This window comes from Patella vulgata, chromosome 4 (genome assembly GCF_932274485.2).
Source record: "Patella vulgata chromosome 4, xgPatVulg1.2, whole genome shotgun sequence".
Taxonomy (NCBI): Eukaryota; Metazoa; Mollusca; class Gastropoda; family Patellidae; genus Patella; species Patella vulgata.
In genome coordinates, this window is record NC_065882.2 from 9,304,911 (window position 1) to 9,365,858 (window position 60,948).

The 60,948-nt window shown below is 38.1% G+C and overlaps 2 protein-coding genes and 1 long non-coding RNA gene across 3 annotated transcripts; 1 reads left to right on the plus strand and 2 right to left on the minus strand.

Annotated features, from left to right (window-relative positions):
* Window positions 1–23,520: 23,520 nt before the first annotated feature.
* On the minus strand, window positions 23,521–29,364 carry LOC126819139 (uncharacterized). Its single transcript, XR_007679504.1, has 3 exons — window positions 29,240–29,364; window positions 25,621–26,011; window positions 23,521–24,440 (listed from the first exon to the last, which is right to left on the minus strand). It is a non-coding gene; the product is annotated as an uncharacterized LOC126819139 (long non-coding RNA).
* Window positions 29,365–30,839: 1,475 nt separating this feature from the next.
* On the plus strand, window positions 30,840–40,333 carry LOC126819121 (deoxyribonuclease TATDN1). The gene is made up of 12 exons (XM_050547000.1): window positions 30,840–30,998; window positions 31,293–31,313; window positions 32,163–32,207; window positions 32,518–32,567; window positions 33,643–33,706; window positions 34,202–34,348; window positions 35,264–35,306; window positions 36,257–36,383; window positions 37,071–37,147; window positions 38,693–38,763; window positions 39,230–39,362; window positions 40,196–40,333. Exons 1-12 carry the CDS (start codon window positions 30,935–30,937, stop codon window positions 40,305–40,307), a joined length of 954 nt encoding a protein of 317 aa, XP_050402957.1. The 5' UTR covers window positions 30,840–30,934; the 3' UTR covers window positions 40,308–40,333.
* Window positions 40,334–41,349: 1,016 nt separating this feature from the next.
* Window positions 41,350–57,643, minus strand: LOC126819083 (transmembrane protein 214-B). The gene is made up of 16 exons (XM_050546922.1): window positions 57,485–57,643; window positions 55,531–55,688; window positions 54,760–54,913; window positions 54,443–54,574; window positions 53,679–53,758; window positions 52,830–52,935; window positions 51,768–51,849; window positions 51,324–51,465; window positions 50,257–50,358; window positions 49,293–49,384; window positions 48,775–48,943; window positions 48,043–48,160; window positions 47,570–47,666; window positions 47,168–47,324; window positions 46,575–46,726; window positions 41,350–44,377 (listed from the first exon to the last, which is right to left on the minus strand). The coding sequence occupies exons 1-16, from the start codon at window positions 57,609–57,611 to the stop codon at window positions 44,254–44,256; spliced, it is 1,992 nt and encodes a 663-aa protein (XP_050402879.1). The 5' UTR covers window positions 57,612–57,643; the 3' UTR covers window positions 41,350–44,253.
* Between the last annotated feature and the right edge of the window lie 3,305 nt (window positions 57,644–60,948).

The following is a 60,948-nucleotide window of genomic DNA, read 5'->3' on the forward strand; positions in this document are numbered from 1 at the left end:
AATTCTTCCCTCGTTAGTACATACACAGGCAATTAAACGTTCGTGGTTCGTTTGGTTCTACCAGTAAAAAGTTGCTCAGAATAAACCGCGCTGATAACAAGATCACCTTAAAGGTTATCGGAGACGGAACCGTGGCCTGAGCGCTTCGTTAAATCTTGATTAACTTTTTCTCTGATGTAGACACGGATTGTCAAGTAGTACAAAGCTTATTGTTTTGTTTTGTATTATATTTCTGAAAGACTAGACGAAAGAGAAGGGATGTATACCGTCTTGTCCGAAACGAATTGCTGCCACTCCTTCTGTTCAAAGGGAGCTGCGGGGGCTCGGTGAGTAAGACGTTGGGCCCAGGAAATTCATTGGGATTTTTCGGCTTGGTTTTACCAGTTGTCAGTGGTGTAGTAGAGAGGGCCTGGCCAGGGACAACGTATAGTCTTTTGGATGGGACGAAAAACCGAGGTCCCGTGTCTACATTGGCATGCACGTAAAATAACCCTTGACAGTTGGAATTCTATAAAAGAATATGCCGTAGTGCCGCTGTCCGGGCAAAATGTTCCTCAAAGCACAATGTATGGTGTATGCCCGTCTTCATTAGCCCAGTCGGAGCAGAAAAGTAGGACGTTAAATCCAATTTCATTTCATTTCATTTTTTTTCTGTTTAAAACAACAACACTGAAAATGGCTCAAACAATATTGTTCCGCGTGTTTAAAATTTCTTAAAATTGTCAACTGATTCGCATAATTTAATATATATTTATTTTATGTATAGTATATAATTAATCAGAATATGTACATGTGCTACTCGCGTGGTTCAAATATGTAACGTCAGGAACGGATTAAGGGGGTGGGAGTGGGCGGGGGTTAGTTGACTATAGACTGCACCCAGGAGTCCCAATGTCAAAGGAGCCCCCAATTAGTTATGAATGTTTTCTTCTACCTTGATTACAGTAGACTCTAGAATATTCCCTATGTTCACTATTGATGCCAGCCCCACCCCACCCCTCCCTCTCTCTCTCTCTCACCATATGTTAGTGCCGAAATGGCCTAGTTTGAGTCGAGTGGGCGTTGACCCCTCTCTCTCTCTCTCCCTCTCTCTCTCTCGCTCTCTCTCTCTCTCTCTCTTGTAATACAGAACAACAAGATGATTATTCTGTAATTGTAAGCCATCGTGACACATTTAAACAAGTAATTCAGCCATATTTCCTGCTATTTTACCAAAGTAACAAAATGAGTTCATTGTGTGCTAATTATTGCTCGCTGTGATATATGTCGAATATTAAAGGGCATGTGGTTCTTTTCTTTAGAGCCTAGACAAAACTTGGCCAATATGAATTAAAGTGATTTATATTAAAAAAAATTTTAAAAAATGTTGAATCCTGATTCGTGTAGTTAATATCCGATATTATGGAAAATATTTATTGTGAGAGAGAGAGAGAGAGAGAGAGAGAGAGATGGGGTTTAACGCTCACTCGACACAAACTAGGTCATTTCGGCACTAACATGGTTCAATTTATTGCAATAACTCGCTTGCGCGTATATAGGGGTCTTTAGCTGTGGGAGGAATCCGGGGAACCGGAGAAAACCCACGAGGTTGGACGGACGACCCTACTCCTTGTCACGTACAACCGGGGAATCGAAACCACACCAGATGACTCAATGACATGACAGACCTTATGATACAACGCGCACGCGCTAACCATTCGCCCCATTAGCCATTTACTTTTTATGGTATTATTTTTTGATATCATATAATTATGTTACCCGAGCGTTTAAATAACAAGAAAATAAAATGGCAGTTAGTCTCGGTCACACAGAACCTCCTAGTTTTCAACGTACGGGGGGCCTGCAGGGACCGTTGTCAATAAATGACGACAAGTTCCATTGCCCATGGAATTCGATATAAGAGTAGGCCGTAGTGCCGCTGTCCGTGCTAAATTTCCCTCATAGCACACTGTATGGAAATGAAATGAAATGAAATGGGGTTTAACGTCCTACTGTTCTGCTCCTAAACTGGGCTAATGAAGACGGGCATGCGCCATACAGTGTGCTATGAGGGAAATTTTCCCCGGGCAGCGGCACTACGGCCTACTCTTATATTGAATTCCAACTGCCAAGGGATCTTTTACGTGCACGCCAATGTGTACACGGGACCTCGGTTTTTCCGAACGACTAGACAGCTGTCCTTGTCAGGTCCTCCGTCCTGCATCACTGACAAGGGGAAATCACGCTGGAAAAACTGGATGAACTTTCTCGGCCAATGCAGGGATCGAACACCCGACCTCCAAGCTAGCGAGCCAGCGTCTTACCCACTTAGCCACGTGATCCCCCACACTGTATGGCGTATCCCCATCTTCATTATCCCAGTACGTATTTGACCCTGATTTTTCAGTTTTATGATTGTGCACCTATTGTTGTGATTCACGCTATGATTAATTACACTTCTGGTAAATTTATAAACAATAAAGACGACACGAGGTGGAACACCGGCTTTGAAATTCCACAGACCTGCTCCTGGAATGTCGTGAGAACCAAATCAAAAACGAAAACAAACGGTCTCACGTGAACCTCACGTGTACTAAATGACTATGATGTTCTATTCCAACCACTTCGCTGTTTTGATGGACGACGTCGTATTAAAATAAGCGATGTCGCTTTTTTGTGTTTTATCTTTACAGCCCGGGTTAGTTCTATATGATAAGGCCACCTCAAGTTGGAATTCGAAAGGTTGTAGCACCGCTATGAGAGGGAGCCACAATGGCTGAGTTGGTAAGACGCTGGCTCAATCCTTGCATTGGCCGAGAAAGTTCATCCAGATTTTCCGACGTAGTTTCCTCTTGTCAGTGGTGCTGGACGGAGGACCTGACAAGGACAGTTGTCTAATCGTTCGGATGGGATGAAAAACCGAGGTCCCGTGTATATATTCGATATAAGAGCAGGCCATAGTGCCGTTACCCGGGCAAAATTCCCCCATCGCACACTGTATGGCGTATTCCCGTCTTCATTAGCCAAGTCGGAGCAGAACAGTAGGGCGCTAAACCCCATTTCATTTCATGCTATCAGACAAAATCTACCACATATAGCGCACTCTATTAGTCTAGTTGGTGGAGAAAGTCGGGACGTTAAACCCCATTTGATTTTATTTTTCATCACCTTATTATCCACTGATTGGGTTTATTGTTTAAAACTGTCAACTGCTGAACAAAACATCAGTTATACCTCAACTTGTTTTGACAAATGCCTTCAACAGTTCAACCGGTCATAAAAACATATTAATTTAGATATACTCTAATCACTGTCAGTCAATCTGCTAATGAAAGTTGTAAATATTTGAAATGATATTTTCAGACAGTCTCGATTGTAAGAAATAAATATATACAAATTATCAGTTAGCACATAAGTCTATACAAATTCTCAATTAACAGAAATAAGACCATACAAATTATTAATTAACAGAGATAAGCCTATAGAAATTCTCAATTAACAGAAATCTATAGAAATTCTCAAATAACAAAAATAAATCTTTATAAATTCTCAATTAACAAAAATAAATCTTTAGAAATTCTCAAATTAACATAAATAAATATTTATAAATTCTCAATTAACATAAATAAATATTCAGAAATTTTCAAAAATCTATAGAAATTTTCAAGAAATTCTCAAATTAACATAAATAAATATTTAGAAATTCTCAATTAACATAAATAAATATTCAGAAATTCTCAAAAATCTATAGAAATTTTCAGTTAATAGAAATAAATCTATAAAAAAAATATTCTCAATTAACAGAAATCTATAGAAATTCTCAAATAACAGAAATAAATCTTTAGAAATTCTCAATTGACATAAGTCTATAGAAATTCTCAAATAACAAAAATAAATCTGTAGAAATTCTCAATTAACATAACTAAATCTGTAGAAATTTTCAAGGATCTATAGAAATTCTCAATTAATAGAAATAAATGTACAGAAATTTTCAGTTAACAGAAATAAACCCATAGAAATTCTCCATTAACAGACATAAATATATAGAAATATATTTACAGATATTGCCTTTCATTCATGGCTGGCTCTTCGGCAAGTTTCTATGGAAACATTTGACTGTGATACAACACTACTCGTTGATAAAGGACGTTAACCCCTATTAAAGACGTAATATTAGGGGGTGGGTGTTATTTTACAAATCTTGGTGTTCAAATTCGGGGCCCCCTTCAAAAGTTGTAGTTACCCTACCCATGTATGAACATTTTTTTTGCTGAGGGTGTTAATTTAGATTTCATTAAAAATATTCATTATTCTTCCCTGTGTACACCTCATCTTTACTCTATTTTAGGGTAATATAGTAATATACATGTATAACGTATTGATAAATTATGCGGTTCTAATCCGTTTAATAAATACAAGGGGGGCGAATGGTTAGCGCTTGTCCGTTGTATCATAAGGTCTGTCATTGATTCAACTGGCGTGGTTTCGATTCCCTGGTTGTAACTGGTACGTGACAACCAGGGTCGCCTGTCCCACCTCGTGGCTTTAATCCGGGTTCTCCGTTTTCCTCCCACTGCTAAAGACCCCTACGCGCAAGCGAATTATTGACATAAAATTGAACCATATGTTAGTCCCGAAATGACTAAACACTGAATAAACTTTTTCAAATGCATTACATATGAAAATGGATACGAAAAAAATACTTCTTGAAATTCCAGAAGTATACTTATATATCATGTTAGTGTTTTCGACTCAAATCAACAAAATGGGAATCAAAATATCGGCCAATTAGCTTCGTGGCTACTCCGCTAATCGTAGACAAACAGCGTAAGTTTCGTATGGACGTAAGTTAGACGGGTGTATGTATATAATTATATGTTTATGATATACTCGCGTTAATTGATGAGTTAGGGTTAAACCACGCCAACGACCGGTGATACAAGACAAACTAGAACAATAGATTTAAACAAAACACCATAAAATCTGTCAACTGGTTGATTAACAGGTTGTAGTCACGGTTTATACAATATACAACACTTCAAAAACATTCTAGGTGCAGCTGCAAACAGTGTTTAAGTGCAGAATATCTGTTAGAGAGATAAAACTTTCACCTGGAACACCAAAAAAATGATAAAAGATTGTCTTCAACTTTCACTTGAAAGACCCAAAAAATGACTGAAAGAATGTTTTCAACGAGACTTATAGAAGAAGAGAGAGAGAAATGGGGTTTAACGTCCACTCGACACAAACTAGGTCATTTCGGGATTAACATATGGTTTAATTTTATTTCAATAATTCGCTGTGCGCGTAAGGGTCTTTTAGCAGTGGGAGGAAACCGGAGGACCCGGGGAAAACCCACGAGGTTGAACAGGCGACCCTACTCCGTGTCACGTACAACCGGGGAATCGAAACCACGCCAGTTGACTCAATGACAGACTTCACGATACACCGCGCACGTGCTAACTATTTAGCCATCCAACCCCCCTACAGAAGAAGAAACTTTGTTGTATAAAATCCTTACATATATTTTTTTCAAATGAAAATGAAATGAAATGGTGTTTAACGTCTTAGCGTTGTGCACCGACTGAGGCTAATGAAGATGCGCTTTGGCAATACAGTGGGTTATGAGGGAGTTTTAGCCATGACAGCGATACTATGGCCTACTCTCATATCGAATTCAAACTGCTGAGGGATCTTTTATTATTAGCACGTCAATCTGTACACAGGGCCTCGTTTTTTCGTCCCATCCAAAAGACTATACGTTGTCCCTGGTCAGGACCTCTCCACTACACAACTACGACTTCCAAACGACTAGGCAGCTGTCCTTATCAGGCCCTCCGTCCTGCACCACTGACATGGGGAAACAACGTCGTAAAAAACAAAGAAAGAACGAAACATTAGTGTGATATGATCGATGTTTTGCCCGGACAGCGGTGCTACGTTCTACTCGTAGTTTGATAACAAGGCTTCTTTTACGTACACGCCAATGTGTACAAGGCACCTCGATTTTTTTGTTCCATCCGAAAGACTAGGCCCTCAGTCCTGCACCACCGACAAGGGGAAACTGAAATGACATGGAGTTAAGCGTCTTGCTTTTCAGCACCAACCGGGATAATGAACACGGAGATACGCCATGTAACGTGCATGGGAGGAATTTTGTTCGGACAGTGGCGTTTCCGCATACAGTTCATTTAATTTCAACTGTCAAGGGTTCTTTTACGTGCACGAAACGTTTACACGGGACCGTGGTTTTTCACATCCCCCCCTCTCTCTCTTTCTCTCTCTCACCATCCTCACCCTCTCTTTCTCTCTCTCTCTCTCTTAAGCGTCTTGCTTTTCAGCACCAACCGGGATAATGAACACGGAGATACGCCATGTAACGTGCATGGGAGGAATTTTGTTCGGACAGTGGCGTTTCCGCATACAGTTCATCTAATTTCAACTGTCAGGGGTTCTTTTACGTGCACGAAACGTTTACACGGGACCGTTGTTTTTCACATCTCCCCCTCTCTCTCTTTCTCTCTCTCACCATCCTCGCCCTCTCTTTCTCTCTTTCTCTCTCTCTCTCTCTCTCTCTTGACGTAAAGCAACATGAGATAAGTACTATATATTGCCTTGGTGGCCTCGAGGTTGAGATTATTGTAATCACCGACAATAAATAAATAAACATAGATTTATCTACCCCTGATAAAGTCTAATCAAACAGCACTAACTGAAGGTCAAAGGTTATCTCGATTCTAGTAGCTGGCATTTTACATCGTTCTTACACTCAAGTCGGTGGCAGTAGCGCAATGTCAGGGAGGGGGTTAGCGAGGGCTTGACAAAACATCGTTTTAATAGTCAAGTTGGTAACATCAACGATATCAGGGAGGGGGGTTAGAGGGCTTGAGAAAACATCGGTCTTACACTCAAGTCGGTGGCAGTAGCGATGTCAGGGAGGGGGATGCGAGGACTTGGGACCGCATCGTGCTAATAACCTTGTAAGGTTGTTTTATGCAATAAAGTTTCTTCTTCTATAGAAGTAAACTTTAAATGATTATAGTCAAGTTGGTAACATCAACGATACCAGGGAGGGGGGTAGGAGGGCTTGAGAACACACCGTTTTAACAGTCAAGTTGGCAAGGGGGCTAGGAGGGCTTGAGAACACGTCGTTTTAACAGTCAAGTCGGTGGCAATAGCGATGTCAGGGAGGGGGTAGGAGGAACTTGACAACACATCGTTTTAATAGTTAAAACGGCTAACCTCTGACGCGACCTATCGCTACAACCGGACAGATCTTCATGTAGTTGAGGCCATTAAATTGAAAGTATAAAAAAACGAAACGAAATATAGATCTGTATTTTAATCAGATTTTGGCAGTAGCGATGTCAGGAGAGGTGTAGGGGGGGACTTGACAACACATCGTTTTTATACGAATGTCAATGTGTCACGGACAGTGGCGTAAGGGCCTGGGTTGATACGTAGGTACGGGCGACAGACCGTTTGGGCTAGACGATTACCAAAAACCGTGGTACCGTGCATCCATTAGCGTGCACTTAAAAGATCCCTTGGCAGTTGGAATTCGATATAAGAGTAGGCCATAATGCCACTTCCCGGGCACAATTTCCCTCATAACACACTGTTATTAGCCCAGTAGAGCAGAACAGTAGGACGTTAAACCCCATTTAATGCATTGAACTAACAAAACACCAACAAAGTATATTAAACCAGTTTCTGGTTGAACAGCCCTACACTCACAGATAATTCCCATCTCCGCCCTGCAAGTCTTAAAACCAACAAGAGAAACCAGAGAGCCAACGGTTATCAACCACTCAAGAAATCAGAATCTTTAACTGGTCAACTTTAACCACAGATAGACAATATATTGATAATTAATGACCTTTACTGGGCCAAACTATTACCTTATAACCTTTTGTCAATATGAGTATAACGATGGGAAAATAATTACGTCAATCGAAATTTCAGTACAAACATATTTTTACTATTTCTCAAACAAATTATTGTTGTATTTTTAATTGTTGATTCCATGAAAGTAGAGAGAGTAAAAAACGGGGTTTAACGTCCACTCGACAAAAACTAGGTAATTTCTGGACTAACATGTGGTTCAATTTTATTTCCATAATTCGCTTGCGCTTAGCGGTCTTTAGCAGTGGGAGGAAATCGGAGGACCCTACTCCTTGTCACGTACAACCGGGGAATCGAAACCACGCCAGTTGACTCAATGACAGACGTTATGATACAGCGTGCACGTGCTAACCATTCGGTCATCCAACCACCCTCCATGAAAGTATGGTAGGACTATATGAAATGTTTGAATTAAAGGGGCATTATGGGAGACTAGATAAAGAGCTGACAGTTCTCGCTATAATAGTTAAACATAGATAAAGTAAATAGAACATGCTAAAATTTCAGCCAAATTGCTCCACTCTGAACCGAGATATTACCTTTTTGAATTTTAGGCCTAGCCTCGATTATCGTTACTAAAGTCGGTAGGATCAAAAAAAAAACAACCAAAGTCTCGATTATCCAATTTGACGTTAAATCATCCATCACAAAATGTATTTAAATCCAAAAATATCGCAAGCTAACGGTGGCATCGAGAGTTAATTATGTTCTGGATAAGTTAATTAATGTCTTATTAACAATTTAGATGATAGACTAAAGAAAGACCTGGAATAGGCAAATTTAGCGCTTGCATAATGTATGTTTATGTAAGGTATGATAATATGAATGATGATATGAAATGATTATATGAATGATGATATGAAATGATTATATGGAATGATGATATGAAATGATTATATGGAATGATTATATGAAATGATTATATGGAATGATTATATGAAATATACATTTTATTGCATTGCATAGCAACGAATAACGATTGCATAAATCAAATTTACTACCACAAACAAACATGTAAATAAATAAATAAAGTTGATTTTAAAACGGCCGATAAATCATAATCGGATATATGACATAACTGTACTGTAGTCAACATGTACATAGCACGCTCTGCATAAATACCCATAAAACTAATTGTGGACGGCCAAGTCTCTGATATCCAGACATAATTCCCGCATAAAATAATCGAGAGAGAGAGAGAGAGAGAGAGAGAGAGTAACGTCCACTCCACACAAACTAGGTAATTTTGGGACTAACATATGGTTTAATTTTATTTCAATAATTCGCTTGCCGGTAGGGTTTTTAGCAGTGGGAGGTAACCGGGGAACCGGAGAAAACCAGCGAGGTTGGGCAGGCGACACTACTTCTGGTCACGTACACACCGGTGAATCGAAACCACGCCAGTAGACTCAATGACAGACCTTATGAATCAGCGCGCACGCATTAACCATTCGACCATCCACCCCACTCCCACCCCGCCTATAATACTCGAAAGGAACTGATTTATATCTAGAACTGTTTAAAAATAACTTATTTCAAAAGTGTTGTTTAATTCAAATAATGGGATGCAAACAGGACTTAGTTGTCGCGAACCCTACTGAACTAGGTTCTACCTGACTAGACCTACTGAACCAGGTTCTACCTGACTAGACCTACTCCTTCACTGAGGCCAAATGACCTGGCCCAGAGGTCACAAAGCATTGTCAGGCTTAATAATTTACTTAACCTTCAATCACTGTTTATGAGAAATACCTTAGATCCAGAGACACAAAACTAGGCATTATTGACGTATTTGATACGTTAAACGTTTTTTTACTGGTTATATTTTAGTTAAAATAAGGCGAACAATTTTGAGCAAATTCTTAACTTAAATCTGAGAATGCTTTGTGAACTCGGGGCCTGGTATTTTTGGGGGGAGTAAGTTCGGCCTAGTGACATGCTTAGATTTTAGCAAGAACGGTTGACAAGAAGGGTCGTAAACAAGGTGGGTTTGCATGGGGCCCAGTATTTGCTTAGATTTCAGCAAGAAGGGCTGTTGACAATATAGCAGACGCTAAAAGCAAGCTAAGCCTGTGCTTAGCAATAGATGCTTATTTTTTGGCAAAGGGGTGTAAAACAATGGCTGACATTATGAGTCTGTGTGGGGCCCCAAAAAGTTGCCTAGATCCCAAAAAGTTGCCTAGATGTCAGCAAGAACAGGTGTTAACAATGGCTGACACTAGGAGTCTGAATGAGGCTTAGATTTCGACAAGACTGGGTGTAATTCCGGCAAGAACGTGTGTTAACAATGGATGACGCTCGCAGGCAGCCCCGTGTGAGGCCTCCAATAGATGCCAAGAATTCGGCAAGAACAAGATGGTTGTAAATAATGGTTTTAAACAGAACGAAAAACGAATAAGAGAGTAGATAGAAAACAAATCGGCTGAGCACCCAGACCCAGACAAGGATCCGATACCTGGCCGTGTTCCCTACTGCGGCCCCTACAGGTAGTAGACAATAATTGCACCTAGACAATCTAAGTGAAAAGAAATGAAATGAAACGAAACGAGGTTTAACGTTGAATTCCAACTGTCAAGGGTCCTCTTACGTGCACACCAACGTGTACACGGGACCTTGGTTTTCGTCCCATTCAAACGACTATACGTTTTCCCTTACCGGGCCATCTGTCCTGCATCACTAACAACCACGCCGAAAAATCTCATGAACTTTCTGGACTAACAAAGATGTCGAAGACAGGACCTCCGTATTAGCGAGCCAACATCATATCCACCAGAGGCCCACATCTTTTATTACAAGAATGCTCATGCCTGTACCCTTTAAATCATTGCCAAATCCTCCATCCTGTACCACTGACAAGGTGGGGTTGGGGGGAGAGGGGCAGACGGAAATCAAACTGAACGATCCATGCCACCTGGTTGTAAGAGTCTACAAGTAATATGAAATACAACAGAACAAATAAGTAAATTGTCACGTCTAACTACCAGTAGCACTGTTTGACTTCACCCGACACCTATAATTAATATTTATATCTAACATGCATATCAAATCTTTTATTATGCTTATACATGTTTATCACGGAGATCAAAGGATGGGCGTTCCTCGTTATATTTTGAATCACACCTATTTTTAGTGTTATAAATTTTTTAATTTTTTGGTGTGGCGTGGGGTCTACGAATGAGTGTCAGGTCTTCGTAGGTGGTCTGCTATTCCAATACAGGTAACTGTATTGCCCGTCACCCATAGTGACCATCTCTGCGTCAGGGTCTAGTTCTTAAACTAACTGGTAAAGGGGCGCTGTCGCCGTATTTATCTGGCAAAAATGATACAGCCCCCTCTCGCTTGTTGTTGTTGTTCTTTGTTTTAACGCCCGCTTCCACCGAAGGTGATATCGCAGACAGGTCTTATTTTTCATTTTCTATTATTTTATCGAACGCGCGGGATTCTTTCCTGTGGGGGGAAACCGGAGTACCCGGAGTAAACCCACGAGGTTGAAAAGGCGCCCTTATCTCCAAGTCACATAGGCTCACACCAGGGATCGAAACCACAACCGCAAGTCAGAGGTGACCGGCCAGCTAGAGGTCGAATCGCGGCACTCTAGAACACTAGGCCATCCCAACCCCCCGACCCCCGACCCCCATTACATCTACTATATACGTCTTCAGTAGCCTGCCTCGTTGTTGATGTTTCTATTCATGTCTATTTTAAAACCTGCTATACTCAATAGACATTTCAAAGTAGATCTTAAATCAAACCAAATTGGTCGAATTCAAAATTTAATTGACTTATATTCATGGTGTCGCTGGATTCCAGACCGATTTCTTTATTCGTAAGAATTATTCATAAGAATGTTATTATATATTTCATACAAGCCAGTCTAGACAGTCCATTCTTGCTTTGTAATAAAAATGAAAGGAAATGGGGTTTAACGTCCACTCGACACAAACTATAGTTCAATTGTATTTCAATAATTCGTTGTTCGTAGGTTTTTTTTTATATTAGCGAAGCGGGGGGGAACTCGCGTGGTTGGACAAGCGACACCATTCATTGTCACGTTCTAGCGGGGAATAGGGTGGCTGATTGGTATCATGTCGTGATTTTAACCCGACACCACGACAACCTGACTTCCCGCTGACTACCCGACATTTTCACCCGACAATACGACATTTTCACCCCACACCACGACATTAAAAACGTCGTAATGTCGCTTAAAAATGTTGTATTGTCGGGTTAAAATGTCGTGATGTCTGGTTACCGGACATATTCCTCTCAATACTATGAATATGTGCACTAATCCCGGTGTTAGTCAAGAAAGTTCCCCGGGATTTTGCAGCGTGGTTTCTCCCTGTAGGTAGTGCAGGACAAAGGGTCTGGCAAAGTACAATGTCTAATATTGTAGATTGGACAAAAAAACACACAAGCTCTTGTGTATACACTGTAATACACTGTAAGCGAACCCATGAAAGGGAGATAGGTGTATGGTACAAGGGAGGTCACTCCCTCAGTACTGGTTTGTCCAAAGTATAAAATAAATTCACCCCGCCGTTGCCTTTAATGTTATTTCAGGTAATATCCGTTACGTTTCAGTCACAGATGAAGCCACATGTAGTTACCTCTTACGCACAAACATGTATGGGGTTTAACGTCCTACTGCTGTGCTCCGACTGGGCTAATGAAGACGGGCATACGCCATACAGTGTGCTATGAGGGAAATTTTGACCGGGCAGCGGCACTATGGTCTACTCTTATATCGAAGCTCTCTCTCTCTCTCTCTCTCTCTCTCTCATTTCAATATCCCCTACTTTTTTTGAAGAGTATATATATGATTAAGCTTTTAGAATGACATTTAACTTTATTCTTTTTATTTCTTTATTTCTTTATTTATCCTTTTACTGTTTATCTTTTATTATCTATCCATTGCCCAAATCCCCCGACCCTCCCTCCCCCCCGGAAGCCCTTTTAGACTAAAAAGAGAGAGAGAGAGAGAAATGGGGTTTAACGTCCACTCGACACAATCTAGGTCATTTCGGGACTAACATATGGTTTGATTTTATTTACATAATTCGCTTGCGCGTAGGGGTCTTTAGCAGTGGGAGGAAACTGGAGGACCCGGAGAAAACCCACGAGGTTGGACAGGCGACCCTACTCCTTGCCACGTACAACCGGGGATTCGAAACCACGCCAGTCGACTCAATGACAGACTTTATGATACAGCGCGCGCACGCTAACCATTCAGCCATCCAACCCCCCAGACTAAAAAGATTATTGTAAGACCATATACTCTCTTTTTTTTCTCTTTTCTCTTTTCAGGTGCTGGATTCTTCCTTCAGAGAACCAACAACAAAGAAACGATCAATAGAAACGAAGATGAAATCAACAACCATACCGGGCAAGAAGATCAAATGGACGGAAGTGACGAAATGCTGTTTTCTGGGGGTTGTAGCTTATTCCAACACTAACGACGATAACTCTGAAAAATAATTAAAATTGCACTTTTAATAAACAAGTGTCCAAAACTGGCTAACGGTCACAATAGCGAGATAGGTATCGCTAGAGTGAGCCGGTCACTAAAGTTACAGAAGAATACAATAATAATATTGGACCAGAAATGTTAAATTGCACATAAGAAACAGATGTTTAAATACAGAAGATGATATGGACAAAGCAGGAACATAATCGTATACATTAAGGATAAACCCCAAACAGTTAAATTCGGACATTGGTCAACTAAAATTAAATAGTAATAATATATATACAATCTCGGAGCCACGGTGGCTAAGTGGCTAAGACGCTGGCTCGCTAGCCCGGAGGTCGCGTGTTCTATCCCTGTACGTTAAAGATCCATTGGAAGTTGGAATTCGATATCAAAGTAGGACATAGTGCCGCTGCCCAGGCAAAATCTCCCTCACAGCACACTGTATGGCGTATGCCCGTCGTCAATAGATCATTCTGAGCAGAACAGTAGGACGCTAAACCCCATTTCATTTGTCATTCAATCTGAAAAGGATGTGATGTCAGAATAATTAGGATATGGAAGTAATATGCATACATAATAATGATTAGTAACTGGTAATTAATACTCGTAATTATAGACGCTAATTAAATACATGACGTATGAAGACCAGTAGGTAAATAAATAACTTAATTATCAACGTATCATATATATATCGATATAGTATCAGCGGTGCGTGTGTGAATTTTGGTGAAACGGAGGACAATTTAAGGACCCAACAATCCAATGCCACACCAACGTATAATATCTTGGGCTACGGAGGAGAGTTTAAGGACCCAACAACCCAATACAACACCAACTTATCATATATTCGGGAACAACCCAATGCCACACCAACTTCGGAGAACAGTTTAAGGACCCAACAATCCAATGCCAAAATAACTGATGATATTTTGGGGAACGGGGGAGAGTTTAAGGACCCAACAACCCAATGCCGTACCAACTTATTATCATATAAATTATCGACTCGACAATACAATACAATGTGAACTTATGATATATTTTATTTTGTATAACTAGTATCATAACACTACGCGTGCGTCAAGTTTTACAATTCGTCCGTAATATTGTTGAATTATTACTTCTGACTTAGGTCGATTTTGTTGGACTTTGTAATGGAGATGCGTGCTGAGTTTAAAATGAGACATATATGAAATTGTGGCAGTTACCTTTGTGGATCCGTGTAATATCGATTTTTGAATGGAAGTTAAAACAAAGAAACGAGCTTAAAATAAAATTCAAAAGAACAAATCGTAGCGCATCAAATTAACCAGTTTTAAAAAATACGAATAGAAAATCGTTAACGTGGAATTAGTAGATTTTTAATAATTTGAAATCAAATTACAAATGTGTGAGCTTTAGATGTGGATTTTTAACAATTTGACATCAAAATACAAATGTGTGAGCTTTAGAAGAATTGCGATTGTGAGAAGAAAACATCATGACAATGGTAGATGTAATTATTGTGTGATAGAAATTGACACACTGGTCAGCAGTGAATATTCGCTAGGCCGCGAAATGATTTCCTATTTAGTCTAAATGGGTATTAAAATGACTAATAGGCAGCATTCTGTACGAAGCAGTAACGTCTTACATAAACAATGCACGCGCCATTCAGCCAATGATTGACGCCGCGTGCTGTGACGGCACGTGTTGAAGGCAGTCATCTTTTACAGAGATATTAGATGACTTTCGTAATTCTCTGTGAAACAGATTGAGAAAGTGATAGAAGATATTTTCCACTAGAAATAATATCCTTTGTCTATCGGATATATCCGTATTCTACAGGAAGTCAGTTAATTGGTCCAGTGATATGGTAAGAACGTATTCTTTATTTCATTTAATTGGAGCTATGACATATGAATAGGGTTTAATATGGGTGATTGTCTGTCTGGTGACCGTTATAAATGATCTGTATTAGAGAGTTTAACGTCTACTCGACACAAACCCGGTCATTTCGGGACTAACATATGGTTATCTAAATTTTTAATTAGACATTAATTAACCTATCCAGACTATAATCAATTCTAGATGGCATCGCTAGCCTGCGATCTTTAGTGGATTATGAGCCGATTTACTGCATAACTTTCCTTCACGATTTAACGATTAAATGGATAATCGAGACTATGATGTTTATCGTACTGACTTAGTAATGATGATCGAGGCTAGGCGGAAATTTCAATCGCTTAGTTCTCGGTTCATAGTGGATCAATTTGAATGAAATTATAGTGCGAACGGCCAACTCGTTATCGAATCTCCCATAATGTATCTTTAATAACGGAAACATATTAGCGGACATTTGATATAAACTCTGGAGGTATTAATGACATTTATTGCGTTATTGATATTTCAAATTAACACGTAACAATGTCGTAATTAGCACTAAAAGTAACGAGGCGCCATTTGCATTTTTTACTAAAACATCAAATTTCTACGATCTTAATCCACGCTAGTATGTGAAAGAGAGAGGGAAAGAGACAGAGAGAGAGAGAGATGGGGTTTAACGTCCACTCGACACAACTAGGTCATTTCGGGACTAAAGTAAGGTTTAATTTTATTTCAATAATTCGCTTGCGCGTAGGGGTCTTTAGCAGTGGGAGGAAACCGGAGGACCCGGAGAAAACCCACGAGGTTGGACAGGCGACTCTACTCCTTGTCACGTACAACCGGAGAATCGAAACCACGCCAGTTGACTCAATGATACAGCGCGCACACGCTAACCATTCAGCCACCACCACCCTCCCCCGCTAGTATGTGAAATAAAATGAAATGGGGTTTAACGTCCTACGGTTCTGCTCCAACTGGGGTAAATAAGTCGGGCATACGCCATACACTGTGCCAAAGGATCCATTGCACGCCAATGTATCCACGGGTCCTCGAGTTTTCGTCCCATCCGGAACGACTATACGTTGTCCCTTGCCAGGCCACCCGTCCTACATGAATGACAAGAAGAACCTACGCCGGAAATCCCGATAATCTCCAGGTTAGTGGGCCAACGTCATACCCACAAAATGGAATGAAATGGGGTTTAACGTCCTACAATTTTGCTCTGCCTGTGCTAATACACCATACAGTGTGCTGTGAGGGAAATTTTGCCCGGACCGGAGCAATATTGCCTATTCTTATATCGAATTCTAACTGCCAGGCCCTCCGTCCTACACAACTGACAAAAGGGACCCACGCCGGAAAATCCCGAACAGCTGACCTCCAGTTTAGTTAGCCATGTAAATTAGCTTAGGTTACTCGAGTTACCACGGAGTTACTCCGAGTTACCACGGAGTTACTCTGAGTTACAACTGGTGAAACATCTCCATTGGTTTCACATCAATAATCATTAATTGCGTTAATTTAATCATCAAATACTGCACCAATTACAAAATAAATAAAATCTTTAAAGCGATTGTATGAATGGTTATTTCAAACTTTAAAGATTCTACAGTGTCGAATGTATCCATAGGGTAGGGCCTCAAGATCTTGGAGGGACCCCCGACCAAGGTGTATAATATAGACAGTGTCGAATGTATCCATAGGGTAGGGCCCCAAGATCTAGGAGGGACCTCCGACCAAGGTGTATAATATAGATAGCGTCGAATGTATCCATAGGGTAGGGCCTCAAGATCTATTAGGAGCTTCCGGCCAAGTTGCATTACTGACACCGTCATAAGCCTTTCATACACGCACTTAAACGCATTGCTCAATTGCGTCTCACGAATTGCACGTAAAAGATCCCTTGGCAGTTGGAATTCGATATAAGAGTAGACCATAGTGCCGCTACCCGGGCAAAATTTCCCTCATAGCACACTATGCCCCCGTCTTCATTAGTCCAGTCGGTGCAGAACAGTAGGACGTTAAACCCCATTTCATTTCATTTCATTTCAATTGTGTCTGAACACACAGTCGGAAAAGAACAGTCAGACGTTAAACCCAATTTCATCCTCCTCTAGTCGGCCGCGTGGTGGTGGTGGGGGCCTCATATAAGTGAAATAGTCGATAGCTGGTCATTTCGTCATCTCAGTTCTGCCCTGATTAGAGACGCAAGCCAATTAGCAAACATTTGTAATGACCTCTCTTAGGATTTGCTGATCGCTTGTGGATTATTGCCCTTTGAAATGAACACGTAATAAATATTGTTACATTGTAGAAAATTAAACCCATGCAATTAAAATAACACTCGGTCGACCTTAATTAGGTTGGGAGCCGCGGTGACTCAATAACCTGTGAACCTAGATTCGAAACCGATGTTACCCGAATTAGTTCCTTGGGATTTTCAGGCGCGTCTGTCGTGCAGGACGGATGGCCTCACAAGGAAAAAATGAAATGAAATGGGGTCCAACTTCCTACTGTTCTGCTGCGACTGGACTAATGAAGACTAATGAATTTTATTAAATTACAAAACGGGTGCGGTACGGGTTTAGCATTATTTCAGTGAGAATTAGTTTATTATTTGTTTAATCTGAAGTTAAGGGGCTAAAAGGCCAGTAACAAGTTTGTAATAAACAGTTCTTATAACCATCGAATTATGTGAATGGGGGCAGGTGCAGCCGGTGCGCCGTTCCAGGGCACATAAGTGTCTGTGGGGCCCATGACTATCAAAGTTAAAAATTGAAATGGGCAATTGTGCATGATTTTTTTAATTGATACTTTGAAGCTTAAAAAAGTATGTATAAACGATTTCGCTTTATCGCAATCTGCTAGTGAACCATCTGGATATGACTAGCTTTCTAGAACACTTATAATTTATTCTGTCTAAGTTCGGTGTGGTTTCTCCTCGTTAGTGGTGTTAAATGTGGATCTGACAAGGAACAGTGTTTAGTCGTTCGGATGGGACGAAAAAATCGTGTTACCGTGTACACGTTGGCTATCCGGGAAGAATTCCCCTCGTGGCACACTGTATGGCGATGTCCGTCTTCATTATCCCAGTCGGTGCAGAAAACTAGGACGTTAAACCACATTTCATTTCATTTTATTGCTATTAAAGTTCAAAATGTTGTAAGTTTGTTTAATAGTGAAGATAAAAATATCACGTTCGTGTCTTTTCAGGTCGTTTGGCTGCAAAAAGACAAAATAAATAAGAAGTGGTACTGTATGTTCTAGTAGGCATATCCTGCCTTGTGCACCAGTACAGCTACGATTCATATCTATGGAAGTATTTGCTGTAGTGAAATGAAAATGAATACATCATTAGGAGTTTCGAATTCATCTTTGGGCAACTCTGATATATCATTAGGAGTTTCGAATTCGTCTTTGGGCAACTCTGAAACATCATTAGGAGTTTCGAATTCATCTATGGATATCTCTAACACATCTCTAGAAGTTTCGAATTCCTCTTTGGGCATTTCTAATACATCATGTATCATTTGTAATCATCAAGTTAGCCAGGTCGTTGCAGTTTTGCAAATTATTTTTGGGTTTGGCGTGTTGGCTGGAAACTTGCTGACGTTAATACTGCTAGTTAAATGTTCCGGAATAAAAAGAACTATTCGATTATCTCTCATTAACCTGGCCGTGACGGACATCTTGTTAGGTGGGGTATTCATGTATCATTATTCTGTAGTATATCACATTTTACATAACGCAGTCGAATGTCGAATACGGTACATCTTCGTCAGCCTTCTCAGTGGAGCTACGCTTACAACTGTAACCCTTTTATCACTAGATAGACTTCTCGCCTTAAAGATTCCGTTTCTATATCAACAGATAGTCAACAGCAAGACGATGGGGGTTGCCATGGTAATCGCTTGGGTGAGTCCCCTTGTTGTTGTGTGCGGTGCATTCCCCTATAAACAACCCATACAGGAGTGTAATTATTTACTAGTTGCGGACCGCAACACGGATATTGTGTTTGCTTTTTTTAACCTATCTTTGATTCTGATAACCGTAGTGTGTCACGTGACTATTTATATCGCTGCCAGAGAGCAAATTCAAAAGATTATTCCGACATTTATTGGCACGGAGAGACGGTTGATGGAAATAAGAATGAACCTAAAAGCCGCCTTATCAACAACAATCATAATATTGCCGTATATTGTTTTCACTACGCCATTTTATTTGTTTTTCTTGGCGGTAGCCATTAAACCGGAACTAAAGAACAGTCTCGTGACACTTTATATTGTGAATTCCTTGTACAACCTGACGGCCTTCACCAGTTTAATTAACCCGTTGATCTACGCCTGGAAAGTAGCCGAACTCCGACAAACATTGAGGAAAATGTTGAATCTTAAAGTTATAAACGATGGGAGCGGGAGACAAAATCTCCCCACCACCGGAAGAAGCGGTAATGCGCCAGACGTTCCTCCTAGACCGATTCTGCGAAATGTGAAAAACCCCCGAACTCGTCAGATAGTGCCGTTAGATTCTTCTACCCAACGAATTTCTTCATAATACCCCAGGAAGAGGCCTCCTTCCCAACAATATTCTACTTGACGAGAAAAACACCCGAACTCGCCAGATGGAGACAATGTGCGGTGCGTTCCCCTATAAACAACCTATACAGGAGTGTAATTATTTACTAGTTGTGGACCGCAACACAGATATTGTGTTTGGTTTTTTTAACCTATCTTTCATTCTGATAATCGTAGTGTGTCACGTGACTATTTATATCGCTGCCAGAGAGCAAATTCAAAAGATTATTCCGACATTTATTGGCACGGAGAGGCGACGGATTGAAATAAGAATGAACCTAAAAGCCGCCTTATCAACAACAATCATAATAATGCCGTATATTGTTTTCACGACGCCATTTTATTTGTTTTTTCTGGCGGTAGCCATTAAACCGGAACTAAAGAATATGTGTGTGAGTTAGTTTTATTTAACGTCCGCTTCCACCGCTTCGTGACTCTTTATATAGTGAATTCCTTGTACAACATGACGGCCTTCACCAGTTTAATCAACCCGTTGATCTACGCCTGGAAAGTAGCCGAACTCAGACAGACATTGAGGAAAATGTTGAACCTTAAAGTTATAAACGATGGGAGCGGCAGACAAAATCTCCCCACCACCTGAAGCAGCCGCAATGCACCAGACGTTCCTCCTAGACAGATTCTGCGAATGTGAAAAACGCCCGAACTCGTCAGATAGTGCCGTTAGATTCTTCTACCCAACGAATTTCTTCATAACATCCCAGGAAGAGGCCTTCTTCCCAACTATATTCTGCGTGATGAGAAAAACACCCGAACTTGCGCCAGATGGAGACAATACAGATAGACTCTTCTACCTAACGAATTTCTTCATCATAATATAATACGGGAAAATATCTGAAAAATTGTTTCGATTGACAAAAGCACCCGAACTATGTCAAACATTTAGAAAAAATGTTCGCGATGGCTTGCTGATTTCGTCAAGGTCTCGAGATGTAAACAGTGTTAGTCCCTAACCCACAATCTAGAGTTCTCCTCGATAAACATGGAAATGACAAGAGTCGATTTTGTTTGTTTTATAATTGATGAATTACTTTTTCAAGAACAATAAAGGTAGCAATAAAGGTAGCAATAAACACCCGTACTTTGCCAAACGTTCTGACGTCGGATCTATGATAAGTGATTTTATAATATCAAATAACAACAAATTAAATGTCCTGATATGGCAATGATGTATTCCAGGAACCTGTTTCACGAAATTTTAACTAAGCTAAAATCCAAATTTTAGTAATTTGATTGGATAATATTAGATTGATTACTCCTTGTCACGTACAACCGGGGAATCGAAACCCCGCCAGTTGATTCAACGACAGACCGTATGATACAGCGCGCGCGTGCTAACCATTCGGCCATCCAACCCCCCGAAACGTTTTAGTGAAATAAACCATAGTAATTGTTATGCCGTAGAAAAGTGTGTTATTTGAAATAAAATTGAGTTTAACGTCCTAGTTTTATGCACTGGTCAGGCGCTATGGTCTGCACTTATTTCCAATTCCAGTTGCCATGAACGCCAATATGTTCACGGAACCTCAGTGTTTCGCCCCATACGAACGACAAAACACCGTTCCTTGCCAGGCCCACTGTCCTGCATCACTGACATAGATAAACGTTCCCAGCAACGGCAACAGAAACAGCATCTAGGCGTTTGTAGATGTTGTTTAGTATGCACGTAAACGATTTGACAGGTTGTAAAACGACGAAGGGTCAAAATTCCCAATATCGCCCATGCCTTTGTCGCAGCTATATGCGGCGCCTAAATAAAAGTTTAGACTCGCTGCTTTAAGTGTTCAGGATAGGGTGAGGAGAAATGATAACGCAAGATGGTTTTAAAAGTTTATATAAATATCACCAATATCACATAGTTACAACAAAATATTATAATGATCATTCCGCGAACGCGGTTACAGTTTAAAGATGAAGCACCAGGGCATCACATGAAGAACGTCAAAAAACCCTCATGAATAATAATAACAACATGCCCTGAAAGAACAAAAATACATTCCATACTAAACTAATGATACAAGTCAATGTTATACAATCTAAATCATATCACAGTAAAACCCAATGGTTGACGTCCATCTTTGGATAAAGTCTATAAATTATTTCATAAAATCATAATATAGAATCATTCATTCTACGCACTTTATTTCACCTTCATTAGGCAAATCGGTGCTGACAGGTAGGACATTCTGTAACTCTGCTAACAACAGTCTGCTACATATAATCGCCAATTATTTGTCAATTTCTCGGACATAGTTTTATTTACAAGCATGGCGGCATGTGAAGGGTCGGGTGCGGGCGGCGGATGTGCTACATGACGCTTCAGGGTACCCATATTCCTGAAGCAATGGCCCGAGAAATCCCTCTCTGGCCATTGCTGGATTAGCTTCTGATACTTGCGCTTTTGAGGGAGTGTGTCTATTCTTCCCGTTCAATCAAATCTATCCCAAGTACAGCAACATGACAGCCCTTCGTTTAACCTGGGATCTTCCCTAAAATTTTGGACAGTGATTTAAGGTATTAAAAACGGTGAAAGTATTCTTCATCTCCTTACAGTATTGTTTACACTGTATTGGTGTTGATAGCCTCGTTTGTCACGCAATTAGTTTTTCTGCAATATTCTGCTATGCACTGGTTAATTGGTCATAATAAAATCGTGAGTCATGACGTAACGTTATGTAAACATATTTGGTCCAATTTGGAGCTCTGTTTGGTATTGTTACGCAGTTAGCTATTGGTTGTTAATCGAACTATTGACCAGTCATAATTTAGAACTAGAATTTGCTTTCTTTACAGCAGTGAGTAGTTGTATTAGCTCTAATCAAACGAAACACTGCGAGGAGTATGCAGGGTACCCCACATGGCATATTTTCACTCGAGTTCCGGTCATCGCAAGGTTCACTCCAGTGCTGAATGATCCTTGTATGTCGTGGGTAGTGTAAAAATGGAGGTCGGGAAGGGGGGGGGGCTAATTGTTTAACGCATGCGCGTTAGATCATAAAGTCTGACACTGAGTTAGAGAGAGAGAGAGAGAGAGAGAGAGAGAGAGATTAACGTCCACTCGACACAAGCTAAGTCATTTTGGGACAAACACATGGTTTAATTTTATTTCAATAATTCGCTTGCGCGTAGGAGGTCTTTAGCAGTGGGTGGAAATCGGAGGACCCGGAGAAAAAACACAAGGTTGGACAGGCGACCCTACCCTTTTTCACGGACAACCGGGGAATCGAAACCACGCCAGTTGACCTAAGGACAATACTTATGATACAACACACACGCGCTATCCATTCGGCCATCCAACTTCCAACCCCAACCCACTCCCTTTACCCACTTAGCCACAGTGACTCCCCTTGATCATTCATTGTACGTGGCAAGGAGTAGGATCGCCCCAACCTGGTGTGCTTTCTCCGAGTCCTCCGGCTTCTTACCGGAGCTAAATAGATATCCAAGAGGAAGCGAATAAAATAGAACGATATGTTAGTCCCGAAATGACCTGGGTTGTGTCGAGTGGGCGTTAAACCCCACCATTTTCAATTTATAACATCTTTGCAAATAATGTACACACATGGAGATTGGGATTTTTTTTCCAATATTTTAAATACTGAACGGAGCTGAACCATGTATAAACTGATACCCCTTTTATAAATTCAACTTTCACGATATCGTAGTTTTCAGGGGGTGCACAATCCCCCATGAGACTTTAAATCATAAAAAACAAACAATTTTTATTATGATATCCACTTTCAGTTTCTCTAGAATAAATTTACATACATTATCACAGACACGGGGGTGTTTTTTATCGATCACTGATTTGCATTAAATCAAATTTTCATCTTTAACGTCCATCTAATTTAAATCGATTACCCTAATCAACGAATTTATCGACACCGATTTCCGAACCGATTACGCCAAATTACCGTAATTAGCCTGTGTCACCATAAACGATATTAACGTCACTATTTACACAATTTCAACGTTATTTGATCATTTCAACGATATTAACGTCACTATTTACACAATTTCAATATCATTAGATCATTTCAACGATTTTAACGTCAGAATTTAAACATTTTCAACGTCATTAGATCATTTCAACGATTTTAACGTCACTATTTACACAATTTCAATGTCATTAGATCATTTCAACGATATACTCGGTGTCACCATAAACCATATTAGAGTCTGAGTATCTCCTGGAACAGACAGTAGATCATTTCAACGATGTCACCATTTCTAAGAACTAAAAATATATTAGCGTGGTGCCTTGTCATTATATGTACATCTTTCCAACCCGACAATTTAGATAATTTCACATAAAAGCTTCTTTGGAGATCTTTTCGGCGGCCATATTTAGATCTTTATGGGTCACTTTTTATATCAATATCAATTCATTTTCAAGATCAATTGGTATCACCATATTCATTTTGTACACCACACTCTCCAACTGTCGCAATATCTAATCAAACTTTTAAAGCATTTAGTAAAAATTTGTGTTTGCGACAGCCTTCTCTGAATTCCTGTAGAGTTATTGTCCCATCTCGATCAGCGTCCATTGATCGCATCAAATCTGAACACAGTCTGTCTATATGTTCTTTGCTAGAAACCCCGCGTCCATGCATCTTAAATATTGCCTGTAATATAAAAAAAAAATAATCAGTCCACACGATTTATATAGAAATGAAAGGAAATGAAGTTTAAAGTCCTATTGTTCGGGGGAGGGGAGGGGTTGATTGCTGAATGGTTAGCGCGTGTGCGTTGAATCATAAGGTCTGTGATTGAGTCAACTGGCGGGGTTTCGATTCCCCAGTTGTACGTGACAAGGAGTAGGGTCGTCTGTCCAACCTCGTGGATTTTCCCCAGGTCCTCCGGTTTCCTCAAACTGCTAAAGACCCCTACGCGCAAGCGAATTATTGAAATAACATTAAACCATATCTTAGTCCCGAAATGACCCAGTTTGTGACGGGTGGACGTTAAACCCCATCTCTCTCTCTCTCTCTCTCTCTCGGAACCGACTGGGCTAATGAAGACGGACGTACGCCATACCATACAGTGTGCTATTTTCCAGTCATTCCGAACGACTATACGTTGTCCCTGTCAGACCCCCTGTCCTGCACCTCTGACAAGGAGGGAGCACGTCGAAAAATCCCGATGAACTTTATCTGTCAGCGCAGGGATCGAACTGTGGCTCCCAGATTTGTTATGAAACAGACCAGATATGATTTGTTTTATTATAATCTGCCAGGATGTCGATCTCTGCATTGGCCGATAAAGTTCATCGGCATTTTCCGACGTGGTTTCCCCTTGTTAATGGAGATGGGACGAAAAACCGACTCCCCGTGTATACATTGACGTACACATAAAGATCCCTTGGCAGTTGGAATTCGATATAAGACTGGGTCATAGTGCCGCTGCCCGGACAAAATTTCCCTTATAGCACACTGTATGGCGTATGCCCGTCTTTATTAGCCCAGTCGGAGCAGAACAGTAGGACGTTAAACTTCATTTTATTTCATTTCATTTTCTGCCAGGATGTTTGACGTGTGTGATAAATCACAGGTGCTTGTCCGACATGGACAAATACTTCGCACAGAGCATTGAAATAACATCGAACAAATATCGTGTGAATTCAGCATTGCCGCCATTTTGGCTTCACTGAACTCTAATCCTAATGAGCAGAAATATTGCCTCGGGGCTTCCGATTGATAATATTCTCGGAACCGACCTCACTCCATATAATTGACGTTGCCTTCACCCCATCCTACCCTTTTCAAATTCTTGGACCGGCCACACAGTGTCCCCTGTTTTACTTACCCTCACAATTTTCTTAAATTCCTTCGGGCTAATAACACCATCCCCATTGACGTCATAAACACGGAACGCCCACTCAATCTTTTTATGGACGTCATCACCCGTAATGCTACTCATTCCTAGTACGAACTCTCTCAGATCGATGGAACCGTTCCCGTCCAGGTCCATGACACGAAACACGTTTCTCGCAAACGTCTTTGCGTCTCCGCTTGTAAATGTCTGTCGGTACGTCTGCACAAACTCGCTTTCTGTGAAGTAATTCTTCCCTCGGCTGCGGACCAAAAATTCTTCTTCCCATTTCTGAATGTCTCTCAGAGATAGGAGCCTCGATTCCTTAATTTCCTGAATACTAATTGGGCCTTTGCTAAACTTGAATCCCATTTTTATTTTCAATCTGAAAATAGACAACAACAAAAAAAGAATAAGCAAACGTCATGACCATTATGTCGACCTCTGCTTTGAAAGTAGTTTGCTACAAGACAAATAAATCACTGCGATATCATTTATTATACAGCGGACGTTAAATGATTTCATCTGAAATACAAAATTGAAACGATTCAACAACTTTATGATTTTCTGAAGCGGTGTTCAAAGCTTATAAAGTCTACTGCAATGACGATTGTTAGCAAGTCTACTGCAATGACGTGAACAAATCTACTGCAATGACGTAAACAAGTCTACTGCAATGACGATTGTATGCAAACCTACTGAAATGCAATCTGATTAAAACACACATCCTATTTCGTTTCGTTTTTTATAGTTCAAAATTTCGTTTCACTTGTCTAGGATCTGGAAGAATTGTTATATAACGTGCGTTTTGGTTGAAGTGAGGGATCAGCCAATGAAACGGTCTGTTACGGCGAGTTCGTGGCGTTTGATGTATGGAACTGTGGGTAAACCACTAGAAACGTCAACGCTGATTGTTTAATTAATTAATGTCTGACGTCATAGGGTCAAAAGCCGGCAGTACGACCCCTGGTGCGAAATTCCAGTAAAACCTGTCAGATCTTTATGTAGTGTAGGCCAGCGAAAGTATTAAAAAACCAAACGAAACGAAATATAGAATCTGTATTTTTAATCAGATTGACTGAAATGATTTAATAATATTTTATTAGAAATTGGCTCGTCACTCTGACTTATCAATAACGTGTATATACAGATATTCACTGGGAAGCTATTAAATCTTTCTTTGGATTACATTATGATCTGTCAAAGTATATTAGGATATTGACAGGGGAGCTATTAAACCCTTCTTTGAAATACATTATGATCTATCAATAACGAGCATAGCTATATCTAGATATTCTCTGGGGGGCTTTTATTCATCTTTCTTTGGAATATATGACCTGGAATTTCATTATTTGTCGGGGGGCATTTTTCATGACAGTCTAACAAAAGATCTGATTTAATTATAGTAACTATAAAACGCGCAATAGTACATATTATAGTTGCTTATCTTGTATTCACATAAAAATAAAGTTCGAGGTCGTAAATATGCTAATTACTAATAGTTGAGAAGTACAAATACATACATGGCCACGTGTTTACTTCTGTTTACTTATGTGCTGATCCCGGATGTTTGGAGAGAGGGGGAGAGAGAGAGAGAGAGAGAGAGAGAGAGAGAGATGGGTTTAACGTCCACTCGACACAAACTAGGTCATTTTTCGGGACTAACATATGGTTTAATTTTTTATTTCAATATTTCGCTTGCGCGTAGGGGTCTTTAGCAGAGGGAGGAAACCGGAGGACCCGGAGAAAACCCAGGAGGTTGGACAGGCGACCCTACTCCTTGTCACGTACAACCGGGGATTCGAAACCACGCCAGTTGACTCAATGGCAGGCCTTATGATACAGCGCGCACATGCTAACCATTCGGCCATCCCCTCCCCTCCCCCATGTTTTACAGTCATTAGCCCAGATCGGAGCAAAACAGTAGGACGTTAAACCCCATTTCATTTCATTTCATTTCTAACTCACTGAATCATCGTGGCTCCCCGAGCATGGTTGTCGATAGCCTACTCTGTAATATTCCCTGTTGGGTTCTGTCTATTCGTCGATAATAATAAATCGATAGTGTGCCAGCTTATATAATTCTCAATGGAGATCCGTGTACATTAACTGTTAATTACACATAGTTCAATTGAGAGCCAAAACCTGCTGCGATAGTTTTACAAAACATGGAGTCAAACTTTGTATCCATGTTCGTGAATTGATTCTTATTTTTAGCCTATATACATGTAGATATTAATTTTAGAATATCTGTCGTTGGTGTTTTTTGTTTTGTTTGTTTTTTTATTTTGTTTTGTTTTTTTATGTTTTGGGGGGGGGGGGGGGGGTTGTTATTTGTATTTTACTTTGCTTATTTATTTATTTATTTGTTTCTATATAATGTACATATCGTCTATCATAATCATAATTCTTAATGAATGGCAAATTTTTTAATACTTAATAAACTACTGTTAGTACTACTACTACCGCTACTACTACCACTTCAACCACCGTACTGGTTGTTCGAAGCTAAGTATCGCTCCTCCATATTTAACTTAAATCAAAATATTGCTGAACTGTTCTAATCTATTCAATATCGGAGAAATCCGATGACATCGAGAGTTGATTATGGCCTGGATAAGTTAATTAATGTCTAATTATTAATTTAGAAAACATTTCAGGCCTAAAGAAAGGCCTGCGATAGGCAGATTTAGCTCTTGCATAATGTATGTTTAGTATATAATAATTTTTGAATGTGATGTATTTACAACTAACGTCTACTCGACACAACTAGGTCTTTTCGGGACTAACGTATGGTTTTAATTCGCTTGCGCGTAGGTATCTTTAGCAGTGGGAGGAAACCGGAGGACCCAGAGAAAACCCACGAGGTTGGACAGGCGACCCTACTCCTTGTCACGTACAACCGGGGAATCGAAACCACGCCAGTTGACTCAATGAGAGACTTTATGATACAGCGCGCACACGCTAACCATTCATCCATCCAACCCCCCTTACTCCTTGGAACATACAAACAATGTAGTGTAAAAAAATCAAATGAAATTATAATCAAAGGGACTGGCGAATCAAAGTCCAATTAATAAACAGTACATATATACATACAAGATCCACAGAACATACGTAACATTCTTTCTGTGCGCCTCACAATACATATACCTGTATCTTGGAGGTCTACAAAATCTTAATCCAGCTCTGTTAGGAATATACAAACAAGATAAGAAAAATAAAACAAGCTCCTAAATTCAGTCAATCATTTTTTCACAATCTCTACACACAAAAAAATTTCCCAGAATAAACTGAACATACGTACATACACTTATCTTATTTGAATCGTTGAAAAGAAGATTCAAGAAAATAAAATCACATATATCAAACACAATTGTCCAGGAAACATATTCATTATTTCACAAACTCCCCACAAAAAAAAATTTGTCCCAGAATAAACTGAACATATGTACAAAAACTTATTTTATTTGATTCGTTGAAAAGAAGATTCAAGAAAATAAAATCACATATATCAAAGACAATTGTCCAGGAAACTTATTCATTATTTCACAAACTCCCCACAAAAAAAAATTTGTCCCAGAATAAACTGAACATATGTTCAAATACTTACCGTATTTGAATCGTTTGAAGAAAGAGTCAAGAAAATAAAATCACATATTATGTCAAACACAACTGTCTAGAAAACATATCCTAAAGCTTTCTCTATATACATACAGTATGATATCGACTTCTCAATGTAAACAATATATATGTATATTCTCAATGTAAATCAAACATACATAATATAAAATAGAAGTATTCAAGTCATAACGTGTTTATAATCATTATACTAGCAAGAAGTGGCAATATTTGTACACAGGCCCTTACAGTCAATTATCTAGTATAGGTCAAGGTCTATAATAGATCTAATAGTTAGGTAAAGTTCAATATTTAGCAGACCGTTTAATTCAAGTTTCATTTCTTGCGTATTATTGGATTATTTAGCAGTTCAAAGCGTTAATCTTGACGCTTAATCGGGCATCATTAATCGGGTTTCAGACAGATAATCCGGGCGTTAAGGAGAGGATTAGTGACTCTTGTATTTCAAATTAATGAAAATGACAATGCTCCTTGTCCATTCTTTAATTAGATCTAATTGTGTATTAATCCTGACAAGAAAGAGAGAGAGAGAGAGAGAGAGAGAGAGAGAGAGAGAGGAGGGAGGGGGGTTACTCCACTCGACACAAACTAGGTCATTTCGGGACTAATACATGGTTCAATTTTATTTCAATAATTCGCTTGAGCGTAGGGGTCTTTAGCTGTGGGAGAAAACCGGAGGACCCGGAGAAAACCCACGAGGTTGGACAGGCGACCATACTCCTTGTCACGTACAACCGGGGATTCGAAACCACGCCAGTTGACTCAATGACAGGCCTTATGATACAGCGCGCACGTGTTAACCATTCGTTCACCCCCACCCCCACCGCCATCTTTTACAGGCATGTATACAAGTAAATATAATTTGTTGTTGTTTGGGGGTTTTTTTTATTAGCTATTGCCATTATGGCTGTCACCTATTTAATGTTTTATTTGAATGCTGTCCCTAATAGTGTAGCAGTGAGAATCTCCGGTAATAAGTAAAGACTGGAGCTATCCTATTTAATTATTTCCGGAAAACATTAAACATTGTATATGAAGAACAGCACGTCCGACAATCAGAGTAACTGTCCTGGAAACGGATGAAATCTAGAATAAATGTATATAAATGTACAATCGATATTTATAATGAAATGGTATCTAATAGTAATTAAACTCGTTAATGTGTCAGCTGCCGACCGTCTGTCATAAGAATAGTAGCTTAGCATGTAATTAAAATGGTGGATTAACAGAAACATAAGAATAATAGAAATGTTTAATTGAATGGATGAATAATGAACGAATGAAATTTTGAAAGAATGAAATAGAAACAATTCATAAAATTATCACCATTATAATAACCTATAGGGTGTTTAGATACAGTTGAATCTTATATTATGTTGGCGTTCACGTACAGCTTTCCTGGTAATGTTTTCTTCATGGCACATGCCCGTGAGTGAGGAAAAGTAGGTCGTACATTCAACCCCTTTCATTCATTCGTCATTAATGGTGGTTCAACTCCTTGTTCCATGATCATCTAATTGCAGTTCCCTCCCTTGAACATAATAATCATTTCTTATTCAGAGTTATCTCCCTGCCACTCCACGTTATTTCATTTTGTAAATAAACAAGGAATGTTACAAAAAGTGTTGCAATATAAATAAGAAGAATCATTTAATTATGCTAGTTGATGCTACTGACAATAGTTAGATTCTGTAGAATGGCGACTGCTGGTAGTACACACAAATTTATAGGTATGGATTTTTTACTGTCAACATTTGATTGAAATTGAACATGCTGTAAATAAATAGGAACCTTACCTTGTGGATGCTAAATTGCTATATAGGCGGCTATAGTATAAATGTGTTTAAGGTCATGAGATTAAACAATCAAAACAAGTTCTAATGATTTTTGATAATTAAGTAAATGTAGTAAATATGAGACAGACACCCGTTGAATTCCTGGACGACTTAAATTAGCTTCTGTGGGCATATGATGTTTTGTTGCAACCTATGTCATCTATGTTTAATTTTAATTTTCTATTTCAGATATTGGGGTGAATTTAACAGGTACATAGGATGAGTATTAACCATTATTAAAAAGAAAATGTTAGTCTGTGACTGTACAATTGGAACTTAGCCAATTGGAACTTGGAGCAACATTTCTTCCAATTGCATAGTGTCGATCTCGACATGGCACAATCTTAAAAGACAGCTGCCCATCACATATAATGCTGCCTTTGGAGGTGTCAGGCCCTGATTCTGAAAGAGAGCCACATGTACCCATCACATAATGCTGCCATGATGCATTACGATCCTTAAAGATACATTATGGGAGATCCGATAACGAGTTTGCAGTTCTCATTATAATAGTTAAAAACTAGATAATGTAAAGGCAATTTGCTGAAAATTTCATTCAAATTGATCCACTATGAACCGAGAAGTAAGCGATTGTAATTTCCGCCTAGCCTCGATCATCATTACTAAAGTCAGTACGATAAATAGCATAGTCTCAATTATCCATTTAATCGTTAAATCGTGAAGGAAAGTTATGCAGTAAATCGGCTCACAATCCACTATAGATCGAGGCTAGCGATGCCATCTAGAGTTGATTATGGTCTGGATAAGTTATTTAATGTCTAATTGATAATTTAGATAACATTTCAGGCCTAAAGAAAGACCTGCAATAGACAGATTTAGCTCTTGCATAATGTATGTTTAAATTAATCCAGGTACCGGTATTTTAGAGATTAATGTTGTCTTGGTTTTATTTAATTTTTTTGATGTTTGCAGCTGGTTGTAAGCCAATTTGGGCCCAGTGCTACTTTCATAGGTTATTGATATTTAAAAAAAAGTAATTTCTGGACATTTACAAAGTCATTTCACTAAATGTTTATTTTATTTATCTATTTTGAACAGATCCTGTATTTCGAGGAAGATATCATGGGTCTAATAAACACCCAGGTAGGTTCTAATTTTATCCTTGATTTATACTAAATGAAATGAAATAGAGATTTAACGTCCTTCTGCTCAGACTGGGCTGATAAAGACGGGCATACCCCATTTGTGTGCTATGGGAAAAGAATTTGCCCCGACATTGGCGCTACAGCCTTCCTTTATATCAAATTCAAACTGCCAAGGGTTCTTTTAGTATACAGGACCTCGGTTTTTCGCCCATCCGAACAACTTGTCAGGGCCCCCCTCCATCCACCATCACTGACAAGAGGTAACAAAACTTGAAATAGTGTTACATTTAAAAACCTGTTCATTTCAGATGATTTTGAAGATGTTGTGGATCGAGCCAAGAAAGTTGGAATGCAGAAGGTCAGTGTAATGATTTAATCTATTGGCTGTTTAATTAAGAGCTTAATTTACCTATTGCAGGTCTTTACTTTGGCCTCAAATGTTATATAATCCATTAGATAATCAACACTCTATAGAACATCGGATGGTTAAGTATCAATATTCTTATTAACTGGTGATCGTGTTTCAATCCATTAGAAGCAGGACCACCCGATGGCCCAGAGATTTGAGTATGAGCTGTCTATTTAATTATTTAAATAGTATTTGAGGCCAAAATAAAGACCAGCCATAATGCATCTTTAAAAGATTAGCTATTCCTGTTGGATAATTGTGAAAGTTGAATCACTAAAAGAAATATCAGCCCTAAAAAGCTTCATTTCCCTTCATTATTTACAAAGATTGTATCTTTTGGCAATTTTGCAACATACTTCAGCCTCTGACGAACAAACCAGTGGAACCTATAGTCGTTGGGTAAAATCTTTATTTCGTAGAACCTGGGAGATTATCTATCATTGATGTTTTGATTTTGTTTTAGTTAAAGCTACAATTTCATATTTTTAAGTTATATTTTTAAAATTTATTAAAATAAAGCCTTAAACCGTCCTACCTTGTTAAAGAATAATCCTATTAATCCTATAATTCACTATTGCCAGCTGAGAAATTGGCAAAAATATCATTTTCAACTTCAAATTCCAACGTTTGAAGGTAGCTAATACATGGAGGCAATAGGAAAACAAGGGTGGTAATTGTGTTATTATTTCCTGTGTCAATGATTTTTAAGGGTGGGAAATAATGCCCATGGTCGTATAATAGTGAGTTGATAACCTATTGAGCAAAAGACATAGAAATAATTATGTTTTTGACTTTCTTAAAAAATATGAAATTCTTGCTTTAAAAGGTAAATAAACAGTTTATATGGATTATGTAGTAAGGGATAACATGTTGTTCGGTAATTACAAATTGCGAAAAGCTGGTGGTCAAATGGTTTAATGCATGGGCGTTAGATTGTATGTGACAATAAGTGAGGTCGCCTGTCTAACCTTGTGGGTTTTCTCTGGGATGGCCTAGTTATTTTATATTTTAATTTATTGAGTAGATGATTATAACAGGAGGTAATTTAAAAGAATCTAAAGAAGCCTTGGAGATTGCAAAACAAGAAGGTAAAGTTACAAAGTCAATTCCATTTCATTTTTATTTTTTATTTTGTAGTACATTAATGTCTCTAAAACCTGTTTTCCATGTGCACGTTGCTGGAGAAAAAGTCGGTCAAGTGCAAATGTAATTCCTGTTTTGACCGAGAAAGTTCATCAGGAATTTCCGGCGTGGTTCCCCCTGTCAGTGGGACAAAAAACAAAGGTCCTGTGTACACATTGGCGTGCTTTTAACATAACCCTTGGCAGTTGGAATCCGATATAAGAGTAGCACTGTGGCGCTGCTGTCCGGGGAAAACTGTCCAAGCTCATAGCATCCTGTTTTGAGGGGGTTGGGTGTCCGAATGTATCATAAGTTCTGTCATTGAGTCAAGTGGTGTGGTTTTGATTCCCTGCTTTAACCTTTAATGTTAGTCCCGATATGACCTGCTCTCTCTCTCTCTCTCTCTCACTCTCTCAGCCCAGTCCAAGAAGAAAATTTCATTTCTCTGTGTTATTTTGTAGAATCTTTATATTGTACTGTGGGCTGTCATCCAACAAGGACAAGTGATTTCGAGAAAAGTGGGAATCCCGATAAATATTTATCAGATCTGATAGAACTAGCTCTAAGTAATCGAGATAAGATAGTTGCCGTGGGAGAATTTGGTTTAGGTATGGTAATTTTTTTTACATAAGATAATTGATTCTTATTTTTATTCTTGGTCACCTCCTTATAGTGATGGGAGCCACAGTGGCTCAGTGACGTAGTTCCAATTGTCAGTGGTGCAGGATGGGGGTGGGCTGGAATGGAACAGTGTCTAGTCGTTTGGATAGGACTAAAAATTGCGGTCCTGTACATAAAGAACCATTGTCAGTGGTGAAGGGCGGGGTTTGACTGGCAAGGAAAAGGATCTAGTTTTTCGGATAAGACTAAAAATTGCGGTCCTGTACATAAAGAACCATTGTCAGTGGTGAAGGTCAGGGGTTGGCTGGAAAGGAATAGGGTCTAGTCTTTCGGATAAAACTAAAAATTATGGTCCTGTACATAAAAATCATTGACAGTTATAGCACACTGCATGGCATATGATATGACGATTTGGGTTAGACGAGTAGGTGCAGTAAAGTAGAACCGTATACTCCATATGTCATTTCTCTCATTACTTAGATGACAGCTGATTATTTTCATCTGAGTGCTAACAGAAATATCTGATAATGGTCGATATTGATTACATGACCTTCTGCTTAAAGATACTTTTCCCACAAAAGTATTTATCAGGTGGTTATTTCCAATAAAAGTATGGCAATTTTGGTATATATGGAACGTAGAAAAATACTGGATTCCCTGAAAAACACCCATGGAGCGCATACAGGACAAAACAGACGATTAATGATGTCTGCTCGAGTGACGTCAAAGGTTGCACGCATAGATTGTTTGATCGCTCAGCGTTAGGGAGTGTTTGATGTATATGTTGATAAATTTGATGTATCTTTAAAGAAATGAAATGGGGTTTAACATCCTACTTTTCTGCACAAGCCGAACTAATAAAGATGGGCGTTATTTATATAGATTATTATTATTCGTTGTAGATTATGATCGTCTTCATTTTAGTCCAAAAGAAACTCAGTTAAAGTAAGTTTCAGTTTCATTATGGTTTTTCGTTTGAATTGGCTACTCCAAGAAAGGACAGAGAGTACGACGTCCCATGTTTGATTCTGATGTTTGCCCAGATAGCTCACTGGTATTTTCGATAGGGCAAAAAACTGAGCTCGTGTGTACACATTGGCGTGCACGTAAAAGAACCCTTAATAGTTAGAATTCGATATAAGAGTAATGTTTAACATCCACTCAACACAAATAAGGCCATTTCGGGACTAACATATTGTTCAATTTTATTTCAATAATACGCTGGCGCGTAGGGGTCTTTCACTGTGGGAGGAAACCCACAAGGTTGGGTAGACGTCCCTATTCCTTGACACATACAACTGGGGAATCGAAACCACAACTCATTGACAGACCTTTTGATACAACATGCATGCGCTAATTATTTGGCCCTCCAACCCTCCTTATTTCATAAACCTAACCCTTATTTCAATTGGTGCTTCCTCAAAAACACTTGGGAACCATGGTGGCTAAGCGGGCAAGATGCTGGCTCGCTAGTCTGGAGGTAGCATGTTCTTTCCCTGCATTGGCCGAGAAAGTTCATCACGATTTTCCGACATGGTTTCCCCTTGCCAGTGGTGCAGGACGGAGGGCCTGACAAGAACAGCTGTCTAGTCGTTCAGATGTGACGAAAAAACCAAGGTCCCTTGTATACATTGGCACGCACTTAAAAGATCCCTTGGCAGTTGGAATTCAATATAAGAGTAGGTCATAGTGCCACTGCCCGGGCAAAATTTTCCTCATAGCACACTGTATGTCGTTTGCCTGTCTTCATTAGCCCAGTATAGGAGCAGAACAGTAGGACATTAAACCCCATTTCATTTCATTTCATTTATTTCAGTTGGTGCTTCCTCAAAGTAAAAAGTTGTCTGAGCATGCACAGAATTTCTTTTCTGAGTTTCCATTTGAATCCATTTCAGATATTTTGAGAAACAAATGGAATTAGCTGAAACGGCCAAATTACCGTTATTTTTACACTCTCGAAACTGTTCAGATGATTTTATAGATATTATCAAGAGAAATAGAGATAGATTTACTGGTGGAGTGGTGAGTTTATTTATTTCATATGTTGGCTTGCTAACCTGCGGAGGCTGGGGAAGTTCATCAAAATTTCGTTTTACTTGTCTTTGCTACACTATTACCGGCGTTCTGGTTGATAATGGCGAGTTCTTGGCGTGCGATGCATGGAACTTTGGGTAAACCACTAGAAACGTCAACGTCGATTGATTAATCAATTTCTGACGTCAAAGGGTCAAAAGGCGCTCGTACGGCCTCCAACACAACCTTCCAGTACAACCAGTCAGATCTTCATGTAGTGTAGGCCATCGAAAGTATAAAAAAATGAAACGAAATATAGATCTGTGTTTTAATCAGATTGAGTAAATAATGACAATCATACAAACACAAAGTTACTTTTAGTATGGCACGTTAACCAGTGTTGGAAGAGAAAGTACCTCATGGTTTCCCCATGTCAGTTGTGCCTAAGTCAAAGTGTCTAGCTGTTCGGATGGGACAAAAAACTTATAATATGAAAACACCATTTGTCTCTTGTGTCAGTTTTATATTGTAGGTTCATTAACCAGAGGGGGTTTTGTTCCCAGTGTAGGACGAGATAGTTACTCATGATTTTTTTCAGTCTGGTTCCTAATAGAAAAGCATCTAGCTGTTTGGATGGGACAAAAAATCTACAATATATAAATGTCATTTTTCTCTAGTATTGATTTTATATTGTAGGTTCATTCGTTTACTGGAAGTAAAGAAGAAGCTGCCACCATTTTAAGTCAGGATTTATATATTGGTATTAATGGCTGGTACGTATCAAACCATAACTTCATGGATTATGGCCCCTGATTATACGAAAAATCACGTTTATAGCTTGTGGACGCTCTAGAGGTCACAATTTTTATCTGATTTTGATGACACTTAAAATATATGTTTATAGCCCACAGATCTCAATTCCTTTTGATATTTGCGCATATCAGACTGTAAGTTCCGGGTTTATGGTCCCTGAAAAATCACGTTATTAGCTTGTGGACCCTCTAGAGGTCACAATTTTTATCTGATTTAAAACAAATATTTCACCGTTACACCAGTATGATTGTTGAGTTCGAATTTGTAAAAATTGGACCAAATCTGCCCAACGAAATGGCCACTCCCCTTGCCCAAATAGTGTAAACATATGTAATACCAAGGTTGTGAACCCTCTGGAGATCACAATTTTTGTCCAATTTTTATGAAACTTAAAATATATGTTTATATCCCAAAGATCTTGGTTTCTTTTGACATTCGTGCATATCAGATGGCAACTTCCTGGATTATGGCTCCTGATTGTACAACTTGTCCATCTTTTGCAAGGCAACCGAGTGTAAATTTAAATTATTAAATAGTGATCGTATTTCAATCCGTTAAAAATCACGTTCATCCGATAATCTAGAGAGGTTGATTGTAGGCTTGTCATGTGAATAAATGCCTAATTAATAGTTTATATCACATTTGAAGCCAAAACAAGACCAGAAAAGGGCAGATTTAGCTCTTGCATAATGTATCTTTAACTATCTTGGTTACCTGAATAAATTCAAGAAAAAGAGATCTGTTTTAAATCTCATTTTCGAAACAGCCCCACACTAAATACGGCTCTGATCTGTAGACCCCTAACACTCATGATTATAGTTCTTAAAGGGGCATTATGGGAGATTAGATAAAGAGCTGACAGTTCTCACTATAAAAGTTTAAAAAATAGGTAATGTAAATAGAATATGCGTAAAATTTCAGTCAAATTGCTCCACTCTGAGCCGAGATATTAACGATTGAATTTTAGGCCTAGTCTTGATCATCATTACTATAGTCCGTACAATAAAACAAAGTCTCGATTATCCATCACAAAATGTATTTAAATCCAGTAAACATCACAGGCCAGCGATGCCATCGAGAGTTGATTATGATCTGGATAAGTAATTAATGTCCAATTAATAATTTAGATAATATTTCAGGCCTAAAGAAAGACCTGCAATAGGCAGATTTAGTGCTTGCATAATGTATGTTTAAATAGTTCATAGATATTCACATGACTCTGCCAGTTTGATGTGCCAGTGGGAGTGCTGGATTCAGAGAGAGAAATGGGGTTTAACATCCACTTGACACAAACCAATTTTATTTCAACAATTCGTTTGCGCGTAGGGGTCTTTGACAGTGGGAGGAAACCGGAGGACCCAGAGAAAACCCACGAGGTTGGACAGGTGACCCTACTCCTTGTCACGGACAACTGGGGAATCGAAACCACGCCAGTTGACTCAATGCTGGATTCAGACAGTGGTACAAGTGTAAAAGAGATATATATGTAGTTTTATGTTTTCCAGTTCGTTAAAGACCCAGGAGAATGTTGATGCTATGTGCTCTATACCAACTAACAGACTGATGATAGAAACAGGTCAGTTATACAGTTTATACTCTATCTCCATCTATTAGTATTTAACGTCTGCTTCCACAAGGGTGATATCAACAAGAATGTACTCTCTCAGTAAATGTCTTGACTGAGTTCAATAATTAATATTTCCCATTAAAGCTAAGCAGAGCAAAGCAATTTCAATGGTCAATGCTTTGGAACTAGCTAACTTTGATTTTAAACAATGGCGAGTGATGAAACTTAGTGTATTGTTTCACTACCAGGTATTTCAAAACCTTGATTTAGTTTGATTGTGAACATTTCCTGCTTAGACTAAGTATAGATAATCAGTTCGATTGCTTAATACTTTTGAAAAAGATAAATGTGCAATTAATTATTATGTGTCATCTGTTTTGTGGGGGGTGGGGGGATTTCGGCAGGGGATATCATCCTTACTGTTGGCTTTTTGTAATTAATTATGAAATTGAAAGTAGAATTTATATTATTTTAGATGCCCCCTGGTGTGAAATAAAAGCAACTCATGTAGGAAATAAACTGATAAAAACTAATTTTCCGTGCAAGAAAAAAGAAAGATGGGAGAAAGGAATGTGTGTAAAAGGTAGAAATGAACCAGCTCACATCATGTAAGTTAAATTATACACAATATCATTTAGCAATTTAAATATTCTAGTTGATATGGCTCAGTGTGTGAGGCGCTTGCTCACTACCCTGGAGGTCTAGAGTGAGATCCTAGTGTTGGCCGAGAAACTTCCACCTGTCAACGGGCGGGTTGAATGGTTAGCGTGTGGGCGTTGTATCATAAGGTCCTTCATTGAGTCAACTGTTGTGGTTTCAAGGAGTAGGGTCGCCTGTCCAATTATTGAATAAAAAATTGAACCATGTTAGTCCCGAAATGACCTAGTTTGTGTTGAATGGACGTTAAACCCCATATCTCTCTCTAATTAGAAATGTACACGAGTAGTAATTGGTTCTAGATTACCGATATCATCTTCCCCTCTACCTTCCAAAACATGTCCAAGACGCAGGATTTTGAGGACAGATTGTTCATGTTTACATTTATACAGGGGGTCACGGTGGCTAAGTGGGTAAGACACTGGCTCGCAAGTCTGGAGGTCGGGTATTCCATCACTGCATTGGCCGAGAAAGTTCATCCAGATTCCCCCTTGTAAGGATGCAGGTCGGAGGGCCTGACAAGGACAGCTGTCTAGTTGTTTGGATGGGATGAAAAACTGAGGTCCTGTTTTCACATTGGCATGCACTTAACAGATCCCTTGACAGTTGGAATTCGATATAAGAGTAGGCTGTAATGCCGCTGTCTGGCCAAAATTTCCTTCGTAGCACACTGCATGGCATATACCTGTCTTCATTAGCCCAGTTCAGAGCAGAACCGTAGACATTAAACCCCATTTCATTTCATTTACATTTATACAACTCTCCTCCTTTGATTCATTTTCAGACAAGTTTTAGAAGTAATGGCTGCTACTAGAAATGAAGACATCAATGATTTAGCTGAAACGATGTATCAGAATACACTTAAATTATTCTTCTCTCGAGATAATAGCTTATGATGTATATATTGTTTATATTTATAATATTTATAATAAATAAATCTCCCGTACTTATATCAAGTTCTTGTATTTTTAGTAAACAAATCTGGGGAGGAATTTGGTGCAATAGTTAAGAGAGCCATGGTGGCTAAGTGGGTAAGACGCTGGCTTGCTAGCCTGGTGGTTTCGCATTCACTCTCAGTTTTGGCCAAGAAAGTGAAGTGGTGCTGAAGGGAGGGCCTGACAAGGACAGCTGTCTAGTCATTGGACTGCATGTAAAAGATCCCTTGGATTTGGAATTCGATATGAGTAGGCCGTAGCGCCGCTGTTCTGGCAAAATTTCCCTCATAGCACTTCGAGCATCTGCCAAAAAGATCCAAATGTCCCAAATGTAACGAAAATATGACTCCTGGATTCGTGACTAGAAATTTATTTGGCCCAAATTCGAAAAAAAATGAGATACAGTGGCCCAGTGAGGTCAGAGGTTCGATCTCAGTGTTAGCTGATTTTCCAGCCCTGTTAGTGGTGCAGGACAGAGGGCATGGCAAGAAAAGGTATCTAGTTCATCGGATCAGATGATAAAACAAGGTCCCGTGTATACCATTACCAGCATGTTGAGGTTCCCTAAATTGTTAGAAATAAAAGTAGGTCATAGTGCCGCTATCGAGTCAAACTTTCCTTTTATAATACTTCATTGGCCCAGTCATTACACACAAGAGAATGAGAGAAATGGGGTTAAACGTCCGCTCACACAAACTAGGTCATATGGTTCAATTTTCGCTTGCGCGTAGAAGTCTTTAGCAGTGGGAGGAAATGAGAAAACCCACGAGGTTGGATAGGCAACCCTACTCCTTACCACGAACAACCGGGGAATCGAAACCACACCAGCTTACTCAATGACAGACCTTATGATACAATGCGGATGTGTTAACCATTCGGCCATCCAACTCCCCCCACCACACAAGTAAGACAATAAACCGCTTGTATTTCTCCTGAAGGCTGGACTATTTGATTCTAGAATATAATGCATTCGTTGTGTCAGTAAAAATAATCAATAACTGGATCATTTATAATAATATTTATTTCGATGAATTTTTTTTTTACATTCTTAATCAATATTTACATAATTAACATAACATCATTCTCACAAATCTGGGATCTTTTCTAAAATAAATAAATTAATAACAGATTGAGACTTCTAAAGATGTTTAAAATACAGATGTGACTTCATCCTTTGATGTTGGTATTACGGCTCTGTAATGGTATGGGTGCCTTTGCTAATATTACATTATTATTGACAGAGAGACAGAAATGGAGTTTAACCTCCACTCGACACAAACTAGGTCATTTCAGGACTAACACAGCAGGGGAGAACCCAGAGAAAAGCCACAAGGTTGAATAGGCGACCCTTTTCTTTGTCACATACAACCGGGATATTGAAACAACACCAGTTGACTCAATGACAGACCTTCTGATACAGAGAAAACCCACAAGGTTGGATAGGCGACCCTATTCTTTGTCACATACAACCGGGATATGAAAACCACGCCAGTTGGCTCAATGACAGACCTTATGATACAGTGCACATGCTCTAACCATTCGGCCATCCACCCCCACATTATTATTGAAGATGGCGGTCCAGTGAAAGTTTCATAGATAAGCACTTGTATGTCTAGTATAAACGTCTTTAACCTGCACTGAATTTTATCTATAATCAAAACTATGATTAATGTAGCACTTTGAATTTATTATGGACAAGACATGCTAAAATTAAACAAAGCTGAATTTTCATTGGGTCAAGATTTTAGTACTCCGCCAATGAAAGTCAGGCATTATTAAAATATCATACTTTGAGTATTTGTGAAACAAAGTCCCAGGTTTGTCTTTGGTGAAACAACATTTTGTTTTTTGGCGGATAAAAAAAAGGTCACGGAGTATGGACATCAGAAGAAAGCTTTGGAACAGGTGCCACGATTTAACACTTTCAGTGCCATGGGCCGATTTTCAAAAGGAGCTTGTTCGGCCCAAATTGGTACATGGCTCTGAAAGGGTTAATTTGAAGTAGCTGATTCATTTTTTTTTTAAAATAAAATAAATAATTGTTTCATCAATTACTATCTGGCCATGAAAGAAAGAAAAGGAACATTCTAAAGTTAAAATTTATCTCAAAACATTTCATTAACAACAATTTTATACATGACAAGATACTGTTATCATGTCAATATTTTAAAGTATATTAATGACAGCCATCATTTATGTACTTTTTACAAATTTCATCGGGATTGTGTAGTCTTTCGAGACTAACATAACAGACAATTGGGGAATCAAAACCAAGCCAGTTGACTCAATGACAGTGCTTCTGTTACAGCGTGCACATGTTAACCCCTCCCCCATCAGGATCAAACACAGGACCCCCTGATCTATGAGCCAACACCTTACTCACTGAGTCACTGTGGCCCCCCAAAGAGTTTCCAAGAATTATGAATGAAATATATATAATTAATTTGTACAATTTGAAATAAATATGAAATACACATCCATGAACAATTTAAGAACATGGATATATTTACGACGACCACCACCACAACATTGTTGTCACACGTCTATTCATTGAATGGCATTTAGTAATTGGAACATAATCAAAAACACACTTTTATGGATAACAATTACTATGGTTTATTTCACTGCGACGTTTCAACAAGGTTTCACTTATCTATTTGTGTATATGCTTGATAACGACTTGTGAAACCTTGTTGAAACGTGGCAGTGAAATAAAACATGGTAATTGTTATTCCATAAAAGTGTGTTTTTGATTATTGTCAAACGTCTATTCTTCAGATGAGTAAAAATAAAAAATAAAATAACATTCTTGATGATAATGCTAGTCTATTTATATAATATTTACAATAATATACTGCATATTAATTTAATTAATTGACTAACAATTCAATAATAAACATTCTTTAATCAGTTAAATAATAGTTCTCTAATTTTTAGACAAAAAAGTTGTTCAGGGCACACACCCCAAAATGGATCTAGAGTACACATGCATATCAATATCTCAACAAAACAATTAATTCTTTTCCAGTCAACTTCTGAACAATGAGCATAATTCACACATAATAATAATATTATAAAGTATTTCATTCATATCTTAGCCGCATAACTTCTAAATATTATAACATATTTCATATCTTAGTAGTCAAACTTCTAAATATTATAATATATTAAATTTTCATATCTTAGTGTAGTCAAACATCTAAACATTATAACATATTTCATATCTTAATCATCAAACTTCTAAATATTATAAAATATTTTAACTTCTGAACATTATAACATATTTCATATCTTAATCGCCTAACTTCTGAACATTATAGCATGTTTCATATCTTAATCGCCTAAGTTCTAAATAATATAACATATTTCATATCTTAATCATCAAACTTCTAAATATTATAAAATATTTTAACTTCTGAACATTATAACATATTTCATATCTTAATCGCCTAACTTCTGAACATTATAACATATTTCATATCTTAATTGCCTAACTTCTGAACATTATAGAATGTTTCATATCTTAATTGCCTAACTTCTGAACATTATAGAATGTTTCATATCTTAATCGCCTAAGTTCTAAATAATATAACATGTTTCATATCTTAATCGCCTAACTTCTAATTATATTTTGTATCTGAAGCTACACATATGACTTTGCACTTTCATGTAGTTTCTTATTGATGTATTTGATACATTAAAACTACAAACGTTTTATAAAGGCCTATATTTTAGTTAAAATCAGGTGAATAATTCTAAGTAAATTCTGAACTTAAGTCTGAGAATGTTTTGTGAATTTGGGGTCTGTTGATCAGTATTAACGATAAAACTAATTTAACTGTTGACAAGAATTAAACCTGATTATTTTTATTTTAATAAAATGAGACGATGTATCCATCCTTGCTATTTAGGAAGACGTGACCGATACCAAAGTTTTTTGGCACCATGCTACAGCAGACATGGTGTAGTTCCGTGCCACTTGTAGACTCCAAATCGCTGTCTTTTGAATATTTTCAGGTGAAAATTGACCACTGTAAAAATAGAGAAAACAATTAATAGAGAGAGAGAGAGAAAGAGAGAGAGAGAGAGAGGGAGAGAGGGAGAGAGAGAGAGAGAGTTGGGGTTTAATCTCCACTCGACACAAACTAGGTCATTTCGGTAATAACATATGGTTCAATTTTATTTCAATAATTCGCATGCACATAGGGGTCTTTAGCAGTGGGGGGACCTAGAGAAAACCCACACCAGTTGACTCAATAGCAGACTTTATGATACAACTTTTGCATTAAAAGTTACCGAAAAAAGTTCTAAATTTTTATTCTTATAAATAACACGCAACCTAACACCCAGAGGACTGTGAGTACGTTTCTATGGTAGCAGTCAGCAGAATTTATGAAGGAATGATTGAAGCCAAGGAAATGAAATGAAATGAAATGGGGTTTTACGTCCTATTGTTCTGCTCCGAACTGGGCTAACGAAGACGGGCATACGCCATACAGTGAGCTATGAGGGAAATTTGTCCCGGATAGAGGTACTACGGTCTATTCTTACATCGAATTCCAACTGTCAAGTGATCTTTTACATGCATGCCAAAGTGTACACGAGACCTCGGTTTTCCGTCCTATCCGAATGACTAGACAGCTGTTCTTGTCAGGCCCTCCGTCATGCATCACTGACAAGGGAGAACCATACCGGAAAATCGGGATGAACTTTCTCGGCCAATGCAGGGATCAAACACCCGACTTGAAGCCAAGATATAGAAGTTATGTTTTGTGTAATACCTTCTAATATTGATCAAGTTTTATCATGGGTATTAGAGTTGCCAGTTTTAAACAATGACAGAATTTCTTTAGCCGAAATGGAGCAACAATTTTCAATTCTGTAAAAATATATATATACCAAATTTTTTTCAAAAATTACGATTTACAGGAATAAACAATATATACTATTCAAAAAAAGTAGGGGATATTTGATTTTGGGGGCATAATACTAAAATATGCAAATGACTACGAAAAAAGTCACTATAGAACCTAACAGAAGAAACATTTCCAGTTACATGTGACGCCCAAACGCACCAATAGCTACCGCATGGAATGCAGGTGATGCTTGGGATCATCATGGGGGTCCAACCCAAGATTTGCACGACTCTGACTTTGAATGTTACAGTCATTGTGGCATTGAATTCCAGGGTGGAAACATCAATTTAATTGTTTTAGTGACCAGAAAACAAATTTTGATATGCGTCGGCTTACCCAAAATGAAAGGTTACGTGCCCTTGGCATGCTACAGATCGGCACAACACAGGCGGTTGTGGCGCGGACGATGAATGTTTCTCAGTCTGTCATAAGCAGGCTATGGTCCAGATACCGTGATACACAATCTGTACAGGACAGACCACGCTCAGGTCGACCAAGGGCGACAACTCAAGCCCAGGATCGATTTATCCGTACCTTGGCCTTGAGAAATCGTGTCATCACAGCAAATCAGATCACCGCTCGTCTTCAAACAGACACTGGTGTGAGAGTGAGTGGCCAGACGATTCGGAATCGACTGCATAGGGGTCACCTTCGCGCCGGACGTCCTCGCGTGATCCCTTGTTTGAGAGATCATCACATTCAGGCAAGACGTCGTTGGTGTAGGGATCGTCAACACTGGGATAATCGACGCTGGAGCACAAACAGGGCTAATGAATTTGACAGGCACAAATCTTGCATTGTAGTATGAAAGAAATATTGTTCGGACAACAGTTTCGTTAATACAAACTACAATACAATTTTATTTCAATAATTAGCATGCACGTAGCGGTCTTTAGAAGTGGGAGGAAACTGGAAAGGACCCGAAAAAACAAACCCATGAGGTTAGGTAGACGACCCTACTCCTTGTCACATATAAACCTGGGATTGATGGATACCAAGTTACTGGACTCAATGACTTAACATTTATAGATCCTGCGTTAGACCACTTGACACCTTCATACAGTGAAAACTCAACCTACAACTTACACCAGGACATTTTTCTCTAGCCAGGCATAGGACAGTAGGACTAGCAGAATACCCACAAGGTTAGGCAGACGAAACTACTTTTTGTCACATACAAGTGTGTAATCAAAACCACACCACTTGACTCAACGACAGACTTTTGATTTAAAGCGCAAATGTTGGACCACTCGGCCCCCCACCCCCACCACAGAATCTAAAGCAAAAACATAAAACTTGACAGAATACTTACACGAGGACGTTTTTCTCCAGCCAGGCATAGGACAGTAAAGTATAGTTTACTATACAGTTCCACATACACAGACTATGATGTTTTATAAAGGTCCAGACAATTGTCATGTATTCACTACACTGTGTCCAAAAATTAGGGTACTGTGTATTAAACTGAAATAATATCATTCATATATAAAAACATTAGGGTACTGTGTATTAAACAGTAGGGTACTGTGTATCAAACAGTAGGGTACTGTGTATTAAACATTAGGGTACTGTGTATAAAACATTAGGGTACTGTGTATAAAACATTTTATATATAGTTTTTTTTTTAAACATTAGGGTATTGTGTATTGAACTGAAATTTTCATTTATATGAATGAGAATCCTAATCAAAATGTCAATCAGTAATAAACAGTAGAAAGATCAAGGATCATCTAATTTACGATGCTGAATGTTATCTATATATAGCTGTCTGTTTTCACTAAATACCCTTCAAAAATGATAATTGATCAATTTGAGTTCATTTTAGCACGTATTACGCCGAAATCTTTCAAACAAATGGAAATGATGATCTGGGGATTCAATATGTGTCTCGATAAATTGACTTACCCATTGTAAAGCTTGTGCTAGCTTATCACCTAACAACAATATATATGGTCGTGTGACATCTCCAATATAGATAAACATCTGAGTTATTTTATTCCACGCTAGAGTTACATAGGGTACAATATTATCTCTGTATAGTGGAGCGTTAACATTCAACCACCTGTAATATAGATAAGTGAGTTACTTTATTCCATGCTAGATACATAAGTGAGTTATTTTATTCCACGCTAGATACATAAGTGAGTTATTTTATCCCACGCTTGAGTTACATACAGTACAATAGTATCTCTGTAGCATTAACATTCAACCACCTGTAAGAATAGAAATTAATATGATGAGAATATTCCAATGAATTACATTAAAATCGCATTTAAGCTCTACGATTGTAATTCTGTGTACACTTACGCTTGTGTCTGTTTGGTAAATACTTGTATTCTTTTACACGCCTGATTGGTCACCGCTAAAACGCCATAATCTTCTAATAAGACCATCGTTCTTGATGCTGAAAAACAATAAACAAACAATAGAGGAAACGTTTCTCCCCTGCTCACTTTCTAATACAAATACAAATGGTAGTTGATTGTAACTGTTTAGTATTGTCAACCTTTATCTAGATTAGAGGTTCCCAGCCTTTTTCCACACATAGACAAGCCAGCGTCTTACCCACTTAGCCACACAAAGACACTCCACCACTGCATTTACTCTTTTGAAGATGCATTATGTAAAAATTAGACATAGATTCAACAGAATGAAGTAATTTGAACGAAATATTCAATATATTCCTTTTTCATTATCTATTTTTGAACAATTATAGCAAGAATTGTCAGCTCTTTATCTAAATCTTACATAATTTATCTTTAATGAAGGTTATAACTTACCCTTTAGACTTGAACTAGTATTAATATCATAAGCTATGACACACCCACCAACAGTTACCATTAGAAACAGCAACAGTTTCCATGGAAACCCACTCTGGCTTATCTTCAATTGTAGAGCCTAGAAAAATATCAAATATATACGCTATCATTACACTGATGCTTCACAAGATATAGGGGATACTCAATTATTATACCGATTATTATTATTTTTTTCATTAAACTAATTTTCGCCAGATTGCAGTAAATGGAGTGTCAAGTCATAATATGTTTCTCGACCCCAGACCATACTCCCAGAAAACTGTATAAAAACCCAATCTGATTAAAATATAGATTTATATTTCGTTTCGTTTTTTATGCTTTCGATGGCCTACACTACATGAAGATCTGACAAGTTGTAAAGAAAGGTCGCGGCAGGGGTCATACTAGCGACTTTTCACCTTATGACGTCAGATTAATCAATCAGCCGTGCGGAGTATGCCAAGAACTAGCCGTAAGAAAACGTTTCATTGGATAATTCCTCACATCAACCAGAACAGAGCTTATATAAAACAACTCTTCCAGATCCTAGAGTAGTAAGAACAAGTAAAACAGAATTTTGAATTATAAAAAACAAAACGAAATAGGATCTGTGTTTTAATTAAATTGTACAAAGACCTCACTCCCAGAAAGAAGCATGAGTTTTAGATTCAAACTCATACAAAATATAATGCTCAGAGAGGGGACACGGCTTACCTTACAAACTTCAATACACCTCTCTAAACCTTCTTTTTTACTCTTTCCCTTTCCATGAGCTAATTCCTCATTAGTGAGGGAGAAAGATCGAATTGTTTGTTGTAAAACTTTTCGTGGTAGTTTTTTCGCCGCTGTATCATATTTTTCTAATATATACTGTAATACAACACTGCAAAAAAAAAAAAACCCATAACATTTTTTTAATGAATATTTGAAGTGCGATCTATTATGTGTATTCCCTTTGTGGCCCTTTCAAAGATAGAAAGGTCATTTCGAGACTAAAAAATAAGCAGACCCCTTTTCAGAGATGACTATATTATATGGTATTTCTTTTTTTGGTGTTCAGAGCTGAGAGGAACAGAGTTTGCAGACTGGCATAATTTAACATAGGTGGGGACTTGTCATACTCCCTAATACACCCACCTATAACAAACTAATTTGCCCCCCGCCCCCACTATTTGTTTTTAATGAATAGTTTCTTTCTTTAAAAATTCTAAATAAAGTAGTTATTATATTACCTGGATTGTAATAAATGTTTGGTATAAAGTTGACACCAAGCAGGAAAACATTGTTTATCTGTGCTTAAACAGGTTATAATACTTGATAAATACTGAAAATAAATCAAATGGGGTTTAACATCCGACTGATCTGCTCGAACTGGGCTAATGAAGACGGGCATATGACATACAGTGTGGTATGAGGGAAATTTTGCCCAGACAGTGGTGCTATGGCCTATTCCTATATCGAATTCCAACGCCAATGTGCACATGGGACCTTGATTTTTCATCCCATCTGAACAACTAGATGTTGTTACTTGCCAGGCCCTCAGTCATGCATCACTGAACTGAAGTAATGGGTTGATAATACGATCTTAATACTCTGTTAATTGCTGTTAACGGACTGGAGAAATGCCACACATATTATTTTGTTTTACAATAATAATAATAATGAATTTGTATAACGCCTCGTATCCAAAAGTTTGCTCAATAGTGCTGTGTTAGTCTCACATTTATGCCAGATTCTCATGATCTGCACTAAATAGGTGTGTTTTTAGTAAGGATTTGAAGGTACACATTTGTAAGTTATTAAAAGAGAGAGAGAGAGAAATGGGGTTTAACGTCCACTCGACACAAACTAGGTCATTTCGGGACTAACATATGGTTTAATTTTATTTCAATAATTCGAATGCGCATAGTGGTCTTTAGCAGTGGGAGGAAACCAGAGAACACGGAAAAAACCCACGAGGTTGGACAGGCCACCCTACTCCTTGTCACGTACAACCTGGGATTCAAAACCACGCCATTTGACTCAATGTCTGGCCTTATGATACAATGCGCACACGCTAACCATTCGGCCATCTTACCAACCTTGTAAGTTATTAAAGTATTTTGTAATTAATGCGTTGATTGATAGGAAGCCAGTGTAAATCTTACTGAACCCCGCTCCAAAATAACTCACTGATATAATTTGGTAATCACAAACCTCATTTTGTTGAGCTGATGGTGCGAAACTGTCAATACGACTGAGATAATATGGGAAAAAGTTTCTTAAATTACTTTTCGGATCACTTCCATATGCCAAAACCTGAAAATAAACACATTTAAAGTCTTAACAATTTAAGAATATAAGTTTTGTGTAAAATTTCAATCAATTTCTTTATTTCAGATGAATTTCTATTCTGTGAATAAACATGAAATGGGGTCACTTTTCTGCATCAACTGGGTTAATAAAGATGGGCATATGCCATGTCATGGGCTAATGAAGATGGGCATACGCCCTCTCGTGGGCTAATGAAGATGGGCATACGCCATTTTGTGGGCTGATGAAAATGGGCATATGCCATGTCGTGGGCTAATGAAGATGGGCATATGCCATGTCATGGGCTGATGAAGATGGGCATATGCCATGTTGTGGGCAGATGAAAATGGGCACATGCCATGTCGTGGGCTAATGAAGATGGGCATATGCCATGTCGTGGGCTAATGAAGTCTGTTAATTACTCAACACTGCTCGAGAAATTAAACAGTTGTAAACCCAACACTTGTTATCTAATCTAGACGAACCATTTTAGGAACTCAAGATTTTTCGATGATTCTCAACAAATTGTAACAGAGAGAGAGAAATGGGGTTTGACATCCACTCAACACAAACTAGGTCATTTCGGGACTAACATACCGGTAGTTCAATTTTATTTCAATCATTCGCTTGCAAGTAGGGGTCTTCAGCAATGGGAGGAAACCGGAGAACCCAGAGAAAACCCACAAGGTTGGACAGGCGACCAGAAATTGGAAACCATGCCAGTTGATTCAATGACCGACCTTATGATACAGCGCGCACATGCTAATCATTCAGCCATTCAACCTCCGTACCCGAGTGGTGCGGAGTAATTTATTACGAGACTGTAGGAACTCACGACTTTTCGATGATTCTCAACGAATTTTAACAATTTGCCAATAATGGGTTGAAACTAACCATTAACATGATATACAAGTTGTAGTACTTGATATTACGATTCTACCTGGGTTTTATTTTTGTACACCAAATCTTACCTTGATTTTGTTTAACTGTATATTTAATCTATCTTGGTGTTCTGGTTCTATCTGGGTTTTGTTGTTGTATATCAAATCTAATGACTGGAAATAATCTTTAATCGAAATCTCACCATATCCTTCCGATAAATTACTAAATCGTCTGAAATATCAAAATATCTTATCAAAATTCAAAGCCTTTATTAAAATAAATGTTCCATTGGGAACTTTATACATGCCTCGCCTCTCCCTCTGAGTTATTGACTACAGTTCCTTAGGAATGGGAGGATAGAGAGAAATGGGGTTTAACATCTACTCGACACAAACTAGGTCATTTTGGGAGCACATGGTGACTTTGCTAAAACTAACCTGACTTTGTTAAACAAAACTAACCTGACTTTGTTAAACAAAACTAACCTGACTTTGTAAAACAAAACTAACCTGACTTTGTTAAACAAAACTAACCTGAAGAATTCTTCTATATATTGTATAGAATATGTAGCTGCCATCTTGACTCTCATTGCCGGTAGAAAATCAACAACAATTGCTGCAGAAAGAAACATACAATAAATTGTTATAAAATATGGAGGACACCAGGGCGATGTATAACACATCTTTTTATTATACTTTATAATAGTATGGGTGTATCATTTTATATATTTCAAAGTGTTTTTACATTGAAAAACCATAAATTTAACTAATATTATGTTTTTAAAATTTGTAACACTATCTTAGTGAGAACAGAAATCAGTTTCGTACATATATGGGTTTATTTAGTTCACAGAATCTAAATTTTATAAAATAGAAAATTAAACATGCATTATGCAAGAGCAAAATCTGCTTATTACAAGTCTTTCTTTAGGCCTGAAATGTTATCTAAATTATCAATTAGACATTAATTAAGTTATCCAGACCATAATAAACTCTCGATGTCAATGCTAGCCTTCGATGTTGGCTGGATTAGATTCCTATATGCTGCTAATGGCTATTGATAATTAAATCAATAAAAGTTGATAATCGAGACTATGCTGTTTATATTAATGATTTTAGTAATGATGACCGAGACTATGCAAAAATTTCACCCGCTTCTTTCTCGGCTCATAGTGGATCAATTTGACTGAAATTTTCAGCAAATTACCTTTACACTATCTAGTTTTTAACTATTATAGCGAGAACTGCCATCTCTTTATCTTATCTCCCATAATGTATCTTTAAGCACTTTGTCACAAATTATGGTATATACATTAGCGGACAGGTAAGTTCTACAGATGTCAAAATCTGAGAAATACAACTGAAATGGGGTTTGACATCTACTTGACACAAACTAGATCATTTCTGGACTAACATATAGTTCAATTTAATTATGGGACTTTACCTATGGGAGAAAATCCAGGAGGTCGGACAGGTGACCCCACTCCTTTTCACGTACAACTGGAGAATCAAAACCATGTTCAATTGACTCAGTGACAGGCCTAATGATCTAAAGCACATGATTTAACCCTCCCAGTGATTTAATAATAATTTTACCTTTTAATCCAACTTTCATATCGAGTGAAGAACATTGAGTTAACGACCATAAAACCAGTTCACATTGTTTCTGTTTATTCTTGTTGGCAAACACAATCTCTAAATACTGAAACACGATTAAAAACATGACTCATGAAATATCAAAATAATATGTGAGAGAGAGAGAGAGAGAGAGAGAGAGAGAGAGAGAGATGACCGGGGGAAAACCCACGAGGTTGGACAGGCAACCCTACTCCTTGTCACGTACAACACGGGAATAGAAACCACGCCAGTTGACTCAATGAGAGAGAGAGAGATGACCCGGGGAAAACCCACGAGGTTGGACAGGCAACCCTAATCCTTGTCACGTACAACCCGGGAATCGAAACCAGGCCAGTTGACTCAATGAGAGAGAGAGAGAGAGAGAGAGAGAGAGAGAGGGTTTAAGTCCACTCAACACAAACTAGATCATTTCGAGACTAACATATGGTTTGATTTTATTTCAATAATTTGCTTGTGCGTGGTCGTCTTTAGAAGTGGCCGGAAACCAGAGAACCCGGAAAAAAGCCACAAGGTTGGAGAGAGGCGACCCTATTTCTTGTCACACACAACCCAGGAATCGAAACTACGCCACTCCCACGCATATTAACCATTCGGCCACCCAACCATCTTCTTAACAAATGAAAAGGCTGCTCTCTTAAAATAATTTAGTTGAAGTTTCTGTGAATAAGTATTATTGAATATTCTGTGTTAACCATTCAGCCACCCCAACCCTCTTCTAAGCAAATGAAAAGGCTGCTCTCTTATTAAAATGATTCAGTTCGAAAGTTTTTATGAATTAGTATTTTAGAATAATAACATATGAATTACCTGATTAAGTCGTGGAACTATGATTCCAGGATTATCTCTAGCCAATAACTGTAGAATTATCTGATAACCATACACACAAACTGTCAACATATAAAACACTATATTATTTTTATTTCTAGTTTAAACAATTGACAGACAACATCTCTAATAAATGTAATTTGATGGTTGATGAATATGATTGTGTGTAAAGCTATACTGACCCCCACCCCTTTCCAAAAAAGGGAGAGTATCAAGTCCACTTAACACGAGCTTGCATGTAGGGGTCTTGAGCACATTTCAAGCTTGCAAGTAGGGGTCTTGAGCACATTTCAAACTTGCATGTAGGGGTCTTGAGCAACAGGAAGGAACCAAAAGACACAGCAAAACCCACGAGGGAGAGAGAATTTAATGTCTATAGAAAAGTGCTTTGTTATCAGTGAATGAAATGAATTATATAAAATGGGGTTTAAAATCCAACTGTTCTGATCCAACTGGGCTAATGAAGACACGCCTACGCCAGACAGAGAGCTATGAGGGAAACTTTTATTCGGAGAGCAGCAATTCCAACTGCCAATGGATCTTTTACATGCTAGGTTTTTGTGTTCCATCTGAATGACAAGATAGCTGTCCTGGACATGCCCTCCGTCTTGCACCACACCTGGATCGTACCCGACACCTCCAGACTAGCAAGCCAGCGTCTTACTCACTTAGCCACCGTGGCTCCCATATTATGAGTAGAGAAACACTCTAGTGAGATGTTTTGTTATTATCTGTAAATAACTGACCTTTATTAGAATCATTGACCATACTCTGTGTTGTAAGAAAATAGAGTTGTTCTAGGGTCTGTGTAGAGGCTTGTTTTAATACAGATAATAAATAATCACTGCATTCTCTCGTTAAGGCACTTACTGGAAAATCTGAAAAACAAAAATAAATATTAATAAGGTTTGACAGGCGACCCAACCTACTCCTTGTTACGTACAAGCTGGGAATCGAATTCCCCACACTTGATTCAATGACAGACACCATGACCTAAAGCACACACCTTCGACCATAAGGCCACCCAATCCACCTTTAGCAACATGAAGATGAACGAACTTACTCTTTGGTTTGTCTGTGAGAAGTAAATTGGACTGTGGAAGATGTTTAAAATGATTGTTGAATACCAGTGTTAATTCTTTAATCCATGCATCAGGATTAGTGGATTTAACTCCCTGTGATCTCTCTACCATTGACTTTATATCATTTACTTCTAACTGAAAATGTAAATTTAATAAAAATTTATTATTAATCAGATCACAAAGCATTCTCAGACTTGAGTGAATATTTTACTCAACTTTCAATCACTGTTTATGAGAAATCAAACACAAAACTTTCCACTTAGTTTCTTATTGATGTATTTGATACATTAAAACCACAAAAGTTTTATAAAGGGGTATATATTACTTAAAACAAGCTGGACAATTTTGAGTAAATTTTTAACTTAAGTCTGATAATGCTTTGTGAACTATGAGGACTTTTTTGGGATATCGGACAAAATTTCAAGCTCTGTTAAGTACCGTATGCATCTTGACATATTTCATTCTGTACAAAACATGCATTATATAAAATCAGTAAGAAATAAATGGTTTTGACATCATACCTTTCTGCAAAAACTGGGCTTATGAAGACGGGCTTACGCCGTAACAGTGTGCAATGAGGGAACTTTGATTTTGAAAACCAAATGTCAAGGTTCTTTTACGTGCATGCCAAATGTACACCATTTAGGCCATTTAAATTGTGTGGCCTTCATGTCAGCAGCTCAAACATCAGTATACCTACATACATGTACAGACTATCGCAATGGGGGCTTAGTAAAATCAATGTACAATACCTTTTTACTGGCTTCTTCAAATGTTTTTGGTTTTTCTTTCTTTTCTCTATTTTTCTTATTTTCTACTTGATTGTTGTTTAAAGTAGTTGTGGTTTTATTTGAATCTTTCTGTTTATCAATAAAAGCATCATAAGCTGTCTTGGAAGTTTTCAGTGGTTCTGAAATAATAATGGATGGCATTTTAGAAATGAATTATGGTTATTGATGTTATAAAAATCTTTTAATCTTTCATTAATTAGTTAACTACAATTAAAGATACATTATGGAAGATTAGATAAAGTGTTGGCAGTTCTCACTATAATAGTTAAAAACAAGATAATGTAAAGGGAATTTGGTGAAAATTTCAGTCAAATTGATCCACTCTGAACCGAGAATTTAGCAATTGAATTTTGGGCCTAGGCTTCATCATCATTACTGAAGTCAGTACGATAAAAAAAACATAGTCTCGATTATCTATTTTTTGATTCAATCATGAATGAGCATTGAGCAGCAGATTGGATCCTAATACAGAAAATATCGCAGGCTAGCGATGACATCGAGGGTTGATTATTGTCTGGATAAGTTAATTAATGTCTAATTAATAATTTATATAACATTTCAGGCCTAAAGAAAGACCTGCAATAGGCAGATTTAGCTCTTGCATAATGTATGTTTAAGCTACAAGTGCATCAACTCTTTTTAGCTGGAGGTTTGATTGACAGGAAAATTTGAGCTTGTAATAAGCATGTAAGCCGGTATAAATATGATCTATCGACCTAATGTCTTCACATCAACCCATCTCTCTCTCTCTGGGAAATCGACGGGGCATCAAATGATTAAAAATCTAAAATAGCTTAATTATTTTCAAAGGTAGATAATCCTCCTGTCTTTTAGTTTAAAAGATTTCTGCAAAACCTAACGGATTACATCTGCCTGTTTATAAGGTTTTTTTTTTGTCTTGCCCTGAAAAAAATTACCCAGTAAAATGGACAGGGATGAAAAAATAGTTGTTATGTAGAGACGTTCCTGAACGTACAGGTCAAGTGTAAAGCAACCCATGTTTAGAACAGAACTAAAGTATGTACAATGAACAAATATGGGTCATTATAACTAATCATTTGTTAAAAGAAACTGTTGGAAGATCTTGTAATCAGTGTCACATTTACAATCTGACCATTTGTTATGGAACAAAAAAATATCTCGTTACTTCAAGATGGTGGATATTCAGTGTCTTTCATAGTGCAAATTTGACAGTTTTCTTCACCACAAGTAAAAGATAACAATTTGGAAAGATAAATTTAACTAAGTGGCTAAATTTAACTAAGTAGCTAATTTTACGGCACTTCCCGTTGCTCATACACATCAGGAAAATATTTGACTTAGAAAATTTTACGCACGTAAATTAAAATAGTGCAGTCATATGTGGGTGCCATAGACAAAAGTCTTTGTGCTATTTTTAGGATTAGGGTTAGCTTCCAATTTTTTAAATAGTTTTATTAAGGGTCTTTCGGCCTAAAAAAAAACAATGGGGAACTAACCCTAAAAAATAGCCCAAAGATTTTGTTCTACGCCACTGTCTTCACTTAAAATATAGCACAAAAGATTTTTGTATTTACGTGAGTAAATTTCCGTAAGCCGTAAACAGGATATTCATTACAGTTGCGTAAAAATAGGCACTTTGTAAATTTAAATTACCAGGACTAAATAAGGACATATTTAAATGCCCTTTGGGCCAGTGTACATTTTGTTGTAATCAAATAATACTGAATAATCAATAATGGGATCAATTATCGATTTGATATTGTTAAATCTGACAAGAATCTCGTCAAATAACCACATGTTGATCACAAATTGCTTGTAAAAAGCAGAACATGTGTTACACAAAAACACCATTAGCAAATTGATGACGTATGCAGTGGCAAATACGAACACTTTCGGCACGTTCCATGTTGAGGTGAAATTCACAAAAACTCACGGTTTGGGTCAATTCTTGGCATATTTTCTATGAAAGATTTGGTTTGGTTCTTCTTAGATTTCTGGTTTTCAACCCTGTTAGGTTTATTTTTCATTGGAACAGTCTCCCATTTCCCTTCCGACGCCATCCTGATAATTTTATAATGGCTCTTCAAGTTTACAAAAGAAGGCAGAAATAGTATTTAACCGGTATCACGTGACTCCTAAAACCGTAAAGTCCCTAGATAAACACCGTTTTTATTGCGTGTCCTATTGTAGTTCGGGTGATAATTAAAACGTACATTTAGCTTCGGGGCCCGATAGACAATACTTATCAAACAATAAAAGTATCAAATAATGTACGCTGCTTTTTATTTGTATTTAGAAATGGATTTTATTTACCAATAGGAATAAGAAACCTGCGCGAAACTGGAAATAAAAATTGAGCTATTGCCTAGATATTTTTGAACTTAAAAAATGTGATCTGCAAGTGTTATGATCGACTGAATAAATGAATGAATGGGGTATAACGAGCTACTGTCTGCACCTACCGAGCTTATGAAGACCGGCATGCGCTATACTAGTGTGGTATGCGGGGACAGTGTCTAGTCGCTCGGATGAGACGAAACGAGGTCCAGTGTATACATTGGCGTGCAGGTAATTTAAGAACTGTTGACAGAGGTGAATCGAAATAAAAGTAGGACGTAGCGCCGATGTCCTGACAAACTTTCCCGCGGGCAGGAAAATAGGAAGTTATATATAAACCCCATTTCATTGTTAAAACTTCATTTCCATGTACGGTCTTAATCCGTTTATTAGGCGTTAATCTTTTTTAAAAACTCTATACCGTGACAGATGATTGGCAGCTGACAGATTAATGGTTAAACTTATAATTGAACTTAATTAATCTACTAATATATATTTTATGTTTTAACTATTGTCATATATTTTAGTTTTAAACTATTGTCATATAGTTTAGTTTTAAACTATTGTAATATATTTTATGTTTAAAAATATTGTAATATATTTTATGTTTTAAGTATAGCTCCCCACAAGTATAGCCTATACCATCAGAAAATGAAGACATTAAATTGGATATTAATTACTTTTTAAATTAACAGAATATAATTTGAAGTAATTTCGAAATTCATTTTTAATAAACGTGAAAAGTCTACTAGAAAACAAAACGTCTATTGAAAGGCTACTACAACCCAATCTGTTTCAAACACTAATCCTATTTCGTTTCGTTTTTTATAGTTCAAAATTTCGTTTTACTTGTCTTTACTACACAAAGATTGAAAAGTGTTGTTATAACCAGCGTTTCGAATGATGTGAGAGATTAGCCAATGAAACGTCTGTTACGGCGAGTTTTTGATATGAAATGCACGAAACTGTGGGTAACCCACTAGAAACAACACTGATTGCTTAATCAAATGTCTAACGTCATAGGGTTAAAAGCCTCTCATATGAACTCTGAAGCGACCTTGCACTACAACAAGTCAGATCTTTTTATGTAGTCCAGGCCATAAACGAAATATAGATCTGTATTTTAATCAGATTGACTACAACCAGTCCATTAATGATGGGGGATCACGTGGCTAAGTGGGTAAGACGCTAGCTCGCTAGCCTGGAGGTCGGGTGTTCGATCCCTGCATTGGCCGAGAAAGTTCATCCAGATTTTCCGGCGTGGTTCTCCCTTGTCAGTGATGTAGGACGGAGGGGCTGACAAGGAAAGCTGTCTAGTCGTTCGGATGGGACGAAAAACCGAGGTCCCGTGTACACATTGGCGTGCACGTAAAAGATCCCTTGACAGTTGGAATTCGATATAAGAGTAGGCCGTAGTGCCGCTGTCCGGGCAAAATTTCCCTCACAGCACACTGTATGGCGTATGTCCGTCTTCATTAGCCCAGGTTAGGAGCAGAACAGTAGGACGTTAAACTCCATTTCATTTCATTTCATTTCCATTAATGATGACTAGATTTTTGATTAAGTGCGCCTTTTCACCGGGGGATTAAAACCAGTCTATTGCTTTTATCTCTAACCTATATACAAGTTATTTGATCTGTAATAAAACTTCGCTTTACTTTCTCTATGGTATAAAGGCCGTTGACAACCCAAATACACACAAAAACTATAATTTACATTCTATATAATAAATATAGCAGAGATAATAGTAGAAATTGAGAATTGAAATTTTCAGAACATGTCTACCGACAGTTAGTATTAGACCGCTAGGGTAGATTATCTATGTGGAATACATTTATTTTTGCTGTGAGTCGTTACAATTGTAATTATATTGTCATTTTCTGAATGTGTCTATACTGACAGTATAGTAAAATGTTAGGATAGAAGAACAAAGTCGTCGATTGAATGTATTTAGTTTTTTTCTCAGAGTTTTAAAATTGTGTCAGATAGTGATAATTGTGTGGAATTTTAATCATACTAAGAGTAATGAAGATGGTGTTTATAAAGTTGGCGAGACCTGCTAGTGTTCATATTGATAGGAATTGATCTGCTGTTTTTGTTATTGGGAGCCACGGTGGCCGGTTTTGGCCGAGAAAGTTCATCGAGATTGTTTGGCGTGGCTTCCCCTTGTCAGTGGTGCAGGACGGAGGGCCTAACAAGGACAGCTGTCTAGTCGTTCGGATGGGACAAAAAACCAAGGTCCCGTGTACACAGTGGCGTGCACATAAAACAATCCCTTGACAGTTGGAATTCGATATAAAAGTAGACGGTAGTGCCGCTGTACTGGTAAAATTTCCTTTATAGCACACTGTATGTCGGAGTAGAACAGTATATAAGGATGTTAAACTCAATTTCATTTCATTTTCTATTGGTTATTTACTATACTGTTTGTGGTGTCATAATGTTATCTCATCGGTGTCGAGCCTTTTTGTTTTAAAAATAGTGTTGGGGGTTGGGTGGCTGAATGGTTAGCGTGTGCTCGCTGTATCATAAAGTCTGTCATTGAGTCAACTGACGTGGTTTCGATTCCCCGGTTGTACGTGACAAGGAGCAGGGTCGCCTGTCCAACCTCGTGGGTTTTCTCCGGGTCCTCCGGTTTACTCTCACTGCTAAAAACCCCTACGCGCAAGCGAATTATTGAAATAAAATTAAACAATATGTTAGTCCCGCAATGACCTAGTTTGTCGAGTGTACGTTAAACCCCATTTTTCTCTCTCTCTCTTTAAAAATAGTGTTGACCATTTGGCTGTAATTTTAGGAACTTGAAAATACGAAGCGAGAAATCTATTTTCTAACGTTAACGGAGTTTTTAATTAATTAATTAATCAACTCAACTATTATTGTCTGAATACTAATTGTATCGCCTAGAGAATAGAAATGTCTCGAGCTTTGTGTATGTATCAGATGTTCTTTTCTTTAGCCACCCTCTTCAAACCGTAAAACCACCGATCGTTATTTGGGTGTAAAGTCGCCGATGCAGATCGTGTATTTTCGGACAAATATGTCATTTTCACGGCTTAT

Excerpts from the sequence above, each read along its gene's own strand:
- LOC126819121 (XM_050547000.1), top strand. The coding sequence starts at position 30,935 with ATGCTACTGACAATAGTTAGATTCTGTAGAATGGCGACTGCTGGTAGT. Across the intron at positions 30,999-31,292 it reads TAGTACACACAAATTTATAG|ATATTGGGGTGAATTTAACA; the intron begins GTATGGATTTTT and ends TTTCTATTTCAG. Across the intron at positions 39,363-40,195 it reads AATGAACCAGCTCACATCAT|ACAAGTTTTAGAAGTAATGG; the intron begins GTAAGTTAAATT and ends ATTCATTTTCAG.
- LOC126819083 (XM_050546922.1), bottom strand. The coding sequence starts at position 57,611 with ATGGCGTCGGAAGGGAAATGGGAGACTGTTCCAATGAAAAATAAACCT. Across the intron at positions 54,914-55,530 it reads TTGAAGAAGCCAGTAAAAAG|TTAGAAGTAAATGATATAAA; the intron begins GTATTGTACATT and ends TTACATTTTCAG. Across the intron at positions 44,378-46,574 it reads CTGGAGAAAAACGTCCTCGT|TGGTCAATTTTCACCTGAAA; the intron begins GTAAGTATTCTG and ends CTATTTTTACAG.